Genomic DNA, 72,089 nt, shown 5'->3' on the forward strand with positions numbered 1-72,089 from the left:
GATGAAGTCAGGTTAGGGCCAGTCTATGATAGTAGGTGTCTTTGTCTGAATAACAACAGAGTGGGGAATTCTAGAAGGTGTGCTGCCAAAGGTGGGAGAAAAAAGTGTCCCAGCATAAACACCAGGTCTTTCTTCAAGTATCAGTTTTGTGATTTCCTAATAGCAGAAAGGGTTTGTATTCAGCTTGTACTATATATATATAGGATTTTTCAAATATCTGAAACAGTCAAGAGCATAACTTCTTAGTGAAATAAAAAGTTATTTGGAATCAAGCGTTTCTGCTAATGAAGAATTAAGCCCAACTATTAATATTATTTATCAGCACTGCCCCTTCTTGTGGCTGGTACTTGAATCAACCTTGTAAAATTTATATGCCTTCTGGACTTATAAGGTCATTTAATTGTATTCCAAAATACAAGTAAATTATCTTTAAGGTTCCTTCCAACCTAAGCCATTCTATGATTGTAGGATACTTCCAATGTTTGGGACACATGTAATCTATTGACAACAATCATACATAAGTATTTATACAATATTTAATATACTAATTGACCAAGTAAATGACAGGATGAGGTTGCAACAACCAAACCTAATTCTGAACTAAAGTGAGATTCACAGTTGAGGTTTTAAACAGTGAGACCTATATCAGATCAGAATAAAAGTTTGGTACTAAGACTAAGCTGATGAGAGGTTATTTGATGTTCAGAGACAACATTATTTTCAACAAGGTTTCTATGACTTCTATCACTTATTTGATGTAACTGTAGATTCAGAACATGCCAGGAGTCAGCTGTAATCAAGCCAAGTAGATAATGCAGTTAAATGCCATTACCATTAGACTCCAAACAATTGCCTTTTTAAAACTGCCATACAACTGTGTACAAGAAGCATTCTTCTTTTTATAAAGTACTTATTCCATAGACATGAAGAGAGAGATTAAAATAGCTGCTGAAGTTTTCCTGAGTCTGCAGATACAAAATTATACACCAGCAAAATCAAATGATCATCAGGATTCAGAAACAAGGATTGCCAGTGAACCAAATTTTAGTGGCAGAACCACAAGCTGATATGCTTCCTTTTCAGTTTCAAAATGAAAATGCAGTTAATCACTTTCATGGGGCATGAGAGGAGCAGGAAAACAAAATCACCTGTGCCTTCAAACACAAGCTGCTTGTGCCTGACAGAAGGAGGAGCACAGCCCTGCCTCCTGTGAAAACTCCAAGTGCAAAGGGCAGCAAGCACCACACATCCCTGTTGGTCCCTACTCCATTGCCGAAATCTCTCCGTTGGTCCTCTACAATGCCTGGTGCTCAGTCAGCCCAAAAATAACACTGGTGTTACGCTTCAAATTTGGGATTTGAAGCAATGCAAAATGAACCGGTTAGCAAAAGAGTGCTACTGATTAGCACAGACAGCAAGGGATGAAATACAGAATGCTCTGTGACAATGAAGGCTAGTATAGGAGCGGGGCATTTCATCTTGTCATATATTAGGCTAATTCCACTAGCTGCTCTTCATGCACTGCCAGTTTGCAATATGGCTGGAAGGAGGTCTTGGCACAGAAAATAGAGAAGACCTCTGGTTTCCAAAGCTGGAAAGATTATGGAATAGATCTTTCAAAACTATTGGAAAATGATGCATCATGAGGCATCATTCCTCTCTGGGACTACAGAGAAGTACTGATGGTTTGCAGAGACCACTATTAATTCCTCCAGCTCAGAAGAGTTCTCCTCATAATAAATATATCCTCCTCAGGATATACAGACACACTTCAGTGGAGACAATGCATTTCCTTTCAGCTGTCTAGCAATGAAGACATCTTGATCCCAGAGGCAATGTTAATCAGACTCAAAAAGGACCTCAGCTTACTTGTTATTATTTCAAAACTTTGCTTGAAAGAAAATAAATGAAAATATAAAGAGAAACCTGAGAATGCAAATATATCTACAAGTACATCCTTGACACCGTTGGAGGTTCAGAATGGGTTATGCTGAAACTTACTGTGACTAAGTAATGCAACAGAAACCGCACAAAAGACAGGAATTCCTACACACTGCCTTCACCATTTTTGACGGAAAACTTATGATACAACACATTAGCTGAATTTTGTATCTACTTTAGTTATTTTTAGTTCTTTCTCATCTAAGACTGAAACAACAGAGTAGAGACATTTTCAAGCCTGAAAAGCTATAAACCTGTACTTAAATGGGCAGTTTCCAATAACTGCTTTCATCAGAAGTGTGATTCATCCCTGAGAACACAAAATTAATTTCTAGCACACGTGTAACTTTCATCTACTTGTTTACAAATTGTGAAGAAAAAGTGACATGAAACACCATATATGTGGAATTTAGGAAGAAAACCACAGAACTATTCCAATCTCAAGCAGATACAGAGAAAGAAGAATCTCAAATAATATCAGATCACTCTCACCCTTGTCTTATTGCAGCAGTGAAGAAAGACAATTGCCCAAAATCTATGTCTCATTATAATGCATCAGTAAAGCAGCTAAGGTGATCATACTGTAGACTTCTGGAAAGTATTGGGAGCCTGGGTTTAGAGTTGGAAGTGAAGACAGGGTTTTCATAACGAGACACAGTAACAACTGACAATTCATCAAAACTGAAATTATTCCCAGAAGAACTTCCTGTCCTTAAAAAAATTTCTTTAAAAATTAAAAAAAAAAAGGAAAAGCCCCAGATTTTGAAATTCTAGAAATATGTCATTTCAACATTTTTAAAACAAAAACTCTTGGGTTTGTGTTTGAAAGCATCTTTTCCTGTTGAAACTTAATTTAGTTTATATTAAAAGGTTAAAAAAAGAAAAAAGGGGTCACCATTAAAATGAAATACGTTTGTTTGTTTCTTAGGCCACTCATATATCCACTGAGTCCCATGCCAGGCCTAAAATTTCAAAATCAACAAAATACTTGTAGGACAAGAAAACTGTTCTGTATACTCACAAAGCAAAGGGAATATTAGCACTTCAAGCTCTTCCCAGTTTCCTTGCAGTGCAGCTCCAAAATTACTTTTGAGAATCCCCCTGATGAATGGAAATATAGTCTAGTTCCCCAACCTTTTAAATGTTAAAGACCTTTTATAGTATCTTTTATAGTATTATGCTTTTTTTGGACAAAAACTACACAACTAGCCATTAGGGACTAAAGTTGAGGAGTTACTTCAACCAAAACACCGCCAAACTCTTCTTCTAGATTAATGAAATCAAAGCATTAAATATATACACTTATATTTTACTACAGCCAGTGCATGGAAAATAGATTAGTGACTGTTGATGCTGGAACTATTATGGCAAACTGGGTTGTGGGGGTTTTTCAAAGGATAATATATTTTAAAAACTTAAGATCAGTTAGAGGCTGAACTCGTCTTTTTTTCAGCATGCATCTTTTCCAATCATCTTCTCAGAAAAGCACAAAGCACAGTAACAAGAGAAAGTTGAACTTATTTGAATCAATTCAGGTTATAAATTTATGAAACTTAAGACCAGAAAATACAGCTTGATAAAGCAATCTGAGTGCTTCTATAGCACAAACTATCAAATTTCCTCTGGGTTCTATCATCTTGTGGTCCCATCACTGTATCTGACTGACACAGTGTGTTTGGCTAAAGCAAGCCTTGATGACAGCCCTCCACCTGAGGGACAGCTGAGATATTTATTTAGGCACAACATATGTATATAGAAGATGGCCGCTAAGGGAGTTTAGACACAGACACAAAGGTAACTAGTCACTGACGACAACCTAAAATCTTAAAAACTCCCTCTGGAATTATGCATATCCATTTTGGATACAAAATCATCAACTTTCCCTGAAATGGTTGAAAAGCTGTACCATGATGGTTTTTTTCAGTTTTTCTAGGATAACCAAGGACACCCCAATTATGCAGTCCTAGCTGTGCTGCCAAACCCACTCAGCACTGAAGAACTAGTTCTTCTCATGTCCAGCTGTTCGCTCAAGCACATCTTTACCAAACTTTCAACTGACCCACTGAATTCAGGTTTCTGCAGTGCCTGATGTCCCAAAATTCTTGAAATCTGGAGGGCGTAAAAAAAGCTGTTTTCAACCGTAGAACTTCTAGAGGAAAAAAAAAAGAAAAATCTTCTTTTAAACAGTGTGCTAGGTTATCCTACAAGGAGAAGAAAATGGAAGTTAAGATTAAAAAGTCATCTACAATAGTGAGAAATATCCTCAGATTTTCTTCATGGGATGTCTTTTATTTCACTGAGTGAGCCTAGTTTATTTATTTTATTGACTACAATAGATCAGGTCGGGCAACAGCAGCCTGCATGCTTACTTGTTTATACATCCTTTTACGAACTACAGTACATTCTACTCTTCTGGGAAGAGGAAGTGTCTCTTTAGTCCCCAAAACCAAATTTCCAATATCGTAAAATAATGCTACTAATATGAGTTGTCATGATAGAAACATGTAGAAACATTACGGTCTGTAATTTTTTTAATACTTTGGCATAATCAACCCAAAATCAGAAGATGCATTCAGATTAGTGCTCTGGTTATCACTACTTCTAAGAGTTCTTTGTAAGGTTTTTGTGAAATTATAGACTATAGCTCTTAAAGCTAGAAAGGATCACATAGGATATTTCATGTACTTCTCTGTAGCACAAGAAAATAATTTCACCCAGCTGTGTATCCATTGTGTGCTAAGGCATACCAACCCCTCTCAGTTTGCAGACTTCAAGAAATGGTAAGCTCACTGCTCCTCTTCATAATTTGTTCCAGTGGCTGATAACTTCATTGTTGTCATCTGAGGAATAACACTAATCTAGCTGGCAACCAGAAAATACTGGGAATACCACTACCTGTTTAAACACTGATACTCAAGATAGTTAACATTTTTGCCAGGTCTGTTCATTGTAAAAGCAATAAGGATTTAAGATTTTAATTTTTTTAAAGCAAATTTTTGCATTTGTTTCTCATTCATTCATGTTTCCAGAAGCTTATAAAATTTGGAGGCAAATCCATGTTCTGTTTTCCATCTCCATAGGCCACAATGCTTTCAAACAATGACTGGTACTTTCTTCTGTAGCTTTCTGTGATTTTCATGCAGCTTTTTTTCAGGATAGAATGGAAGCCGCCTTCTCACAATGAAATTATTCCCATACGGATTCATAGCTGAAAGTTCATGAGAGCTGCACATGCACAAAAAAGGAATAAGAAATATGAATACTCTTTGGAACGCCACAGTACACATTTCCAGATAAAATAATGGTCTGCATTTTTGCAGATCTTTCCATCTTCAAAGTACTGGACGTGCATTCATCATCAGATATTAAATACCCTATGTGTTATTTTACTAAGGTTCAGCTCCTGAGCATCGTGGTCAGATTCAGCTGCTGTAGTTCCAGGGGTGACAAAAACCATTGTGTGTGATGGCAGACTCTGTAGTGCACCCGACTTTGACACATACATTGCCAGCAGCATTCTTGGTAATCTCACTCCCTGGAAGAAGGGTAGGATATGGAAAGAGCATGTGGCACAAAGGCTGACTGCTACCATTTATTAAGACCAGGTGGTCTTGATGGGTGGGCTACAACCCCCTTATCTGCCCTCCCTCTGCAAATCTGAACTTACTTTGAAGCTTTACGCTTACAAGTTCTGAGTTCTTTATTAGAAGCTGAGGTTCAGCAGCACAGAGGATTAGCCTTTATTGTCTCACTCATGGCCAGGCCTGTCTGAAGGTCCTTTTCTTCTGTAAGAAGTGGTTATTGACAGCAGAATTCCTGTGGAAGATAACTCCCAGAATATATCCGTACATGGCAAGAAACCACAGTGCAGTGACTCCTGAGCCAACGTGACAGCTGAGATAGTCCTGAAGCACTTGCAGAGGAGCTGCTGAGGTCCCAAAGGAGACTCAGATATGTTTATATGGCACTGCACCCAAGTAGTAAGCCCTCACTCTAGCTCAGAGTCACCTTGATACAGCTCTACCAGCTCAATGCCCATCTCACCATAACCACAGCAACCCATGGTCAGGAACTGCCCACTGCAGGGGATTGTTACAGCAATCAGCACTTCAGAAATGAATGCACAATAAAGACATAAAGAAAGCAATAATGTACTTTAAAGTTTCATGTTTAGCATCTGTTACACTGGTGAGATGGAAGCCTAAGTTTGACTGATTTGATCAAACTAAGCAATTCAAGCATATTCTTCCTAATTTTAGTCCAAAGAAAATTTTAGCAATGCAGAAGCAGATGATAAATCAAAAGAAGAAAAATAGAACTTAAAGCTCTGTTCTGGCCTTTCATCTTTATTACCCTTCTTTATGTGCATATGGTAGGTGTTCAATTCTTTCCAAGTCCGTATGATATTCCCTTGTGCTTCAGGAGCTGTAGAGCTGTACTTGTCTATAAAAAGGCAACCTAACAGTTTCCTGTGACTGAGAGTTGAATGTGTTATTTGTTACCAGCTGGTCCATAGATAACTTGAGCCCATGTCTTGGCTTTAAGTGATCAAACTGACTTTAAACCACTCACTCACCGGGTGCATTCATGTTTAGAGAGAATTCTCTTGCAGTATTTTATTTCTGAATTATGCCATATGACTTTTTTTCCCCCTAAACCACTATTAAAACCAGAATCTGTAATATGCCAAAAGCAGACTGCATTTTTTGGAAAGCTGATACCAAACGTAACAGTAAATGAACCTTTCTGAAAGGTTAAAGTTGCTTTCATATAAAACATTTTCTACCAGGAAATGGAAGTGGAATGTTGAACTAAGCATTTAACTTGAAAGAACTGTGCACAAACTCCAATGGTTGCATTATATTTTAAAATAAAAAAAGCAAAGAGTTTTTATGAGCATACATATTTCTAGCTTCATAAAAAGGGTATTATGGTGACAAGACAAAATGAATCCCAGTATTTTGGATGCTTCTTTTAACCTTCTAAAAGCTCCCTCCCTGCTCTTTAAATATTCTAGGGTGAGCTTTCACAATATGGTAAAATTCATCTAACAGTTCCGCTCCTTTCACTTCCCTTGCATCCTTTTTTCCCTGACATGCAGGCTCATTCCTCCCCTTCCACTTTCTGATTTTCACATGGCTCCTCAATGAATGCAATTGGATTACTAAACCAACAGAAAGCTATCCATGTTTTTATTTTGCTGAATTGGTTTCCTACCAGCTGGCAAGGTGAACCAGCTCTAGGAGTTATACAGAAATTAGAACTGGTGCAGAAGAAATGGTTGAGAACAGCACCCAAAATTTTCTTGGAAGACCTCAAACACTTAAATCTCCTATTCTACATGATGTGATTGCCTCTTAAAAAGATTGCCTCCTGTTTGAGATGGTGGACCTGTTGCAGTAGATTCTACAAAAAAAATAATGGATGAAAGTAATCATACCAGAATTGCTACTTACAGAGACAACAAAGATTAATGGCAAGCATGCACCATGCATGCACCATTGCTCAGGTGCAAACATTCCTGCATGAGGGCAGTGACCTCATGCCACATCTTTATAGAAAACAAACAAAAAAATGTCTGTTTCCTGGGTACAATCTTTTGCTTTGGGAGGAAATTTTAAAATGCCAACTTTATACAATTTACTTGAACTTTGATTTTGATTCTGTGATTATTCAGGAAGGGAAGAAGCCATCCAAATGAGCTTGACACACTGAGCTGCTGCTGATTTGCCAAATTCCAGTGTCCTCAAGTGTGACACAACGTTATTATTCAGTGTCCTGTATTTAAAATCAGAAGTGATTTAATCTGGCTCTCTGCCATACCACTTGCTGACATGATGACACCATGTAAATAATGCATAGCTCTGTGACCACATCACTTTCATGCCACATGCTGGGAGAAACAGACAATGCCTGCTATTATTATTAGCCACATCTTAGATACCTTGGAAATTTGAAAAATTGACATCAAAATTACTTCAAATATTTGTAGTCTCCAGCTCCAAACTTCTTCATTACAGCTCAAAAGGAACCTGTGCATCCACTGTGATTAGAAACAGAGACTGCTGATTTATATCTTACATCCTTTCAAGGTCACACATCTAAGAACATTTATAAATAACTGAGTTTGTTAACTGACACAAGAACACTGGCAAGACTTATATCTGCTGACTGGAAAGGCCACCATTTTAGAAGAAACCTCAAAATATAACAAAAACCCAGTTCTGGACTGCAAAATTTGAAATAATTGGTATCAGACATTGCTCCCTGCTAACAGTACACAGTCTACTTCTACTCTTCAATCATTTCAAAAGGTAAACCTACCACAATGCCATCATGACATGCTCATCAAACCAAAGTGAAATTGTGGTTTTCACTGGGGAACACTGTAAAGCAAAAAAGCGTATCTAATATGCTACCTACTTCTTACATTAGAGTCTTTTATCATCTAAGTATCATGAAACCTCAGTCATATTGAAGGCAGACAGAAATATAATCTGCATTTCACAGGACATTTAACAAGATCGGAAGTTAACATCTATAACACTGGTACCCAGCTACTGCTCCATATGCTCTCCCCTTCAATCCTCTGACTACCAAACAGAGAAGGGGATGATTGTATTTTTACCTTTTTGCAGTTTACGATAATGGAAAAATTGCTCTTCTTCATTTCCCTGGGCCTATGTTGTCAGAGCAGGACTGTGATGTGCATTCTTCCTGTGAAGACACACAGGAGTAACTATGAAGTCAGGAGAGAGAACAGAATACAACAATGAAAAAGAGAAATCTTGAAGTTGGGTGGTTACAAGAAGAAGGTTAGAAGTTGGGATGGCTGTGTTATTGTAGAGAACTTACCTCAATCTTCACTCTATGGCCATTACTAGTGAAATGCTCCTATAGAGATATGCATTTGCCTACTAATTTTAGATTCCCAAAGCCTGAAATAAAAGACTATCTGGCTCAAAACCACTGAACTGTGCAACAGGATCATGATTTCTCAGGGCAAAACAGATGCCTTACCCAAATAAATTCATTTAGAAACTTCGGAGCATAGCAAACATAAAAAAGAAAGGGAGGGGTTCTTTTCTTTTTCTGCTCCTATGAGACAGTCAGAGCACAGAGTAATTTGATTTCTTTCTGTTCAAGGATGAATACATTGGACAACATTCTGTACTTGTCCACATTGTTCAAAAGGATCAGCATTTAGAGAGTCCCAAACCAAGACCAATTCTTTCTGTTTTCTCCTTAAGAAGACCAGGAATCTTGTGGTCTCTTTTCAAAGGAATGACTTTGTCCAGAATCTTGCCTCAGAGATTTATTTTCACTATGTTATTTAGAACAGAAAAGAACACTGGAATGACTTCCTAATTTCTTTAGTAAATCTGTTCTTAATCTACTTTACTCCAAGCATTTTACAGAGAGTTTCTTACATGATGTTCTACTCTGAACTTCTGTAATTACACACACAGAGGTCAAACTTTCTCTTGACCAGAAAAGACTGGCAATAATTGCAGTAAATTGAAAGGAAAAGTTTGGGGGAAAGAGTAGGATGGTTGAGAAGATAACTTTGTGCTTAATCTGTGATTTCTGTTTTAACAGCTTCTCTGGGTATGGAGCTGCCCGTCACAGAGTAGTGACAAAGCCTGTCTTGTGGAAGTTTTCTACAGTTTGTGTTTTGCCTGAGGTTTGGATTTCACAAGGCTAACTAGATTGTCCTTGTCTAGGAAACCCCGGGGGTGAAGCCAGATGGTGTCTGAGTGCAAACTGCAAAGATTGAAAGTGGGGAAAGGGTAGTGGTTGAAAACCAGGGAATAAAAACCACTGAACTAGATAAGTGGGTAAAGTACAACAAGTTAACAAGAAGTTATGAAGTGGCATGACAAGGGTAATGAAGTGCGCTTTTCATAGGCAAAAATGTAAGTATTTTGAAGGGAATGTCAAATGTATTGGGGCCTTTTTTCTAAAGTCCACTCAAAGCTTCCTTTAGCACGGTATTCTCTCTTCCTTCTCAATGAATTCTTTTGACAATTCTGTTAGCTACAGAAAATTCCCCTAAATTCTTGTTGCTAGATATATACCTCTATATGCAAGAATAAATTATTGCAAACAAGTCCAGTACTAGACAAGTAGCAAGTAAAAATAGCACAACTTGCACATTCTTACTAAGAGCTAGCTCAGCAGTCAGAAGCATTGCCTGAACAGTCAACTATAAAAGCTCTTGTTTTGTGATAACCTAATTTGACTATTTCCTCTTCCAAAATGTCCTATTTCATTGACTTAAAATGTACAGGTCAGTCCCACATTTTGTGCAGCTAAAAGTGCGTGCACACTGGAAGAGCAGATTCTAGGTTGCTGTGAGATAGTGAGAGCAGCAGTGGTTCTCTTTGGAGGAAATGGTGCACTCTTCCTGCCATCGTGTTTTCTCGATGGTGGAGGAGGAAGGAACATGGCAAATAGAGACTCTGACACATTTAAAGGCAACTTTTCTGATGGTGAATGTTTCTAGAGCTTTACTTGGCATCCGTATTTACAAACGCAAGCACATGCAGTTTCACAGGAACATTCAGAAGGGAAGAGAGAGGAGATGACCAGCACATGCCTGAGCTGCTGCCTGTGTTAGTCGAGAAGTGTGTGCTGGGTACCAGGCCAGGCTGGTAGGGCAGCAGTGAGAGCTGTGAGACACAGCTGGGGATGCCATCACAGCTGTGGCAAGAAGCTGGGTGGAAGGGCAGAAAACACACACATGTACCTGAGCCAAATCAGAGCCCAGGACAATTAATTTCCTTGCTTCTAAGTTGTGTAATTTGTAGAGAAGTTTCAAGTGACACCCAAAAATAGCATTCTTTTAATGCACATTAATGATTATTATCCTATCCATACAGCATTTTGAAAATTTTCTTTGATAAACAGTGCTAGATTTTTTTAATTTTTTACTGCCAAAATTTTAGGTCACTTGTGAAAAACATGCACATTTCCACACAGATGTAATCTCTGCTTGATTGTTTACAGTTCCAGTGTTATACCCTGACTTATCTGTTCTCTTTGGCTAATGTGGCTTGATGATTTTACTCTGTGATTTTCCCTTCTCAATTGTATACATCAGATAGCAGATATTCATACTTCCCTTTCCTAGGTCATGTGACATTTTCATAATGCAGTGATAACATGGCAGGCTTGCTTTTGATCAACTCTACAGCATATCTTAGAAATTAGCACTAATTTTTACAGTATAAATTAGGGAATGCAAGGTATTTATTGCTTGAAAATATTGAATTCTGTGTTGCATCTGTAGAAACTCAGTACTCAGTCTGAAGATTCATTTGTTATTCTATTCTAAATCTAATTCTATTTCTGAAACAGCCTCTTTAAAACTGTATCTGCTTCATCTCTGTGCCAGGCTGGTCTCTCTGATATGACTGATGCTTTGGAAGACATTGCCCTGAAAGGAGACTGTGCTTGCAGCAGAGCACTTGAAAGCCAGTGCATCGCCATCCATCTTCTCCTTTACAGCATGTTCTGGGATAAACAATGGGGAAATCAGACACTTACTGAGGCTGCATGGAAAAGTGGTGAATCAGTTTCATGGAAAACTTGGTGAGGATTCTAGTTACAATTTTGAAGGTGTTCAGTGTTCCAGATAAACATATACTTAGCTTTCTGTAAAGAGCTTAGGTGTCTTAACTCTCCTTACTTCAGCTCAAGGTGATTGCTTTCAAACTCCTCAAAATTGCAAGAAGCAACTGCTTGAATGTCAAGATATGCTTTAAAATCTGAACCCCAACTTTTGATGAGCAGTAATATCCGTTTAGTCTTGAACTCTCTCCACTGTATGAGTGTTGCCTGCCTACCCACTAAAAGTAGGTCATTACCACCCATCTGAACAGTAACTCAGAGTAATGAATGGGAAATATCCTTCTTGGCCTGTATTTGAAGTAGTGACATAGAGGCAAAAAGCTAACCATGCCTTTATAACCTTATTATCCTAACCCTCCAGTCTTACCAGCCTTCATACCTCTAATTAAGCCTGCAAAAAATAAATACCTTACTGACAGTTTTTCCTCAGGCTTGGTATGAGTAATCTGACTAAATCTGGAAAACTGCTGTGAAAAAAGACGTTGTGAAACAATTCTTCATTCTAAGAGTTTTTTATTCTAAATATATCAATTTTTAAATTTTAAAAATAAAAACATTCTAAGCTAGAGTCTGTGTGTCTGAAACTAGAGCAAAACCTACACACCTCAGAATAAAGAAAATTTTATTTGTGAAAGATCTAGCAAGACAAAGTGCTTTCCTTTTCCATTCCAACTAAATCATACATTATTTGGGGTAGAAATTTGGCAGGAAACTCTCTTGTATTATCCCTACATTGTGGCTGGACTGATTTCTTTATCCTTTTTTGATAGATGGATGTCTAGCTGAACCCTGAATATGTTTAGCAGTGCTGATTCCAAAGGTTCATTTGTCAGCTGGTTTCCTTGGCTGTGTTTATAAACTTTTCCCTGATATATAATTCTATTTTTTTTCCTCACAATGCTTCGAGCCACTTCATGCTTGCTTGCTTAACTAATGAGAATAATCAAATATCATCTCATTTTCATTGACTCTCTGTTTCAGACAATAAGAGGTCGCTTTAAACTTCCTGGAATTAATAAGATTGAATTAATCTCAACAGCATACCATGGGCCTTATTTTACAAGCCTACCATCAATTTTCTTACATAGTTCAAGATTTAGACAACTTTTTTAAAGTATCTAATACCATTTACAGTACTTCAGCATAAAACCATAAAAGACCATAAACAAGACTAAAGTTTTCCTTTCTCATTATGTATATTCCTGTGGATTATGTTGTATAAATTGTTACAGTAGCCGATTATGTGGACCTTTCATCATTCTAGAAAATGTAAGAGTGTGCAGAGCTGAAAAATATCAGTGCTGCAAAAAAGAGTGACGCTGATTGTTGAGACAACAGTTGAATAGACTGACTCTACAGAGCAAAGAAATTGCACAGTACCTCAGAATCAGTAATGTCACTGAGTTGGGAGGCTGGTGTCTTTGTAACCACTCCAAGACACTTAAGTAAAGAACAAGGAAGGAGAGATTTATTTCAAAGAGAATAAAGACAACTTGGAGAAAAGGACAGTAGGCTGTGAATTACAATTTTTGAAAAGGAAGTACTTTTAGGAGCTGATGGGGGATCTAAAACTGGCTAAAATGCTTTGGGAAGATGTTTCTGCATTGGATACCTACAGCAGACTCTTAGCCGTGCAGCACCAAGCTGCATCACTCAGTTCATGGCTGAGAACCCCAAGATAAAGGAGGCTGAACTGTGACCTGAATGCAGAAAATGGTAAAGTGAGCTAAGTCTACCTTTCCTGCAAACAATTCCTACCCATGAACAGGTTCTTCCTTGTTATGTACAGAGTTTTGTACATTCCCTCCCAAGGTACCCAGTCATGGTCCTTGGCAGAGTATAGTACATCTTTTCTGGATAAATTCTACTGGGTGCATTAGAACACAGAAATTCTCTGGAAGACCTAGCCCTGGGTTGGATTTTCACAAAATGCTAATTAAATTAAAAGTATTGAGCATCTGATAGCTTTTGCAAATTCCTCTAAACACATGTTTATCCTGTCTTTGAACAACTAACTGCAAGGGACTGGTCATTGCAGATTCATGGCTCAGAAAACAGGATGCATGAACACACAGAAAGCTGGGTCAGGATAGTATGACTCTGGGAGTCTTTTCTATTAACGGGATGAGCACTTGGGTCAGACTGTGTTTGCTCAAGCTTCCAGATACATCACATTCCAATCAAACATGCTCAGATGACTAGTGGGAGCTGTACCAGAATGTATCCCATGCAGTCATTAGTCTAATTTGCCAAGGCATTCTCACACTACTAACCTGGCATGCATCTTTCTAGTTACCATGTAATTATTTACATTTTGTCAGTAGTTACACAGTACCAAATGTGCCAAGACCATTCAAATGTTTTTGACCATTTCTCTAGTTCAGTTCCACCCAAGAAAAGTAACTCAGCCAATTCCAATTCTAAAAGAACTGCATCACCTGGCCATTCATCCCTTGTGGTGACAATTAAATAAGCTGTTTTAGAGAAGGAGTGTTATGACAACTGAATATAAAACTCACAATTGCCTCAGAGCTGACCTTCCCCAGGTAGCTTTTAGCCACTATGCCATTTCCTCTGAGCTGTGAACCCTTTAATCCCTGCACATGCATTAGGAACATTGTGTTCAAGGAACACTTAGTTCTTCTTTTCACTGTAGGACTGTCACTTTTAAGACGTGAGAAATGTGGTTGTTTTCTTAAATAAAGGAAGTGTGAGTAATTCTGTGAAGCCACAAAGACCAAACTCTGCATACATGATATGAGGTGTTGGAACACCTCATGATATGATTTGTTCCAACACCTCATATCATTTTAGGTTTGAAGTTCTGATGTCCAAAGTAACATTACTAAAATTACAGTGCTTTTATGCTATCAAGTCCATCTAGGAGAATTGTTTTCCTGACAATGAGGATAAAATTTCCCAAATCAGAATGCTGTACTTGCAAGTTTTCTTATTGTGCCTCCATCTCTCTACTTGATAATTTGCTGCTAAGCATTACCTCCATATACAAACCACCTGGCAATATTGCTCCCGTGTTGAAGAGCCACTAGCCACCAGCTGACTTTGAGAAAAGTTTGGACTTGCTGGGATACTTATTTTTGCATTTAGATTTGTCTGTCCCACTGTATTCATAACTGGAGGATGCTGTAGGATGCCACATACCTAAATATATACCTGGAACATGCAACTTCAAGCTTTGATAGAAGTAGACAAGCCTGCTCTCTGATGGAACCCTCCTCTCAGGTACAGCTGCACTGATGTACAGTCTAGAGAAAAGCCACTTTGAAGTCACTCCTGCATGAAATATTTGCATGGCCATTAGGACAACAGGAAACCTCGTGCTGCTGGGCTGCTGCCTGTTATCATTCAAGTCCTATCTGCTTCAGCCAGCTCCAGAAGATTAAAGCACAGACCGTAGTAAGCTCAATGAGAAGGTGAGCACAGTGACCTTGAGGAAGCAACTAAGGACAATCGGTATATGGCCAAACCTCTGGCCACACAAGCTACCCACCTGAGCCTTGCAAAACAACAAGGTACCCCACCACATACCTGAGAAAGCCAACAGGTGTATGGGACCCCCAGGATCAATCAGCAGGAGAAGATAATCAGCTCAACAGCAGTACACAGACCCATGTAGATGCTGAACCTATCAGGGACAATCTGGCAGTATCAGTTTCAGAAGCAGACATGGGTGCTAGTACACCCTGCTGCTCCTCACCTCCTGACCAGAACACCTTGCTGGAAGGTCTAAAGTGCTCTTAGGATGGGATGACTAACCTTCAAGTCCTACTGAATCATCTACAGCCTATAAACCATCACACCTACTTCCATATCATGTCTAAGGGCAGTGATGCTTTTGAGGCCAGAATCCCTTATTTTAAAAAGGGAATAATGTCTGAAATCATTCTTTTTTGAGGTTCAGGAACTCTGGATCTTGCCACCTTTAGACAAAACCAGTTAACTATGGTGACACTTTGGGTATGAGCAGCTTTCTTACATATGATTTGAGGATGACAGAACATATGTTCTTAGGTGGGTGAAAGGACAAAAATCAGGCCAATTAATTAATTTCCTGAATGCTTCAGAGCAGGATCTCAGGAGAATCAAGTTTTTATTTGAATGAGGTGTCAAAGAAACTAAAAGCCTTGTTAATACAGATACCTGCATGAAGTGACTAATGTAAATTAAATTTATTCTAACCCAAGTCTGGCCACTTAAGTCTGTGGTAAAACTTTCACTGACAAATATGGAAGCAGGCTGAGACCTCACAGAAGCTTCTTTTAAAGAACTTCTAAACTTTCACCTCACCTCTTTAAAGCATTTTTGCAAGCACATGGACCTCAAAGGTTTCATATAGCTGGTAAGCTAAAACATATGACGAAGAAATAACTTGTTCTAAGCCACAGAAGAAATTGTATCCAAGCTAAAAAATGGGAGTCAGTAGTGATATCCTGTTCTTCTCACTGGACTTTCAAGAGCAGAGGGCAGAGATGATGCTGTCCATGAGTTAAAGCTGTTTCCCTGCTTTATGAAGAAAAGTGGCCATGATGACATTTGTAGCTCCACAGTTTTCCTTATTACAAAATGGAAGCATCCATTCCAGTTTAGTTAGGCTGAGATTTAAGTGCTTAATGCACTTTAAGTAGAGACCATAGGAACTATAAAATCCCTACCATGTTTAATCTGGTTCTTTCAACTATAATGTTGAAATACTTACAAAAAAAATCTATAGACGTGGCAGAATCACAGAGAAAACACTTCAAGTTTCCTTACTATTTTGTTCTACAGAAATCAGAAAGATGACTTCTTCTCTTTGAAATGCTTAATAATTTCTTTGAAAATAAAACAAAGCATGTATAACTACACAAATGATTTTCAGCATGTGAACCCTGATAAATATCAGTTCTTCAGAAAAATTATGAAATTATGTATAAAATCATAATAAAAAAAAAAGAAAGAACAAAAGAAAAAAGAACTAACAAAGAAAAAAAAAAAGACAAAAAAAAGACAAAAAAGCAGAACAGCAGAAATTAGAGAGTGAAAAAATGGCATTGAGGCACATTTCAGGAAATATATTTTCTTTTTGTTTTCCAGTGTTACATTCCAAGATATTTTTAAATCACAGATATTGAAAACAGATTCCCATACAATTCTTAATAAGTTACAGTAGCCACCAGAATTAGTGGTTCCTAACATGAGGCAAAAAATAAAATACTTCTAACTCAAGCCATGTCATGCTGGTATTTTACCAGCATTCCTCATGCTATTGTTACAATTCCATTAGTTTCATGGCATTTAATTCTTTCTGAATATAAGAACAGATTATCTCCCTTTCTGATATTAACAGCAAGCAGTATATCATAATAACCATGGTACATTTCATCCCTCTGTTTCAAGATACTTTGATCCTTACCTCTGATTTTGGAGATGAAGAAATTTCAAGTCAGAATAATGAGGTGGCTTCCCTGGAATCAGCCAACAGTAAGGTCACTGTAGGGCCTAGAATGGAAAAAACAAAAGCAGACCTTCACAAACTTTATAAATCCCACCTGGTCTAACACAGAGAAGATTTATCATTCTCATCATGTTACCGTGATTGGCCCTGCAGTGATGCTGCCCAAGGCATCTGCAGGGCAGCATTATCTCCTCACCTTGGAGCTGGGATCTCAACCTGACACACACAGCGAGTGCACAGCTGTGCAATCCCCTGGGAGGTGACAACCTCGTTGCAGGTCCTGAAGAGGGGCAAGTGTCCCCCACAGAGGCCAGGGAGAAGGATGCTCCCCTGGAGAGCTGATGCTGTGGAAGGGGCACAGCAATGCACAACCAGACACGGTGGGCATGCCCAAACCAGAGCCATGGCCCACCATGTCTGACATGTGGCACATGCCAGTCCTTACCCCCAGGATGTGCGGCAGATTCAGGTGCTAGGAATCCACATGTATTGGGGCAGCATGAGGACATAAGTCTTATTAAAAAAAGGAGAAAATGTATTACTCCTCTGTGATACATTCATCATTATTTAATGAAAATTACTGTTTACACTAAACACGTTGAAATAAATCATATTAACAAAACTTACTTGATTTCATAAGCAACTTATAGCCAATATTTAATATTTTAAAACTCATTAAAGATGAGTTTTAAATTAATTAACTAGAACATTGAGACAAAAGCCTTTAAAAGAGACTTGAACTATTCTTTGAATGGCAACAGAAAGAGATTCTAAAAGAGATCTTGAAAAGCTTGCTGTATAGCTAAATCAATGTTTTTATCAGGAATCTTCCCTAGTTAAGTATTACCAAGCAAAGCAGAGTTACATATAAAAGTTCAAAACCAGAAGTCCTGTCATTAACACAGGAATATATTTCAGAAGCTGCCACAAACTCCTTATGAGGTGCTGTTTACAACACTGGATGGATTTTTCTGTTCACAGTGGCAAATCATGCACTTGCCCAAAAATTCAGTTTGGGGATGACCAAGCATGATTATAAAACTGGATGGGAAAGACGGGGATAGGAGAAAGACATGAAATCTGGAAAAGATGGCTAATAATATTTCAATATCAACAACCTATTTTTACACACACAAAAAAATTCAAGTTGGCTTTTTAGTTGAATTTCAATCTGAATTTGTTTCTTTGGCTTTTTTCAACACCACTTTTCCTTACATTCTGTGAGGTATGAGAAATGAAAAAAACAAACTACGCATGACCAACAGTAAGGAAAAGCTCATTGCAGGACACACAGGGCTGATTATCTGTCTCCCACATAAAATATAATCCAACAGTGGCTAGCAAAGGGTTGCTGACTTAGCTGATGCAAATGTTGCAGGCAAGTTAGAAATTTTGGAAATACCTTCTTACTTTGCAACAGTTATTAGTTCACTTCAGATGAAAGTTTTATTTTTCTTAAGCAGGACAGGAGTTCCTTGAGAGCACGAAATGTACCTGGAATGAAAGCTGTCAGTTTTATTTATATGAAAGATATTTTTTAATTCAAGTGTTAGCTTTAAAATTCAACATTTCATTAAGATGATCTGATATTTGCCAAAATTCACCACCAAACTCACAAATATGATAACTTGACATTTCTTTTTCATGTATTATCAAGGAAATTTATAGAAATGAAACTAAGCCTAAACTAAGGGTGCCTGTTGCTCTGCCAAAAACACTCATGTCCAAGCCCAGTGTGTTTCTTTTCTTGCAAGGGTGTCAGCAGTACATTTAGCACCAGGGTGGAAATAGGGGAGGTTGGACTAAAGACTCATATTACATATTGCAGGTCTTATATTCCCACTTTTGTGCCATTCCTGGATTTATGGTCTGGACATTTCATTGTTTCTTTTGAAGAGTTTTGACAGAAAATTGCTTGTCTACCTAAAATTCAAAACCAGCTTTAATAAGATACATGAGATGCACAGATGAAGGCTTCCCCAGAAAAATTATATTAGTTTCCCAAAAGAAAGTGGTGGGTTATTTTTGTTTGTTTGTTTTTAAGTCATGAAAAGCAGATGAAGCAGCAAATGACAGAGGAATTAATTTATTGTGAATAAACAATAAATGTGAACATCTCTGGCCTAACTGAAATACAGGGTTACTCTGTATAAGATCAGGTGAGGCCTCAGACACACACAGAGTTAAATACAGTGGTGCTGTAGGGATACTAAAAGATGAGATATTGCTGCTGACCACAGAGAGCAAATTACAATTAAGTACACATCATTCTGGGAAGTTTGCCAAGGAAAATCCAGGGAGAGGTGGCCATTACTGCTGCTTTGCTTAAGCTAGGAGAAAATGGAGATGTAGTTGCTCTAACGCTTACTAAATGAACAATTGCACTCAGAGTACAAAGCAAATCAGTGCTAATGAGACAAATCAGGAAACCAGCCCTGAGAACAAGTTCAAAGCACAAAAGTAGAAATGCTTCAGCTCTCTCTGTGTTATCAGCTTAGCACTGGGGCAACTGCATCACTGCTGGCTGTTGCTGTGGCATGGTGGTTTGGCACAAAACTAGCTTCACAGACTTAAAGACAGAAAAGCATAAACAAAAAGTACAGATGTGGCATTACAGTAGAAGAAATGAGGGAGATTGAAGAGGCAAAAACAAATTTTGAGCAGCATTTTTACTTTTGATAATAGGGGTACCAAGAAGAGCTGAAACTATGAAGATAGAGTGATACCAGCAAAACACAATCAAGAATATTCATACAGAGCTGAATTTGTTCAGCAGACAGAGGAGAAGGACACGTAACAACTCTGGCCACAGTGACCATAATATGTAAAGGATGAAAAACATCCCAACCTACCACTCCCCTTAATGAACTTGAGATTTATTCTACTAGAGGATCCAAACAGACAGAAAGAACACTGCTAATGGCAGGAAGATGTCACATCCTACATTATTACAGCATTTGTTTGTTTCCTTACAGTGAAACTGTCTGATTCAGCAAGAAACAGACTATTCTGACTTTTCAGTCACAGTATCTTTAGAAATTTTCTACAGATCTTTTCTGTATATACTTAAGATTTAGAGGAGTAACTGCTTCCTGAAGCCTGAGCAAGGTCTGCAGCATTAACACATTCCTGCCACATTCTAGTTGTGATGGCATTTGAGCAGAGTGGGACACTTCAGCACCAATCTGTCATGTACCATGGCAAGTAACTTACCTCCTCAAATGCATCCTTGACTGGTTAGTTTTGTTCTGAGTCAAATGTTAGCTCCAGTTCTCCTGTTGTTACAAGATCTCTGTTGTTAAAAGATCTCTTTTCTATAATTTCTCATTATATTTCAATGTTAGAATGTTAGAAGTCGTCATTAAACAACATAAATTAGACTATGCTCTACAAGATTCTTGAGTATCTCTTTATGTCTAGATCACATAGCCTTTACTTTTTCTTTTTCTTTTTTTTTTTTTTTTTTAAGTGTGAGAAAAATCCCTCTGGGTATAAGAAGAAAATACTGGGAGTTTCCCCTTACATGATTTCCTGAGATCCTTGGTAAGCAAAGATCATTTATATTACTGTCTCTCACTATCTCTCACCCACTCACAAGACTGGGCATCCAAGCTGTACCAAACTATGGCTACTAAAAAAAAAATTCACAGGGAACAAAAATAATACAGATGGAAAAGTCCAATTTGAAGCCTCAATTTCTACACAAGTTCTGCTTTGTCATTTTTGCCATGATAAGTTGGACTTATGGGTCTTCTCTTGACAGATTTCCCTTTCCAATGTCACCAAAACAAAGAGTCAGCACTTCACAGAAGTCTCTGGTGCAAAGAAAGCCATGGCATAGGCATGCTACAGAAGCCAAACTCATTCATTAGTCCAAGGTCTCCTTTTAACTCAAATACTGTTTCATAATGAAGAGATGTTTAGGACCCAAAATTTACTTAACAGCATAAACCAATATTTCCATGTGGTTTTTATAAACTCTCAATCCAGGATCAACATTTAAGGGCTTAATTGCACAAAAGGCAACATCACCAACCTGTAACTCTGGATGACCTGTCTTAACACTGAGTGTCAAATCACCTTCAAAAACAATACCACAGTGAAAAAATAATCACTCTGACCTCAGTGCACATTTGTGTGCATAATGTTATCACAGAGTTCAGAAATTTGAAACATAATAAATATTCTCATAAATAAAGAAGGCTTTAAAATAATTTGGAAGCACACAAGGAAGAAAGAATTTCACTGCTCTTTGGTAGCAACCTTTTCCAGGAGTCCTTTCCCAGTATGACCACGCACAAGGCTGTAAGACTGAAGCAGAAACTGATTAGGTACATGCATGTGTCCACGTTTACACACCTGCACACACATTTCTAAGCATGTGCAAAGGAAAGAATGGATGTGGGGATGATTTTAAGAAAGCTTTTCTGCAGGGCAAGCTGAAGGAAGCCAGGGACAAGTGCTCTTGGTACACTGATGTGAGATTAAGAAAAAAAGGAAATGGTCGCCTTTGATGAAGGAGTTTAGAATAGGTACAGCTGCATTGAGCAGGAACAGGAACTTTGTAATAAAAACACTCTGATGTGGCATTTAACCCAAAACACCAGTCAGTAAAAAGAAATGCATGACCACAGAGCTTAGGCTATCCTGATGCTGTTTTAATCACTTTAGAGCATCACAGTATCTGGAATTCACTGGAAGTTAAGTTTCTAGTGATCATTTAGGTTTGCTGCAACCAGTTACTGGACATTTGTGTCTTTTACATAGTTGTGTATAACATGAATTGATTACAGCATCTGTGGGCACAAAATTCTGCAGTGGTAACTGCTCAGTTAAGGAAATTTAGTGCCCAGAGCCAGGACCCATCTCTTTTTCTTATGGAGGTTGTTTACATGGATTGCTGCTGTCCTAAAGTCCCACAAACTGAAGTCCCCCTGCTTTCACTCATTTGGGCTACTTTTTCCAGTCCAGTACAGCTGTCAGTCAGGGTGGGATCTCTTTGAGAGCAACAAATGAGCCAGATGCATAGTTCAATGGCCAGACACTTCAAGTCATAACAAGCTAGCGAAGCGAGCTAATGTTGCTTGCAGAAGAATTAGCCTTTATTAGCCACTAATACCACTTTTTGCCTTGCATAGCCCTTTAAACAGCTACAGCTCCATTGACATCACATTTTGGAAAGCTGACTAGTGGCACATCTGGTTATAGAAAGCTTAGAGGGCTTCCTAGAGCAGCTACCACTTATTAGGACATGAATGAACTTAAACTATCTGATGAGGAATGAGCTGAAGTTACCACACGTAGGCATTCATATGGGGTAAATCTTGTTATTCAGACCACAAATTCTGCAAGACATTTTTGCCTGTGTCTAATTTTTGTCATATGTTTATCATGTGTATATATAAGTAGTATAGTTCAAATTCATATTAATAACTTATGAAGTAAGAAACGATGGAGCACATGTACAGAATTGCATCTATACATATATATTTATATATGCACTTATGATATTTAGTCCTGGGTTTAGAGACAGGGATGAAGTTGTCAGTACTTTTCATTTTTCTATCTTCTCTGCTTATGCAGAATTGAGGAAAGTCAATAGCCTAGCTGCACTCACAGACTCACTTCAGATATGTTCTGCATTATTCACTAGGATTTACAAAACTAAATCAGGTGTGATTACTTTCTTTTCCTATGGAAGTGTGTGGTGCTACCTTATAACTTTGTGATACTGCTGTAGATTAAAAATCACCTGCTGATCTAGAGACAAAAGATCAAATCTATTTTAATCAGCTATGGCACTCTCTACACAGCAAATCAGTAGAAGCTGCTAAGATTCCAGCCAACTAAGTACAGGCAAACTTACTTGATTTCATTTCAAAGGGTTCAAAGTCTAAGTAAGGAGAAAAATCATATTTTATTCTGCATAATGGTTAAAGAAAGACAAGGAAGTACAAGGAAGCTGTGCAGGTTGCAAAGATGAGAGGCTGAAGAGAAAAAATCTAAAAAAAAAAATAATAGTGTATTAAAGAAACCACTTGCAAGTTTTCATTAATTGTAGTCTAGCTTTGAAGAAGAGGAAGAACAGCAAGTATTGTAGGTTCTCAGTCAAGTTATTTAGGTACAGAATCCAAACCAGTTGCATTTTTTTAGCAAATATAACCATAAAGAAGACTTACAAAGGCAGCTGATGCCTAAAAGTAGTAAAGGGCCAACAAAGGAAAGACAGGGAGATAACTTTAAGAATTGCCTACCTCAAAAAAATTAGGGTGTGGGCCCCTGTATACTGGTACTGTGCCTTAGACATTGGAAGCAATGGTCTTGCTGTTTCCCAAAGCACAGCATCACCTCTCCTACAGCAGCAAGAAGTCTCCCTACAGATGGACTGCAGTTTCAGCCTCGTGCGATGTCTTATATTTTAAATTTCACTAGTCTGCTAAATAATGAGTGGGTCCTGGTGTGTTTCTCCTGGATTATAACAGCAATAATGTACAAAGCAAAACCATATTCTCTTACAGCTCCGTACCCTTCAAACCTAAACTGAGTAAAAAGAACAAATAAGGTTGAATTATTTCCTTTAATGTAACTGATATTTTCTGTGGATCAGAAGCATGGTTAGAAACATTTCTAACACCAACTTTTCATCATTTAGAAAACTGTAAGGAAGGCTCCCCCGGGCCAAACTGGAAATTCTGATGAACAGGTTTCAGTATGGAGCAGCTGACATGTGCAATCAAACCAGGATTTAGCATTCATGGGTAGGATGTACAATCACCAAAAGCATACCTGAGCAAAAAGGGGGAGCCAATGCCACCAGACTTCAGGCTGTGCCAACAGACATAGTGACATACGCCCATATGTTATTATTATATGTTATGTCCATATAACATAACATATGCCAACATAACACAGGATGAGGAGGTGTGTTTTCCCTCCTTCTGTCACACACCAGCATGGCTTTGATAAGAAAGCTGTGGGTGTATATCTTCCCATGGTTACACTAAAGAGAATTTATCTCTGCCTGATCACGTCTTACAAAGTCTACCACAATGGATTCTCACACTGGCAATTATCAATGAGTGCAGATGCAATCACCTTCTTTTTGCAAGTAGGCTGGATAAATTCCTACACAGCATTTGAATGGGTAAGCCCTTAAACATTTCTTTTGCATGGAAAAGGAAAGAATCCAGCCGAAAAAATCCCAAACATCTCATGGAAATGCAATTCCTCTCCCATCTTAGCAACACCAATTCTCCCCATCAGTGCCACGAGCAATATCTACCTTTGCATTTTTACTTCCCCTATAACTTCAGAAATATCTCATGAATACCACCCAAAGTAAAACTGAAACACATCACAAAAGCTTATCTGCCAGTTCATCTGGCAGCTCTGCTGCTCCCAGTACTGGTGCCACACAGAGAAGGCAAGAAGGTGAAGAAAAAAGGTTACGCAGGAAAAGCTTCAAGAAAACACCTAGCTTGCCAGTTCCCCTTGCAAACAAAAATAGCTATCAAAGGTGAAACCTGCTTTGTACAATACACAGAAAGAAAATAAACACTATAGAAAGGACATGTGCTGCAGAGTAGCAGGAACAGAAATTCCCATCAACACTGTGAACTGGCTAGGATCACTAGTGAAAAAGAAAAACAATCTTCTAGGAAAAGCAAAAAAAACTAACAACAGGGTTATAGCTAAAGTGAAGAGAAATAATGCTTCCTATCAGTGCAACACACTTGCAACTCAGGGGAGCAGCAGAGAAGAGAAGCCACATTTGCCCCCCATCCACAGAAAATTCTGATCCTGAGAACAAATTTGCCATGTACCACAAACATAATAAGTGTCATCTGCACCATGTGATGCTGCCAGAGATACTGACAGTCTCAGCAAGTTTCTGGATTTGATCTATCAGGAATTGAGTTGCCACAGACCCACAAGGAAAGGACAAACCTGAAAGGAGGGATTAGGATTGGCACAGGCAATTTGGGTTAAATTTGTGCAATGCTAAAAATCAGGCTGACATTTTTGTTTAGGTTCCCCCTCTCCCTGCCCTCACGAGCTCTCATTATTAAAGAGTGAAGAACAATGTCAGATCTCACACAGAGTCAGCACGGCATGACACAGGAAGTCTGCACTAAAGTGATTTTATGGATATATGATTTCAAATGAGATCAAAACATCCCCCACGACTGCAGCTCTTCTGCTACCAAGGTTTTCCCAAATTCTGGGGTTTATTGACATATACCTAAGGACTTCTTTTTTTAACTAAATAGAAAATTGAAGTGTTCTGTATCTGTCATATACAGACATAGTAGAATATGGGACATTGCTCTGGGTACCCAGACAGTCAGGAATCAGAGAAGCTCTGCAGCTGAGGCTGGAGCAACAAGAGGGATTTTGCATTCCCGTTATCTCCTATGCAGTCAGCTCTTGGCCACAGAAATCCTAAAGTTGTGCTTTAATTGGGGATTTAATCTGGAGAGATTTAATTACATGAAATCTCTGTAGAGGGGGATCTTCCCTGCCACCTCCCACAGGAAATGAGTGTTTGGAGTTATATGTCTCTGGTCATATTAGCAGTACAATTTGGCTATCAGTTGCAAGGATATTTAGGGGACTTATCAGATTGTAAAATACTGAAGTGTGATGACTATACAGCAAGTATAGTGGCCAGTCATCTGTGGCTTGCCAGACAGAAACTTTGAGTCACAAAAGCAGGGGCTGTTAGCCAGTGAGCCAGTGTGCCCATCTCCAGCCCATTAAAGGATCTGCCACAGCAGAGCTGGGCTGCAGCACTGGTGCACCTTCACTTTCAGTGAGGCGCACCAGTCAGAAGGTGGTCACCCCATTCACCGTGTATTAACTTGGTGCTTATGTGACACAGGAGCTTTCATAAATTGTTCAGAGGGATTTTGGCAATGGTTTCATGTTACAAGGCTTCTTTTTATATCCCCTGTTGCCTTTTTCAGGCCCTACCACCCATTCCTTACAACTATTAATAAAGTATCCCTTCCTCCAGCTGTCAAACCAGTCTGTTTTTAAGCTATTGTTGCACTTCTAACAATTAAGACTTCACAGCTTATGCTGCTTTTTTCCCTCTTAATGCAAAGTGCATTTTTAAAGGAGCTATATCAGCTGATGTCTTGTCCTAAAAATAGGCAATCAAAAAACTAGAACCTAATTGAATGCTTCCAGGACCTTTTTTTTATTTTTTCAGTTCAACTCAAGTATTTCTCATAAATGCAGTTACTTCAGCAACACAAATTGTACTTTTCTGTATCAGCAGGAAGGAATTTGAGGGGAAAGTTAATCCTAAGCCAAGTATCCTGACAGAACCAGTGTTCATGCTGTCCTTTTAGAAGGCATGTCCTCTTGCTACCCCTGCATTGGGTAGATTCACCCACACAATGGACAGAGAAATGGAATACATATGTTATTTATGCTTTATAATACATATCCACTGTAGCTGTTATGCCTATTCCACATGTACATTCAGCACTGATCTCACCACTGTCTTACCAGAAGACTGCATCTAAATCTTCAGTAAAACTCTAGGGCAATTAGGAGGTTGCTGCCTTGAGAAGCTGAACCTGGAACAGAGACTAGACAGAGGTAAGAGAATAAAATAGGTATCTATTAAAATGTGACACCTTGGGCAGCACAAGAGCTTGGCCAGGAGTACACCCAAGATGGACCTGAAAGGGTCACAAAATGGACCACTGGTCAAAAGGCCTCACACTTTTATAAGTTTTGGTCCATTTGCATATTGGGGTTAATTGTCCAATTACAGCTTCAGGTTATGAAGTCCCATCCTCCTTGTTTGCTCCCCTCAGGTCTTCTTTGTTTATTCTTTTGGACCTGAAGCTTCTAATGGTTGTCCTTGGTCTCAAGCTGGAAAGGGATTGTTTTGTCTAACTACCCTGTGAAGGGAGCTTACTGACACCTAATGTGAAGCTCAGAGCTACACACCTAAGCAGCAGAGAATCTGAGAAATATGAAAGTTAAAACTTAAGGCATCAAGGTTAGGGAAGAGAAATGGAGAGACAGGGTAATGTCACCGCTCAGCTTCACTTCCTTAAGCCTGGATCACAGCCAGGTACATATTCCAGTTTCCAGGACAACAGTACCCAAATCTTGTCAGCTTGATTCAGAAAACCAAAGATCAGACACCAGCACAATGAAAAATGAACAAGAATTTTGTTCACACCCATTTTTTCTTCTTTTTTCTTTCCATGTCATGTAGACAAACCACACAAAAAACTGAGTTTCCCTACTCTGAAATTTCTCTGGTTTGGACCCTTAAAAAATTGAGGTGCTCAAAATAAACAATCACTTTGAGTATCTTGGCCTATATCCCAGTAGGGAGTGAATCTAATCACGTACACAGCAACCTTCAAACTACACAAGTATGAAGCACCAGAACAATAAAACTGTAAAAGGCATAATGGAAACAAAAACCAGTATGACACAGCAACTAAAATCATGCAGCTTTCACTTATCTATTTAAATTGTAATTGGTCCTACTTGGTTTGCTAGTCCCTGCCATGAACAAAAACCCCATTAGTTTTCCCTTCCTTGAAAAGCAGCCCAAAGCACAATTTTCATACCATCAAGTTTAAACTACATGCAGTAAGAGCAAAACTCCATGTTATGTTTTACCTGTGCTGTTTCCTCTTCCTTACTGAATATCTGAAGTGAAGGCATCCCAGATTTCTCTTATTCACTGCTGACTGTTCTTTTTCGTGTTGACTCAGCCTTTCAGAAGAGTTGTTACCTCTGCAGTTCTGGTATCATTTTTATTTAATGATAACATAAAGCTGTACAAAAGGTATATACTTGATTAGTATTATTCTTTTATCTAAGAATACTCATTCACAAAACAAAAATGCATGGCCAGAAGTAACAGGAAGCATCAGTTCTTGAACAATAAAACCACTGAAAGAAAAAGTTTTACAAGCCAGCTCTGGTGCACAGACCACAATGTAAAAACTGCTAGATTAAACTATTTTCATTGTCTAGGATGGAAAAAGGATGAGACAAAGAAAGAATAAAATTAATCCTTGTACAATCTTATCATAATTAGAGCTGAAAAAAATATGGAAATGTAATCGTATAAAAAACATTTTTATTCAACATTTTTTTCCTAACTTGGGATGATTAAGTAATTATCAGCTGCTTTGTTTTGTTGGGATTTTTTAAATAATTTTTTTAAAGAATTTTTTAAAGAATAAGAAATAAAACTTCGGGTTTATTTTGGGAAGACATTCGAATTTTTAGTATTCATGAATTGAAAAATATTGTTTCAATTTGCTGGGCTCTTTCACTATTGCATTTCTCATGAGACCCACAGGAGTAACTGTCTGCATCCTTCATCCTTTTCTGTGGGACAATGGCTGCCATAATGTACCAAGCTCCTCAAAGAAAACCTCATGATTCTGAGTCTTAGTGGCAAATACCAGCTGGCAAGCAAGCTCAGACCAGCAGAAACTGGGAGCAATAGGCATGCAAAAAATAAATTCACAAAAGGGAAATACACAATTTACTCAAAACTAAATAGTCCTATAATGGAAGGCTTCATTTTCTTTTCTAAAAGAAAAATAAAAGAGCACAATTTAAAAAAGTTAAAAAAAATTAACTTATTTCCATAATGTGTTAATTTTTCAGAAGTTGTTTTAGAACATCGTCCTGCTGGCAAATTCCTGCCCTGTCTAAATCTGTCCCTTTTAATCCCTGGTATTTTATATTCCCTAAAAGATAATTCTGTTGTCAAAATTATCCTTGAATACCATGCAAAAAGCAGGTTAGGGCACAACCTAACACAGGTTAGGGTAAAGAAGCTATAGCAATATTTTCTTAAAGTCTGTTCAAGAAATTCTCTGTGTTAGGGTTAGTATATAAAGCTTAGACTTCTGAACATTTAGGTATCACAATGCCATTGTAATTCAGGGAGGGAGGCCAGTTTGCTAATTAAAATATACAGAATTGGGCAACACATTGCCTAACTTCTTTTCCTAGCTGTGCCACTGACCTACTGTAGCCTTGCTGAAGTAATTTTAACTATATTCGAAAGCTCTATTAGGATATCTATCTTTCACAAGATGCACAAGATGTAACTCAAGTCTATGCAATAACCAAAGAAATCCAGTCAGAAATTGACTAGAAAAAATGGAAATAAATACCAAAAATGCATATTTGATGCTGTTCTCTAACCCTGTGTTTGATTAAATAACATGCCCTTCTCCTTGCAGTCTATTGAGTAGTTCTTGCTTTACACTGTAGGAGTTTTATCCTATTGGAATTGGTTTCCCAAGCATGATTTATCATTATTTTATTTTTAAATCAATTTTTTTTATTAGAAAGATAAAATAATCTCATGAGAGTAACTTTCAAAGCAAGTATTCCTCCTGGGTTTTCTGAGGTATTTTCTTCATCCAGACCCGACTGCTGCAGGCTTCCACATAACACAGGACCTGAGGAGAACAAGAGAGGAAACAGTTTACACTCTCAAAATGCCACAGTAGTCTCAGACAACTTGGAGGCCTATCAAGGCTCAGGGCCACTGTATTTTATGGTCAGACAAGAATGCAGCTTGAAGCTGGGCAGGAAACAAGTGTCACGAGCCCAAACCACAGATTGCACGCCTGCCTTCACCATCCAACTCACCCAGGGTTGAAATCTGGGAGACACCAGTTGGGAGAGCTCACAACAGCACTTCCAAGGCACAAGCTGTGCTGTCCATGGGCAAAAGGAAGGCAGGATCTCTGAGTGCCAGGATACAAAAGGACCCTGTATGCATGAGAGCTCTTATCACTGGCAGGCTCTAGGACTCAAAAAGTCAGAGCAACCAAGCCCAAAATACATATATATGCAAAACAAGCTGCAAACTTTCCACCCTGATGAAAGCACAATGAGGAAAATCTTTCCGACAGACTCACAGCTGGTTTCAATCTACAGCCTAAGCATATCTAATGGGTCTCTTTTATCAGAGGAGCTCTCACAGGGCTCTGGCTGCTACTGAGGGCAGTGTGCCACTGTGCAGACCCTCAACAAAAGTCTGAGAGGACACTGTGTACTCCCTACACGAACTGAGGCATGGGGTAATAGAGACCATCTGCTCCAAATTCTGGCCCCACTTGCACCTTTATTAATCCATTCCAGCTCCCAAGATCTTACTCCAGCTAATGTAGCTGCCCATGTGAAAGTATCAGAAAAACGCAAAGCATTCCTCTCAAAAATCTTACTTTTTGTAACGGTCTCAGAAGTAAATTAAAGGATTCTACCCATATGAACACAACACATAGTCTCAAACCCTCCTAGGTGAAACTCTGGCTTCTCTAGAGACAGAAGAATTTTCTGCTAGGAGAGGCTTAAGAGAAGCTACCACATTCAGTAAAATGCAAGACTTTTACCCTCTACAAACTACTAAAAGAGAAAAAATTCAAAACATCACATCCACTTATGAAAATTTGCAAGCTAGGGACTTGATGAGAAGTTATTGTGGGCACATCATGTTGTAAGTAAAAAGTACTTCAAATATATATTGCTTTATTTTTCCCCCTGTAGTTTACAGATTTGTCCTGGGACAATGGAAGTTTATAGAGAAGGGAGAGATGTCTGTGATTAAGGCGGCTTTCAGCTCTTCTTCCTACAGATACCCTGTGGATATTGCTGTATTCTCCAGAATCCAATCTTCCACTTAAAAAACAATGAAGTTTCTAGTCCATCTGGGTTTGCGGAAGCAGAATGTAAACAGATGTACTGTTGTCTTATTTTAGAAGCTATAGCAAGCCAGACTGAAACAATAGCACTAAGAAATGTCAACTGCTCCCATTCATCTCAGTGGGGTGGGGTGTTAACTTTGAAGCCTAATTGTGACCACTTTAAAGTCAGCCTTTTAACCATTTCACTGCTATTACTACATCAGAAACTCCAAAGTAATGAACTTACCCAGCCTCTGTGTTTGTATGCATTACTCCCAGACCTTCCATTCGCTTTAAAAGAACACTGCATTACAATCGAGCTAGTTTGAATATTCCTTTACTTAAGAAGTTAGCTGAATTGTCTGCTACTGTCTTTCAAAATTAGGGTTAAAAGAAAGTCAAGGGTGAAAGGTTAGCTTCATTGTTGTTGCTCTCAATAGTGCAACACGTGGGATTTCATGCTTTTTCTTTGATCAGGGTAGCAGTTCATTTCAATAAACAGACAAACAGCTACATACAAAACTAAAAATAATGACTAAACAAATAACACTGCACCATCAATCAGGAGTAAAAGAACGAAAAAGACATCCTAATGATGTGGTAGCATATACTTGCAAGAATAAAAAAAGGGGAAAGAGGAAAAGGGTCTTCATTTTCAGAAAGTTATACTTGCCGTCACTTTAAATCCAAGGTGTATTAGCCCTGGTTTGAGTACACAGAGAAGCTGCCCTGCTAAAGTTATTTTACATCCCATTTCCAAGAAGCTGTTGCATTCTTCATCAGTGGTCACTCTGAAGCCTGCATGTGAATTTTCTTCTGGGACCACCAGTTGGAGACTAGTAGCTCTACACACACATTTTTGCAAACATCACTTCAGACACTCTGAGAACTCATGCTGAAAATTATTAGGGCAAGCTACTCTACTCTAGCTTATGTTTCTGAGCATCCAGAATTGTGCTGCCGTAAAGAGTCACAGGAGTCATGGCACTGCAGGGCATGATGGAGATAAAACTGTGGGTTTGGTGGGACTGTTTGCCCCACACCTCCTGTCTCTGCTCAACCAGCCCTCCTGCCCACCTGCACCACAGGACATCTCTGAGTGCCTGCCCACTGTGTCTGCCACAGGTCATGGGTGACACAGGACCACTGCAGAGCAATATATGCACTGAATTGGTACTTCTACATTTACAATCCTGACAACCCTTTTCACCTGTCATTTTCTTCCTAATATAACAGATATTAGGATGAGAAGTCAATACTAACATCACCACTGCACTATTCTGGTCATCATTATTACATCCATGCTAGGTACCCTAACCAGGTAATCTTGACATGTCTCAAGATGCCTCCATTGCAGCTACAGACAGTGGCTCATGGGAAGTAAAACAGGAAGGGCAGTACCTCAGCTGCATGACAGAGCAATGGGAATAGCATCACCCAACAAAAGACCTTGAACAACCAGCTTGGACAGGAGTAACCTCTCTAGGTCACGAGGCAGCAACTGGAAGAAAGTGAAGTGCATAAGCCATACTATATTTTTTGAAAAATAACTGCTTGAGCACACATTCTCACTCCTAAATAAATCTGTCTTTACTTGCGAAGGTCTTGCATTTATATGAGTGCCTACATGTGGTAAAGGAATAAGGTTCTTTTGGTAGAAGGGGGAAAATTTTCCTGCCTACACAATGCCTAGGTGTTTGTGCAAACAAAGGCCTAATTCATCCAGTGCAGGTTCTTTTGCCTGCTACAACAGACAATACCCTGACATTGTTATATAGGAAGTTATGAATGCACAATCCTTCCACGTGTAAATTCCACTGTTAGCTGGACGTTAGGGTGTTTGAAATTTGCCCTGTCTGCTAAAATCACCAGATACACACCCCTCTGTTGTCAAATATCAGTGTTTCCTAAGTCTTGATCTCTAAACTGCAACATAGGATTTGTAAAATCGTCTTGACATAAAGCTGAAAATAAACCTCTGCTTTCACTTAAAAACCTGTGTGCTTCACAGTTTTTTAAAACTGACTTCACACACAAAAGGCCTGCTATGGAAAGACAGACACCTTCATTTTCTATTAACTTCAATCAGCTGTAGTAAGGTGATCGGTTTCTGCAGAAGGTGCTGAATAAGATCATATATAAATTCACAGAATTATCTGAGTGCTGTTGAACATGTTTTCTGCAGATGCTTAGAGGTGCAGAACAAAGGCAGCTGAAAACAGACTTGGTAAGTTTACAATTTTACTTTATCACTGTATTAAATTCCCATTCAACATCCATAAGGCACCACACTCTTGTTATAGAAAAAAATAAACAGCCTCATAAAAACTAGATTTGCCAGTCTTTGCTCTGCCATGCATCCCTCTTCTTTTCAACCTCAAGCAAGTAAAACAACTCCCTGACAGCTGGATGTGTAGAAGTCTGTGCTGGCAGTGTCCTGGTCCAGAGTAAAACTGCAGGCTGGAATGCTGACGTTGGCAGGGCTGCCACTGTGTTTACTTAACACTCATTTCTCTCAGTCTGCTTCAGACCAGAAATGCAGGCAATGAAAACCTATCCAGCCTTTGAGAACCTCGGCCATAGCAGTTTAGCAGAGCAGGGTTTGTGCAGGTACATGAAAGAGGCATTCAGAAGACACTCCCATTCAAGGGAGGCAGAAAGAGAGCCCCCAGCTGTCTCTGGTTACCTTTTATTGGCATGAAAAGAAGGAGGCAGGAGGGGCAAGGTTTCAGGACAAATGAAAAACAAGCTTTCTAAGATTCACTGTTCAACCTCAGAACAAAAGCTCAGCAAATTTAAGCAACAGGATCTTAGTTCCATTTCTTTCAATTTAGTAATTTATTACAGAGAAGAGAATGAAAAACCTGCTTCAAATAGTGGATTAAACATTACCCTGAAAGAGAACTAAAGAGAAAAATATATATATATATATAGTGAATTCAGTTAATTTCTTGGGCAAAAACTATACATTATGAATTCAGGTAGTTTCCTAGAGAAATAAAAAGTAAATTGGCAAACACGTGAGAAAGTGTACCATGTTAGTAGGTATCCAAGGCTCCTTGGTGAAAAACATTTACATCATGATGAAAGCTGGACAAAACAGCTGTCACAGAAGCATTATTAAGGGTATAATCTGTAAACACTCACCACCCAAATTAAACCAAGATCTGTTGAGATGGACAAGAAATGCTTCATTTTGGAAGGCAGGCCCAATGGCCTTCTAGAGGAAGCCAGCCCAGGGCAGCATGAGGGTGTGGGGGCTCTGGCAGGAGTGTCACTCCCTGGAGCCACCAGCAGCTGGGGTGAAGGAATGCTGGCCAGCAAACACCCCCACCCCTTAGCCAACAGGGGCAGACAGCCTGCAAAGCCCTGCACTGTCCCAAATTTGCTGCAAGCCTGAAGAAAACCCAGTTTTGTGTCTTGCATGACATGGCAGACTCTTCCCCAGGCATGGTGGATGCCCAGATTAGTTCTGGGTTTGCTGTATGGAGCACCTTAGAGAGAAGATGAATGGGCCAAAGCTTCCTCACAGCAGCTTCCCCTTAGAAAACCCAGTGCCCCCAAGCACCCACGTGCAGTTTGTACCACGAGCTGTGCTGCATAAGGGCACAGTATGGGGACCCTGCATGGTATGGGACGGCTGCAGGGACCCTTCCTGCAGGCCAAAACACAGTCCTCTATAGCAAAGGTCAGCACACCTGCTCATGAGGGATGAAGAGAGAAGTCTTAGTGCTGCATCCAAGTCCTTCTCATTCCATGGTGACAGCAGAGATTTCCTCCTTCACAGGAAATGTAAGGGGTGAGGACCATGGAAGTATAGATTTAGTGACCAATACATACGTTCAACAATTAAACAGGCTGTCAGTTGCAAAAAGACAAATAATAACCATAATACCTAATATTTACACAATTCTCTATACAAACCTATTGTTTTTCTGTAGAGTGTACAAATATTACCTAACCAGTCACCTGAGGACACATGGTCAAAGCTTTGGCTTCTTGATGAACTGCAGAAGTCTTTTAAAGTGTGACCACATGCTCCAAAGTTTGTTGTGTTGAATCTAGGCAACACATGTTTAGGTACACTTGTGTAAATACCTTGAGATAACTCAGAGCCCTTTATAAATTTAGGTGGCCTTCATGACAACTAAATATAGGTGGGTCAGTGAGACCTGAAAAAATTATACATATGAGGTTAGGAGCAACTTCAATAATTTTTCAAAGACCAGTAATTTACCTCTAGGTTATAAGTTTTTGCTTAATGTTTCAATTTCATGATATGTCTCTAAGGTGTTATCTACCCAGAAAATAAACTACCTGGTTGAAGCAATGATCTGGATAGCATGCTAGCTACCACCTTGATACACAAGGAGACAGAAAAACAGGAAGGATTTATCTGGAATTAATTTGGCAGTACCGTAGAATTTTCTGCAAGGGAAAATATGCAGTTGTTTATGCAATTCCTTAATTCTTTGAAGAGGTGAAATGTATAATTTAGAAAAAGTTTTTAGACACAAGAAGAAAAATATTTTACTCATTACAGTAACTTCTTTTTTATAGATCATTCTTTTAGTCTCTTAACATATCTTGAAATAAACATGGACTGCCAAATATTTTAATCAAAGTACTTCTGGTCTGTAATCTCTTTGATACAGATCCTGTCTTAATAAATCATTTCACAGTCTTGAAGAACCATTAGAAGTAAACTACAGCATTTGCAGTTGTAGTATAAAGTTGCTTGGCATTCCCGTAGGTGATATGAGAGACTAGAAACAATGGTCAAAATTCAATATTAATACCTGAATATTGAAAAATTAGTGCATAAGGACTTGATTCCTGTCGCTTTTCAAGCCATGCTACTGGAGCTGAACTTAAAACCTGGCATTAAATGTTATGAGAGAATATAAGGTGCATTCCTAGAGAATATAAGGTGCATTCCTAGAGAAACCTGACTGAAGGCAACAGGAATCATCCCAGCAACATGAATAGGATTTGGTCAAACCCTGTGTTAAATGCACTCTGAGGAGGGAGAAAAGAAGCAACAGGATTTTAATCTCTTAGGCTCAACAGCAGGATTAATTATTTTGTCTCAGATCTTTCACACACCAAATACATTTTGGATGCTACGTTAGAGATAAATCAGTATTAGTCTTATTTTGCTAAAAAGAACATTTACTGGCAGCATCTTTTCATCTCTTCTCAGATTTCATGTTGGGGGCAAATCTTGGAGGTGGGAGAGTAAATACTCTAGCAGGCATCTGCTAAACATAATGCAGTTGTACTCTGTTATTTAAAACCGTACTCTTTCAAGTGTTTTTCATGGCATTCATTTTCTATGCAACATTCTGCTTTACTAGTGTCCCAATATGACCCTAATCAATTTTTCATCCTGGTCATCTTTGCCTACCTGACCTCTCACTTGCAGAGTCCTTTTAGCACTTCAGTGGGCAAGTTACACTTCCCTTTCTGTTTTAACTTTGTTTTATTGTATGTCAGTCTCTCGTGGAGAATGGACACTGCACCTGCACCTGAGCTCCCACCCACATAACCAACATCGGCAGAGTGTTTAGGAGATTCTTCTGGTTCACATTTCTGTTACGGTGCCAAGTTCAGTTCTGTCATGTGCTACTCAGCTCCTCCTGTTTTCTCCTTGATCGCTTGCTCTTCCCTTCTTCTCCAGAAGCACCCCACCTTCCAGAGCAAAAAAAAGGAGCTGCTCACACTGGACATGGCCAGAGCCTGCCCAGAGTATGCTCCGAGTGTGGCCCCACGCTACCACAATCTCATCAGCGCTAACTTGGAAGTCCTACCCATTTCTGGGGAAAGCCTGCTATTCACATATCACATTGGCTCAGAAGAGAAGTAGCAGTCTTTGAAGGGATTTAGCTGTGTTCAAAATGAAATATTTTTTTCCCACTTATACATATGAACAGCTGCACCCCAGTTTTAACATCCCCACTACCCAGGGCAGGAGAACAAACAGAAAGCTTTCCAGGAGCGGTCTTCAACAAAAATAACAAAAGTGACTTAAGAGGTTCAAAGCCACACAGGAAGACCCATCCTTTCCAAAAACTGGAATAATGAAAAAGAACAATCCTGGTGACAATATTATTTGCTAGTGAACAGATCCAAGCTTTGTGTGACTTACAACATGTAGTAGTAAATGCAAGAAATTGCAGGATCTCACTTGCAGGAAACACCAACCAAAAAATTTAGTACTAAATACGATTAGAAAACACTGAAGAATTTGAAAGCTTTGCTTCAGATATCACCATCATTAATTACTGATTGCACAGGAAATTCACATGACAAGCTTGTTAGGAAGGTTTTGTAACCTGTTTCCAAATGAACTGTAATAAAATGTCAAGAAAAAGTTTGAAATAATGAAATAAATCAAGTCACACTGATTTACATCAGTATTTACCCATCATGAGATGGTTGTTATTTAGATGTTTTAGAAGCTAGATGTTTAGAAATGTTTAGAAATTTTAGTAAGTATTTTACTGACTCACTTCTTCAGGGCATTTCTGTCAGAAAGAGACCTTGAAAAGGAGACAATACACATATTTTAGAGGAGCATGCAAAGGTATGCAAGAGAGGCACAGAAATAGACATTAATGAGCAAGATTAATGAAAATTTAGATATCATCTGTTGTTTATCCAAATTTGCCTTTGGTTTAGAAACTTGGCTTATGAGAACATGTGCTATCTGTCTAACCAGGCATAACCACCAAAGTCTCTCATTCTACCTTGACTCCTTCTGTTCTTTTCCTGTATTTCAATGCTAGGTTGTACATGAATAGAAAATTATTACTATGTTTTTACAATTCTTGGGAGTTCCAGAAATACGTCCCAGGTTGGGGAAATCCTTTTCTTTGGACACACTTACTCAGCATCACTACAATCCACTATAAATATACTACTTACACTTTAAGCTGTTGCCACTGCCTCACAAAGCAGACTGAAATTTTGTACACAACTTTGACTCCTATGAAGCAAACATAAGTTTCACAAAAAATTCCCTTCCTACCATTGAGAGAGAATGACCTATGAAATTCATACGGCACAAAACCAGAACAAAACACTTTGGAAGAGGAAGCTACTATTTGATGCTACAGGGGGAAGAAGGCATAACTTAACTTGTTCAAAGCACTTGGACGGAGCACCTTATTCTTATCACTTATCCCATGTAACAGAGCTCATCCAATTGATCTTTATTTGGATAAGTAACTTTGATGACCTCCTGGTCATTAAAGTGTTTTTCCCTTCTATCTGTCATTATACAGACTGAAGATTACAAAGTTTTATTAAGTCCTTGGGAAGGGGTTTTCCTAACAAGCTTAAAAAAAAAAAAAAAAAAAAAAACCAAAAAAAAAACAGAAAAAAAAAAAAAAAACCACCAAAGTATTTCATCATTCAAAGAAGGTGCAGAGAATTTTCATGAAGATTTTGTCTACTTTCCAGAGTTGTGGCTTTTTAATTTCTGCAAGGTAATACAAGCAAGATCAGTTTCTGGGAAAACAGCTGAAAATATTGTGAATAGAAACAGAGAATAATAGAATAACTGAGTTCAAAGGAACCCATCAGGATCATTGAATCGAACTCCTGGCCCTGCACAGGACACCCCAAGAATCACATCATGTACATGAGAGCATTGTCCAAATGCTTCTTGAACTCTGTCAGGCTTGGTGCTGTGACCACTTCCTGGGGAGCCTCTTCCAGTGCCCAGCCACTCTCTAGGAGAAAATTTTTTTCCTGATAGCCAACCTAAACCTCTCCTGACACAACTTTGTGCCGTTTCCTTGAGCCCTATAACTGCTCACCACAGAGAAGACATCAGTGTCTGCCCCTCCTCTTCCCCTCATGAGAAGTTGTAACTGCAATGAGGTCTCCCCTAGTCTTCTCCAGGCTGAACAGACCAAGTGACCTCAGCCACTCCTCATATGGCTTCCCCTCAAGGGCTTTCACAATTCTCTTGTCCCTCCTTTGGACACTCTCTAATAGTTTAATGTGTTTTTCAGACTGCAGTGACCAGAAGTGCCCCCAGAACTCAAGGTGAGGCTGCCCTAGTACAGAGCAGAGCAGGACAATCCCCTCCCTCGCCCAGCTCTAATGCTGTGCCTGATGCACCCCAGGACAGGGATGGCCTTCCTGGCTGCCAGGGCATTGGTGACTCAGATTCAGTACAAAACTTAAGGGAGGTAACATGGAGGAAGTCAGGAGGCTGAGCTGCACTCAGGATTGTGCATTACTTTACAGACATTGCTGTGTTACAGCTAGCAACCAAGATAGAGGTCTGTATGGTTTCTATCATATTGTTGTCCAAAACAACACCAGAAGATAAAAAGACACAGCTGTGAAGTACACTGGGATGTGGTTTCAGAAAAACAATTCCAGTTTCATATCTCAGTTGGGTCATGCTCACACAACAGGAATGAACATTTTGTAATTGCATCGACTGAACAGGACTTGTACAAACAAGACCTGATTAAGTTTTGTCTTCCAGTTTCCAATGTTCAACTGCAGCTTTTTCTAAGAATTTCCTATTCCTGGAAATTATGAATTTTTCATGAGTCCTCTGATGAACTGTGAACACATAATGGAAGATTAGGGGATTGAAATTAATTCTTGTGTCCAGTTTTGAACTTAATTAGCTTGGTTTCAAACACTGAATTGTAAATGTACTGAGAGTATGCTACTCCAAACACTAATTGTACTATTTCTAAATTGTTCTAGGACATTTCTATGTGTTCATATACCTTGTTTACAAATGTTTCCAGGGTTTTAAGCAGTTTAATTTAATAACCCCAGTAAAGCCTAAGCCTAAAGGTCACACATGTCAGTGTGATCAAAGTCTCTCTGTTCCTAAATGAATATACAATTCAGTGCAATGCAGCTAACAGAATGAAATCCCTGCTGCCAATTGATACAGGCAAATAGATCACAGCCTGGGAGAAGGTCTGTAGGCAGAAGATCCAACCATTCCTCTCAATGTCATCCCATGCTTCTGACCAGAATTTCAAAAAAAAAAAAAAATCTCAACTCCACCTTTCACCCAAAACAAGAAAAAATAGTCAAAATCACTACAGGAGGATGACATGAATGCAGTAATTCATCTATCATTAAAACACCCACAGGCTGTCTAAGCAGAATCTCACTTTTTTTTTCTTGTCCAGAGTGGCATTTTTAAAGTAAAGATTTTGGATGGATTTTCTAGAGGGAAAAACCTCCACAAACCAGAAAGCAAATGTAAAAAAAAACCCTATTTCAGCATTTAAACTAGGCCATCTTGCTGCCCATACTAACAAAATAGAATAAAATATAATATAAATGATATTTTATCTCAGGTTTTCCTAGGAACCATACACATACTTAAATTTCTGGGGGCAAGGAAGGGTGAACAACTGCTGGAAAAAATACACTGACATAAAGGTAAGAAGAGGAAAAGTGAGAACGTATCCCAAAGGCTCTTCCATTTCCTGTTGCCACTACAGGAAAGGACAAGAACTGAGAAGGTTCCTGTCTGCTGCTGGCTGGCTTTGTATATTCCCTGGTGTTTCACTGCTTCAGTCTTGGTCTCAACAAGTTTTTTCACCATGGTATCTGTATCAGTTATTAGCAGTAAGACCAGAAAGAGATAACTCAGCAGCAGAAAGGCGACTCTTCTCTCTACAGGAAAGAAGTTGTGGAATTGTGGAATAGAATCAGATTCAAAAAAAAAAAAAAAAAAAAAAAATCCTACCCTCAAGCCAGATTTTCTAAATTTAAACAATTCTGACAGCAACAGCATCATAGTTCATATAGCTGTGTTGAAAGAATGAGACTATGAAATCTGCCTGTGGCCGTATCTGAGAACTCTCCTGCAAATGGCCCATGCCATGTCTGTGTTAGCTGCCTCCTTCAGCTGCTGGAAGTGAGTGCCTGTGTGCAGCCTGCCTGTTGGAGTGGCCTCTGCAATGACCAAAATTTCCAAAATTACCAGATTTCTCAAAAGGGTTGGGGCAGATAATACCATGGCCCAAATGGGAACATTCCCAGGCACAGCCTAATTTATTGCAAGTACTTACACAACAGTAATGTCTTTTTAAACTAATATTCTATACCTTCCTTCTTCTGGAGGCAGTCACAGGTGACCAGCAATCCTGTTACTAGCAAAAGGTGCTTCCCAGGAAAACTACAGGTGTTCACTCTGTTGAGCTCAGGGATGAGTTGCAGGTTTTTGGGGGGTACCTGAGAAGCAGGTACACCTCAATAGCATCACAAAAACAGACACCTTAACATGGACTCCCTATATCACCTTACAACTTTGCTTTATGGAACTTTGAGAAACAACCCTTCAAAATTCTCAGGATTTAACACACAAGCACATGCACTGCAAACAGCCTCTCACCAGCTATGTTTGCACTGTTACTCCTTAACCTGAAACCTCAGGTTTAAATAACTGTCAGTTGATTTTATCAATGTTTGGTTTATGAGTCATTCAGCCAGCACAATGGGCCGAGGAAGAAAACAGCACTTTTACACACATGCCCTAATTTTTCTGCTGCCATGGGAAGCTGGAGAAGCAGAGAGAGGGCACAGGAAGGAATTGTAGCCTGAACAAAAATATATGTCCCAACCCAGATTCTACCTGTTAGGCACACATAAACTCATAAATCAAGTCATGAGCAGAACAGCAGGAAAACAGCTCTGGGACATTATACCAAATGTTTTGGTATAGTTTCAAGTCGCAGCAAGAAACTTTCTGCTAAATTGCTTCCTATTTAAATTTGCTCCTTTGCACAAACCACAGATTTCCATACTTTTTTTTCTTTCTTTTTTTTTCCCACCAGTGAGTCTCCAGAAATTTGAAAATAGGGGAGGAAGAGAAAAATCACTTCTCTGGATTTAGTTTTATACAAAGGTCATGTAAAGAAGGAAATGTCTGCCCTCCCACACACATGTGCTAAGGACAGTTTTGCTAAAATTAGCCTCTGGTGGGAAAAACACAGAATCAAGTTGTTCTCATGAGTCTTTCTCTTTTCAGCAGAATTCTGCACCATCTCAGAGCCCAGCAGACTCAGCCTTGCCTAGTACCTCGTCTGGCCACTGGCTCCAACAAAAGCAGCAGAGAGCGAGGCACAGTTGCCAGTCTCAGATTGCACAGATATGCCCAGACTGGAATCATCTGGGATGCATTAGACTGGGAAATCTCTCGTCTGTGCTAGCATACCTGCTTTTCATTTGAGGCAAGTGTGGTTGAAACAGGATTTATGTGTTAGACTGCACTGATAAAATTGTGTCTGAACCTGGGTTGGTCACTCTTATCTCAACATTAAAATTAAATATTCCTATGAAAACTAGCCTTGACTTTTGTGGCACAAAGTAAATAAAAAACTATTTGTTTTGTTTGAAGTGGTGAATTGCAGATATCAGAATAAAACATAAGGATGGGAGTGGAAAATTTTGCATTATGGCACTAGGTGATTCATTATGTTTTATCTGTTCTACAAAATAATTTTTCTATTCTCTGTAAATTGTTATAGCTTCTAAACCTGATCACAATTTCAACAGTAATAGACCAAAACCAGTATGCAAATACTAATTTCCTATCTTGTGTTCAGGTCTTGCTAGCAATTGTTCAAGTACAAGTTAGATTATATTAGATTTATGACTGTTTACCTTATCTGCATCCTTTATTCAGAGGTGTGGGCCCTTACCTACACCTTTGTGATGCCTGTTTAATGTTCAGGGCTTTAACCTCTTTCTTGTATTCTCCAGCACTTCCTTGCTTCAGCCAAATCAAAACCATAGGCAGCACTTCAATACTCAATTTTTTCCCAAACAAAAAACAGCCCCAAAAAGTTCCCTGGCCTTCCTGTGTGGTCAGCTGGAGCAGGCAGACCCTTCCCAGAGGCACTTATTTTCACCATCACCGCCCCCACCTCTCCACAGTAACACACATGGGATGAATTGCTCTCTAGACATGCCTATTTAGCCTCATTGACAATAGACAGGGGTTAGGTGAGTAAATGCATTTCTCAAAAAAGACAAGATGAATCTGTTACTGGAAACTAAGCCTCAGGGAAAAGGAAAAAAAAAAAAAAAAAAAGAAAAAAAGAAAGAAGAAATTACCGTAAATAAGAACATGGGTGTCTTTTCCTTTAAAAGCCCTACTCTGTGGATCCCATGGGATCATACACCCACTGGGCATTCTGCAACTGCCCTGGCTTCCAGTAGTTCTGGTGCAGGTCTTGGCATTGATTTTTGACTTTTTGGAGCCCTCTTTGTGTTAGGTAACACGGCTCGCTCGCTCTCCTCAAAATGCACAGGAGAGTAGAGCAGGAAAGTGAAAGCATTAGCAACATTCCATCATGCAGGGAAAGAGTTAAAGGTACAAGGAGCAGGAAAGCTGTCTTTCTTTAGGAGCTCCTACCGTTTCAGTCACTTATTAAAAAAGGATTTATATTTCTGAAGTAAGGATCTGTACTTCCTCCCTCTGCTGAAGCCTTGTGTTTCTCTGCCAGACTGTGATGAAAAGGGCCCTCCCTTGCCCATCGCCAGCCAACGCTGACGTCATCCTGTTATTCTTTTTCACCTTGCACACATGTTGAGGCTTCTCTGTGGAAGTCTTGCTGAGACACACATCTCTTTGTCTCTTGTTCCTCTCTGCTTGGAAGGCTTTTTTTTTTTTTTTTAATCCCAGATTTATTTTGCACATAGCTCAAGCAGGAATGTTTCTGGGATTTCTGAGAAGGAGGATCCATACATGTGAATAATGCTGTTCACTAATGGCATCCGACCATCCATTAAAGCCACAAGTCATTTCTTTGAAGACGGTGTTGTACAGAGCTCTAACTAAGAGGTCTTGCTCATCTCTTGTTTGAAGACTCAGACATTGTACCTAACTACAACTGATCCAAGCAGGAAGGTCAGGAGGATGTGCCCCTTTTGCACCACAGCAGGGTTTGGTAGGTGGCTGTGGAACTGGTCACAGCATGATTTAGCTGCAAGAGACCCCTCTCCTTTCTGCATTTCTAGAGAAATGCTGCAAAGGCTCAGTGTCTCACAGCACTTCTCCCTACTGGAACGGAGAGATGCAGAAGCCATCCTTGAGGCTGCATTTAAAGACATGGCTAGAGATTGTCTCAATTTTTTTTTCCTGCTGGTGCGCATTCTTGGCCGATCTGTGCATGTCAAGCATATATGGCTGCAAAGGAACTCCTGCAGCCACTCCCCTTTGCCTGACCAGGTCACTTCCATGCATCCAACTCTGTTCTCCCAGTAAAGAGAGAATCTTTCACAAATGGGCATCACCATCATTTGCCAGAGGAGGTTGAGCTTACAGGCAGCCAGAACACTACACAGCAAAGACACAATGAGCACTGCAGACCACTCCCAAGATCATTTCAGATATGACGCAGGTATAGCCACAGGCTTTCCTTGTGGGAAGGAGAGAAAATTGGATAGCTGTATGTTATGTACCTCTGAGGTTTTTAGAATGAAGAGAATAAAGCGAAACAAGATTAAGAGGTGCATTAGGCTGTCTCTGACAGCTCTTTTCTATTAATTGAGAAGAGTCTCCCACTGAGCTCCTGAGAGATTCTGAGCCCCAGAGGACTCCATGAAGAAGCTAAAATTTGTAGACACAAATGGCACTGTTTTTCTGTGCAAGGCTGAGCTATCAGGGAAGGTATCAGTGCAGCCTGTTGCTACTGATACTGTAAGCAGAAGACAGAAACAGTGGATCTTTTGTTTATCAGCCCTCTACAGTGTACAGCCCCTTTGTGAATATTAAGCCACCTTTCTGCAACTCTCATATGGTGCAATGCAACATTTTCAAGTCAGCCCAGCTAAACTGAACCTGCAATCAATTGATATCAGTGGGGTAAAATAGTCCTGATAAGAAAAATGTCTGTGCAAGGAAATTCTGAGATGCACGGTGCAATAATAAGTTAAACCATGGAGGACATGCTCTTTCTAATAAATGCAAGTTACTTTTGGCTGGGCTTCACATCTCAGATTTACTGCTCATACTATGGGAATCATTGTATTGCCTTATCACGGGCTCATATGAAGCTGTGCTTACTCATGCTTGCAAAGCATTTAAAGATTAGAGAGAGCAGCATCTGTAAAACCATAAAGAATGCTTTGTTATCATTACTATTTCACCAGAGCAATAGGGAAATTTGCTTTAAAAATGCTTCAGTTCGTTAGTTCATAACTATCTTTTAGCTGCTAAAAGCAAAAACCAGCAAGCTGCAAGGTAGCAGGTTCAGACTTCATTTGTCTCAATATAGGCCTATTTGTTTGCCTCTACTACAGGTGGTGATTATTTTTTACACTTTTCTTATTAAAAAGGTAAGAAGTAGATGCAGAGGTGAAGGTAAGAAGTAGATGTAAAGTAAAAGCAAATGAATCTGGGACTCATCCTGAAACATCTGTATCCTAAAATGTCACCCTCTAGCCCACATCCCAAGTTGATATCCTTCTCCCTGCATAAGCTTCTGGGGTCTCATTAATGCACCAGGCAAGTCTACACAGCAAAGGGCTGTTAGAGATCCTGAGCAGCTTTGAGGAAACTGGCTTTTCTACACGGTGCGTTGCAATGCCACGCACGGATGCTAGCTTAGATCCCAGAGGCAATGTAGCTGTGTCTGTATAGCAAAGCACCCACGCTAATTAGCCCTGCCCCTGAGGATGCTGCAGGAACAGAGCTAATTAGGTATGCTGAGAGGCACCTCTGTTAATTAGCCCAGGGAGAACAGAACAACACTAACAGAGCTTCCGATCATGGCATTGGCTCAGGGATCTCTATAGTGTATTTGGCTGTGTAGCATAGCTGAGCCCACAGCTCTCTTGAGCACCATCTGAAGAATCTAAATACCTTCTTTCAATCCAGTCTCACCATCTGACCCTGCTTTTGCAAGTATTCATAGCTGTTTTTCTCTTGATGGTAGGAAAATTAAGTAAATAGATTCAAAAGAATGAAGTTAAAAAAGCCAGTAAAAACCACACTACAATAATCTAGTGTTATTAAATTCAGCTACAGGCAGTGACATGCCTATAGGGAAGCACTGGATATTCCTAACCCATCTTGATAAAAGGCATTCTTTGGCTAGTGGTGCATGTTTTGCAAGCAGTGTATCTCTAAAGGTACTGTTAACTCAAGCCAACTCAGTTACAAACACAGACTATGATACATTGAGTTGTAGCCATGCAAGATTTTCCATTACTAGTTCAGGACTGAATGAAATCATTGAGGCACAGGTACACACCTAGGAAAGACGAGCAGTTTTGTCCCCTTTCCTTCTCCCCTGGCTGCACCATGCATCAGGACAGGGCTGTTCTGTCTGGTTCTCTGCCTGCAGCAGAGCCTGGCTTACCAAGGATCACTGTCCGTACCGTGCGCAGCACACACAAGGCTGCGCCAAGCACCGCACGCAGCTATGCCTCCAACTCCCAGGGTTGCTATACAACAGCACTGGGGTAAACAATGCCCTGTCTCCACTACAGCCAGCACAGACAGGAGGATGGTGATGTGACTATTGTTAAAGGAACACTTCCAAATGCCTTTCCAACCACCATATCATAGGTACACATAGAAACGCTGAGTTTATGCCTTTCAGAAAGAAAACGTGCGTGCTTTATGCCATTCCAGGAGGGGAGTTTATGGTTCTTATTCTTGAAAAATGGAGCACAGTGATTTCCAATTACCTTCCAGGCATGTTATAAAGGCACCCATTTCTTTCCCATATGTTTCAGAAGAATGTTTTTGCACATGGGTAACTTCTGAATAGGACAAAAGCCTTTAAGTCCCAGTTTGAGTTCTTGATCAAAATGCAAAAATGCATGGTGAAATTTTAAATCAGCTTCAAAACCTTATAACATGAAGCTGCTGGAACCATTGAGAAAGTCAAAATTTTTAAGTGGATATTAGGAAAACGTAAATACCAGAGAAGGCAGAGGTTTCTTCTGGAATTAATGTGGTTGCAGTAGAGAGAATACTTAGGTTTCTTCTAAAGATTGCTACATTTTAGGTACATAAAAGCAAAAAAACCATGGCTCTTATCTTTCAGTTTCCCAATAATTTGCTATTATGATATGAAGGTGGGGGAGGTGTATGTAATATTTCTGAAAATCAGAGTTCAGTATTTAATCTTTACTTCTTATCCTTTAGAAAAAAAAATCTTAAAAGTATGGTTTACGTAGCTTTATGATAATTGTCAAAATATTATAGTGTTCTACAGCATTTACTAATGCAAACTAAATCTCACGCAACCTTGACTTTATAACAGGGGTTCTGGATGTATACCAGACACACAAAATGGTCATTAACTTGATATGATATGAGAAAGGTGTTGAAGTGAATAACTTATATATTAGTAATAGTGGTTCTCTCCATGAACAATTTATCTTGCTTTTGAATGGCAAAAAAGATACTTTAACTTGCCTTGTCTCTGGGCAACTTTAGAGTGACCTAGAGTTTCAGTTTCAGAGTTCAAAACTGGCCCCTCCTTTTATACTTGGCTGGTGCTTAGACCAAAGCTGTAATGCATCACAGTGTCTCACAGAGACCTAAAAAAATAGAAGAGACTGAAATCCTAGGCAGGAGCATCCCGTAACTCTATAAAAGTCAATGCTGTGTCCCAAAATAATGAAAATACCTCGACTTTGTTTCCATCTGTATAAATAACTCAGATTTTCATCTTTACTGCCAGAACTTGGCTAATACCCTTCACTTTGTTCAGTTTTACATCCACCAACAACCATTTTCTCCACTTCTATCTATTCAAAACAAAACCTGAATCACAAAGGTTATCAATTCCCAAAACCTCTTGTGCACAGAGAGACTCACAAGGTCTCTGTCAATGAACAACAGCTAATCATTCATTCTCATTATACTGGCACATAAATCATCTGAGTGACCAGGGGAACCAGAAGCCTGCTACCCTCATAACATTCCTTGCATGCCTGCTGAAGGCGTTGTGTCTATACATTGCCCACGATTCCCAGAAATACAGAGTTAAGAATAATTCAAGATACGTAAGGACTAGGAAGGAAGGATAACCTGCACATAAACATTGTCAAGAATGCCTCAAAACTAATTGCTTGAGGTGGTTATGAAAATAAAGAAAAAAGCCTGTTATGCTTATCAGTCTTATTTCTCAGAGACTGACTGGCCTTAGCATAGTTTTACACATCATCAAAAAAAAAAAAGAAAAAGAAATTAGGTTAATACTAGAGCTTATCATTTTATTCAGTTTGAGAACCCTTAAAGACCTGCTAATGGAGGTGCTACATGGACAAGATTTTCACGTTTTTTGAGGTACCCTGCACTGACCTCTTCCAATCATCCACAGAAACTAGAGGTCCAGCCAACAACAAGCTTACATTCACAGAGATACAAAGTCATCTGTGAGACACGAAGGTCAATCAAGTAGCCAGAAGTGTGTCCAGGGTGTAAACATGGCATTTCGCAAAAACAGCATGGTCCAGATCTGCCTGACGTGTCCATACAGGCATGGCCAATGCCTTTTGTGCAAAAGGCCTAAGTGCCATTTCATGTGAAAAAGCATAAACATCTATCTGCCCTCCGAACTCCAAGAATTATAAATAGTTTGAGTGACAAATGCTTCTGTCACAGTGTTCGGGATACCTTCAAAAGATATTCCCAGCACTGTATATGACTAACCAAAGCCTGGCAGAGTTCACCCTTATAAATATATCCTGAATAAGCCTGTTGATTTGAACAAGAATTTGTGTGTCTGTGTCTAAAGGAAGAAGAGAAGAAGCAGGAAGGTTGGTCATGTCAGTCACTTGTGTAAATTTTTCGAGCTGACTGGTAGAGTTTATTATCTATGCTTTGACAGTAATAAGAGCATTGAATTCCTAAATGTTGTGTATTACGTTGCACAACAGGTTTTATCACAGAAAAACCAAGTAGTCTTGATGAATGAAGTTTCACATAGGTTACTGTTGAAAAAAAAATTAGACATTATTTGCATAGATTGCATTAAGTTGATTGTTTCCCACCCCTCCCAAGTACCTCAGTAGCTTGGAAATAAATTATAGTCAGAGGATTATTAAAATAAAATTTTTAAAAGTCCTGAAGTAAATTTCAAACCACAAGACAAAGCAAACAGTACCATAGTCTATTTTCAGATCTCCTCAAAGTTATTCATATTCTAGCTGTCAAACAATCATATGACTCCCAGACATTTTTTTTCCCTGAAATCCTGCTATGGAGTCTTCCACAGACACATTAAATTATTTCCTCTTCAATATGTCAAGAAAGAAGAAAGAAGCAACCATCCTTAAGTCACATGTGTTTCTCTTTTAGAAAAAGGGTCTCCACCGTTCAACAAGGCAAATAGTTCCCTGTAAATGAAGTCATGCTGAGATTTTTAAAGCACCTAGGATTAGGAAAGCAGTATTGGTAGCAATGTCATTGTCACACAAGCTAGAAATACTCCTTCTCACCCTGTTTTTTAATTCCAGCCTTCCTGGGACAGTGTTTCAACCTGTACAAACCAGATTCTTTGCTAAATTTACGACTGTGTTGAGAAACACGTCACTACAGAGGAGCACAAGGAAAGCTGTGTGAAATACTAAGGGTTTAAATGCCCTTTCAAAAATATTTGTTGTCATTTTGACCCAAGTGCAAGAAAAAGGGAGACGAAACATTTGCAATAGCAGCTTGCCTCAGTTGGTAGAACCTGAATATGGGATTTTGCCTGGTTTATTTTAAGTCTGAGCAGCTAGCAGCTGGAGTATGTCCCACATGCTAACACTTGGAATTCCCCAGGGAGAAGGTTTGTTTCAAATGTACACGCCAGCCTTCCAAAGCTGGTTGTCTTTGTGCTTTATTAAGTTTACGTACTCCATCCTTGCCTCAAGTCTCGATGGTAATGCACCTATTCTGAGCAAGTGAACATTCTTGCCAGCTTCATATGGACTGGTTTTGATTTAAATGCAATCTACAAACGATATCTACTTGCACACGCATACACACCCCAGGCAGATACTGAACAGACGCAGCCTTGCAGACTTACACAGCAGCTGTGACAACAACTGATGTCACCTCCTTTGCAGAAATTTCCACAAGCATCTTCCAAAGGCCAAGTTAAATGAGATAGAGCTTATCAGTTTCTTTAAAGTGCTCTGGATGAGACCAGTCCATGTGACCCCCTTCCTGGCCGCGGGGGTGTGGTATGTCACAGTTCCCCTATCAGCTGGCACATGGCGGTAGGAGATATGAGACAGCAGAAAAGTAGTAGTAACAACATCACCCAGCCTGCCGAAGACAGAGCGAATACGCTGAGTAACTTCAGTGCGTGCTCACTTACTTTCTGCAAACAGGTGGAGGGTGTTCAGCCCTGACTTCTGCTTGCACATCCCCCTCGGCACAGATGGGTGGTAATGTTGCCAGCTATGCTTTGGAAAGGCTATGGTTCGTTAGCGTTGTATTAACACCTCTAGCAGTGAGTTGCAATATTCTTTTTTTTTTTCCACAAACTTTCCCCTTCTTTTGGATATTCTGTGAACAAAAAAGAAATTACTAGCAAGGAGATTTTCCAAAAGCAATTGCTTAAGATAAATTCCCTGCCTTAGTTTTTATATAAAATAAAAAGATTAGAGAATTTCAGAAGATACCCTCCTCAACTTTACTGCTAAAACTACTGAATGTTTCAGGTTTCCTTCACTGCCTTTAATTATTATTAAATGATCAGTTGTAAAGAGTTCATTTTTAAAGCTTCTCACAATTATTATATTTATTCAAAATACCAACTAGCCAATAATATATTAACAGAAACAAATATGTAATATTTGCAAAACATCTCAATACCTCATGCTTGGTAGGACAAAAGGACTCCTTACTTGAAGTAATTTAAAAACATGCGATAGTATGGAATATTGAATTCAGCAGCTTGCAATTTTCACCCCAGGGCTCACCCAGTTTCTCTGCATGGGCCTGTTAGCACAGAGGACAGCCTTAAGCACTTACCCCAAGCTAGTTATCATATTTTGGTTAACAAATGTTGGTAATGCAATTTTTTCTTTGTGAATGTGCCCCTTCAGTGTCTGAATTCAAATTCTTGCACCAGCATAGTTACAGTCACCCTAGATCACTTGGGCATATCCCTTGTAAATCGGAAAAGCTATTGGTGCAAGACCAGCAGTTCAGAGCAAGACCAGCAGCACAACGTATAAATTCTGGGTCTAGCACAGCAGTGAAATATAGGAATACAGTATACATAAGTACTCAAGAATTTGTGGCAACAGCACCAACAGAAGCTGAAATTCAGTCTTATGCTCCATTCCTGAGCTACTTCTCCTAGCTCTGCTACTGAGTGTGGAATGACAAAAGATTGGGAATTTTAAATCAGATGTTTTTGTGGTTCTGCCAGATTGTTCCAATCTTACTGCAATCTCACATCTGTCAAGAATCTTCCTGACTTGTCTAGCCAGCTCACATTGGATTAAAAAAGCTACCTTGCCTTCACCCATTTCCTCTTTCAAAGTTAAGTGTCTGCAGATAGGAAAATAAGCTTTCTAGGGCACAGACAGCCTCTTCTATTTCAACTGTGGTGTACCTAGCTCAAAATTGTGGCTGGAACCTGGATGTTAATGTCACCTTAAATAATAATATTTTTTCAGGTGCTGGCCAGAGTTTTAAGAGATAGTTCCAGCAATGAGCATATCGGAGCAACAAAGACACAGCTGCTCAAAACAGCAGCGTGCAGTGGTTATATATGCAGTGAAAAAAGACCTCCTTCAAGGAAGCTATTGAAGACAGCTGCAGATCAGTCCTCCTCAGGGTTCATTAGCTTTTTTCATCTTCTGTAAACCAGCCCTGGGAATGACTTTAGAAGATGATTAAACCAAAAATTTGTGTGTCATTACACCCTCTTCAACTCCAGCTGCAACATTTTATCCGTGAAAGCTCCAGGATGCAAGATCCAGGATAGAAGCCTTCCTGTCTCTCTACTTCCTTGGCAAGCTGGTTACAATCTCTGCTTCCACCACCACCCATGTCTGAACTGTGATTGGTTAAGGACCCTTAATCCTTGCTGGAATTGTATAAACAGAAACATGGATTGCCAGCCACCTAAAATCTCTGGTGAGCCCTGGACTGTGACAGACAAAAGGCCTTTCAGTATTCTCCCCAGCAAGTCTTTCACAAAGGTAGAGTGAATTTTGTGCCCAAGTTCACTTCCTCTTTATGCTGTAGGGATGCTCTAAATGGTTCTGTTATGTGTAGGACAGATACATATTTATATGTAATCCTGACCATGCAGAGGGTGAGATGCCAGCTATGAATCAACAGAATTTACAAAGTTTTGCCAAAGGCACTCATAACTGTGAGTTGCACACATGGTTGCTTTAAGTGCTAAAAAAGGCTCTCCTCTCTTCACACCTGAAATATGGGTCCATAGCCCTTACACCTACAGCATTCACAAGCCAGTGCATGGTAGCCCAGGCACAGTGATTTTAAAGTTGTAATGCAAACACATGACCATAGATTCCACTCATAAAGGGCTATCTGTATTGCAATGTTTGAGACTTACAAGTGCAAACATAGCAGAGGCACTAAGGGCTTATGTGAAAAAATAATTATTCCATGTAGAAAGGAAGTTGGCTTGCTTTGAGCAGAGGTGTTAATAGACTAACCTTTTTCCCCAACACCAGCCTGCTTACCTGAAAATATGAAAACATCTACTGATGCAGCACTGTATTTATTTGAGGTGGGAATCATATCCCACTCATGTTAAATGTCTTGCTGCGTTTCACACTAAGATAGTCATTAATGGGAATACCAGTTATAAGAGTCATTTAATGAAAAATAAGCCCTGGACAACTGTGTTGCAATTTTAGTAATTTGGGGGCAGAGGCATGCAGATCATAGCACACAAATACAGCTAAATTTAAAAGAGTATCTTCAGAATAGACACCTTCCCCCCTTCCACCAGGTTCAGGATAGTTAATAAGAGCTGGATCTTGAATGACAGTACCAAAACAGGGACTTGGCAAAGAGAGGACTTGCTTCAGCTGAGAGATATGCCAGAGTACAGATAAAACCATCAGCAACTGGAACAGTGGAAAGGGTGGAAATACTACAAAGATCTATGGTAAAAAGCTATTTAGGTCCCTCTCAAAGGCAGCATCACTTTGTTACCTAAAAAAGATTCCTTCTTCTCCCCATCTCCAATATTTCAATTGCAGTCAATGGTAACTCCCAAGCAGTGGCAAAAGCAACAATACTTGCACAGACATGGCATTAGTAAATTAAACAGAGGTCCACTGGTTGCTCTAGCTGTGCCTGAGTAATGTTTCCCTAGTCACTCTTCTCCTTCCATTAGCAGAAATTAGTCTCCTCTGCCAGCATAAGCATGCACACAAGTAGGCTCGTAAACCTATCAAAAGGAGTCAGGGCTGAAAACTGGGAAGACAAAACTTACAGGAGTGTTTAAACTAAGCCAGACCCTACTGAGAGAACCAAGCATTATGCAGCTATACCTATGGGCTGGGTGGGATCTCAGGAACACTGAGGGTGTAGAACAATCTCCTCACCTGCTTTCCTTCCAGCTGGAACTGAAATAGGACAAGCTAGAAATCACTTCACTGACAGCAACACAAACGTGTCTAGGAGAGACAAGTGCTGTCAATGCAAAGTAGGCAACAGTGATGACCAAGGACTCTTGTACTCTCAGTATATCTCTTCTACCTGAGGGGAATGCAGGACTAGAATGGATGGGCAAGACCTAAAACTCTGCATCTCTTTCCTTCCAGTTTAAATATGTAGATGCTTCTTCTTCATTCTGAAGTTCTTTTGGATATGCTTTGAGTAGGGATAGGAAAGGATTGGCTTTGTTGTCTCAGATTGGATACGCCCTTCCTTACTTTCTTTTTTTTTTTTTTTCCAGCCTAAAGGGGTTTAGACAAGGGGTAGTTTCTAAGGTTGTTGAAAAGACATAAAGCTGCTAGGAGACTCAATGGAAGATGTGGCTTGCCAGATGCTAATCTGTGTGGCATGGGCTCCCCTGGACATCCACACCTCAGGAAGCCCTCCCATAAATCTTTCTCTCAGGACTCCATTATCCCTAGTGTTAGCATCTCTGCAATAAAATTAAGATCTGATAGAAGATCCAAATTAGAAAAGGGGGAAAATGGAGCTTACAGCATCTACCCCTGTCTACACAACTCTTACCTCTGCTTCTATTAATTGATCCATCTGCTTCCCAGACCTGGAACTGTCTGTACTCAAGGGAGGACCTTGCTTTTGCTCTAGTAGTGGAAATGGGCGTGCCTATTTGGGGGTGTTTGTGTTCTTAGGCGGAGGTTTATGTCCTCTAAAATAAGCAAGTTGCAAGGCTTCTTTATGGAGATGCACAATTTCTCACCAAGAGCCTGAGGCAGAGTATGCCAGGCCTTTTCATAAGATGTTGGAGTGCTAACACATGGTATGCATGGGCACCTTTTATATATATCACAAACACCTACTTGCCTGGAAGAAAATCAACAACTCCCTACACCAAAGCTTGCATTTGTTTGCTCTTATTAGAAGTGGAATGGTGCCTGAGGGAGGGCCATAGGCATTCCATTACTTAGGATCAGTGCCTGAGCAAAATGGAAAGGCTGCTAAAAATAAGCAACATTTGCTCATTGGTATAAATAACAAAAGCGAGAGAGAAAGAAAAACAGAAAGACAACAAGATGAAAATGAAAACTGGCCCCAGACCAGGCCTCGCAGAATGACCAGTCACCTCCTCATTGCCAATTCTCTCACCATCTCCACTATGGGCAAGATACTTTCCACTGCCAAGTGCCCTCAGCTTCTTTCCTGAGAGGACCATTACTTGCAGATTCACAATGGGCCTGAGCATAGAAGATATTCCCACAGCACCTCACAAAATACCACTGTGATCCCTGCAGTAGCTTGTGAGTATTTGTTCTATCTCTATTTTGTTTACTAAGGATATTATGGAGGGGGCTGAGAAAGGGAAAAAGCTGCACCTCCATAAGGCTATCATCATTAAAAACTTTATCCTCTCCTTATTAAAACAGAAATAACTTTTGGATTCCCATTTTTCCAACAGACTTCCGGGGCAAATAAGTCCCAGAGCACCCTTGGCTGCCTATTTTCAAGTACCAAGGTTGAGAAAGGTAAGCCTATCTATACTTGGAGGAAAATAAGAAGACCAAGCTAATTAAAAATTCACCTTTGCCCTGTATTCCTAAAAGCACTGCACACCCCCATGACACCAGATATTTCAGGGTGAGCTGTCTTTTTAGAGGAGAGTTTAAAGCAGAGTTTGCTTCTGGTTACTTTTCCTTTTAGTGTCTCTTTAATAAAAAGGAATAACAATTGGAAACAGCTCCCAAAGTAGCATACTCAATCTTTCTTCTGCTTCTATTTAATGAATTCTATTGTAATAAAGTGCACACACACACAAACCTATTAGCCCTACAATTAAACAAATAATGGCATTAACAACTCCCACCCACTGCCTTAAGCAGGTTTAGCTGGGAGAGCAGAAGCAGCTGTCTCTGTCCTGTGTCTCTGCCAGAGGTCACCATCCTGCAGAAGGATCAGCTGATCCTCCTGGATAAACTCCTGAGCAAGTGTAGTGTACAGGCTGCAGCATGATCATAAACCACCTCCAATTTCAGTTTACTCTGGCAGTAACCTCCTACAAAAATAAGGGAGGAAACCCAAGGCTGGTAGCTGTTTCATTTCTTAGTATCAGATAAATCCACCTCTGATTACATTTCAAAGCCCCAAAAAACGGAACAGTCGAGAGGTTTATAATAATGCTCTAGGTTGCCATGAATTAACATGAATTCTTTTACTGAAAAAGTCACTAACATAACCATTGAACTACACTGCTAATATAAGAGCTAATAGAGGTCCTCTAAAGTTTATCCAGGCAGGTGTAGACTTATTTTCAAAGCTAACTAGCTCTATTAAATTAATCTATTTTCAAACCTAGAACTAGGACAAGTTTGGGTATCTCCATACGGCCCCCAAGAGTGTTGTTATATCCAAGCTATCATTGCTACCACACGAAATCTCGAACAGTAAAGAGACAAGAGAAGGACAAGGTTCCGACTCAAGTGAGAGGTATTTTTTTCACGTCAGACCAACAGATGATTGACTCAGAAGCTATCAATGTCTTTTTGGCATCCAAAGTGGAGACACACATACTTACAGTGGACTTGCTTACTGGTAATTATAGAGAAAACAGCAGGTGGTTACAGTTAAGTTTCTGGTGCAGATTTCACACTGTCAGATTCACACGAACTAGAGAAAGATGTCAGTTTTGAGCAATGGTGTGAATGAGGAGAGCGCTAAACAGTAGACATACCTTGAAAGCAGGAAAATAATACATAAGGAATACCATGGTCTCCATAGTGCAGGGAGTGTGCACAACAGAAGATTTAAAAATGAAGGCAAGATTTATTATGCTTTGTCTAGAGCATTAGGTAAGGCATTTGAGGCTGGGAGGTGTGGGAAGACTGGAGCAATGAAGATCTTTCAAAAGAAGAATGATTTGTGATATCTGGAAGGGGTTTGTTTTACAACGCTCGAACCACATTTACATAGCTGTAATACCACAAAGTCCTGGGGTAGGTGCATCACACTGAGAAGGGAAGATCTTCTCTTGTGGCTTTCATCACACTTGTCCCAGCCTCCCACATATGGTTTGCACTGACACAGCTCCAGGTAGCCCCGAGACATCAAACCTGACACAACCGTCCTGTGCACCCTTCTAAACACCACAGGCAAGCCCTGCTCCTCTCAGTCACATTTGTAATTCTGGGCACTTCCCTGCAGCTAAGGGAAACTTGGAGCCCGTATATCTGTACAGAGACAAGCAGGATCTGGTGTCTATCATGTAAATCCTGCCTAAAGTCATCCTCTAAGCCTTCCATGATGCATTTTCAAGACTATCTTATTTAAATGAGCACTGAGAGCACGAGAGAAGAGGAGAGGGAGTAGAACAAGGCTGGCATACTGGCAAGGGCAGGCATGGAGCCAGCCAGCTCCCTCAGGGCAGGGGAGGCAGCCCTCACAGCACTCACAGTGCACTGGAAGCCACTCTGCCAGCTATTTGTGTCACAGGCCACTCCTGAAGCCACCCTCCCAGCTATTCTTGTCACAGGCCACTCCACAGAGCCCCTGCCAGCCTCTGGAGGAGGGCACAGGCACATGATAAGGATAAGCAGGAGCTGAAACAAGATGGCACCAAATTAATTTCCCACTGCATGACCTATGCAGTAGGTTTGCTGGCATCTCAATAAGCACAAAGAGAAACCTACTGGAGTAAGCAGAGCCCTGCGTCAGCAAAACACCATCTCTCACATGAAACACTCAGGCTGGCAGAGCTGTGAAGGTGAGGATTACTCACTGTTTCCAACACCGTACCACATGTTTAAGAGATAATTATGAAGGGACAGGGGGAGTATTCATCTCATTTTCCTTTCTTCTTTCTTTAAAATAATATAGAGTGTACCATTTCTGCCCTCAAAAAATCAATTCAGAGAGAGGGAGTCCACTAGTTTATTACAAGGCAACAATTCTACTATGGAACGCTCTGTGAATGACATCATCACAAGCATCAAGAAAGTAAAAACTGAACAAGAAAAGTATTTCTCTTCAGCTAGCCTAAAGCAAATAGTTCAATCAAGGAAATAAAAATAAATCTTGACCATTTCTTTCAATTAAGAATTAAGGAAAATACATCTGAAAACCAAGGTCACCAAATCTGACCTTTTTATTGTCCAGCCAAGGAAATTTCCTCCACTTACACAGTTTTTATTTGCTGCAAGTTTTTATTAAATATTTCAGCAAACAAAAGGAAATAGCAAAACCAGAAGGGAGGCAGGACAATATTTTTCAGGGACAGTGGAAATTAATTCAGAAAAGTGGGTCAAAGGAAACGCTGAAAGCTACAAATCCATCCTACACTTTAACTAAAGTCAGAAAGTACAGAAAGTACTAGTCTACACACAGTTATTACAGCACTTAGTAGATAGCTCAAATTTGCCCTGGAAATTAATAGAGAGAAAGTAGAACAGTCACCCAGTATGGGCAAATAGGCCAGCATTTGGGACTCAGGAAAAGGCTATGCTAATAATATAGTGGCAAACACATGTATTTGCCACAGATCATACAAGTCCCTTTCCACCCATTTTGAGTAGAAACCTGTTTTCTGTTTATCCACTGAAGGTGCATGTTAAAGAATGGTACCTGACCGGGAGCATAAGGCAGGAGGGGGCTGGAGGTCAGGAGAAGCTCCAGTGACCAGCCATCAGCTTTTAGGTAAGGTTAATGGTGGCTCTAGTTGCATTACAAGGAAGAAAAGCTGTTGGAAGAAGCTCTCCCTCACAGCAGGATTAAGAGAGATTGTAAACAACAGGGAATTGTGCATTTGCATAGTCTTTAGAGAGAAAAAAAGCAGCTAAACCAGGAGAAAAGAGGAGTAACAGTGTGGTACCCGAAGGAAGCAGGGGAAGAGGGCCAAGGGTGCAGAGCAGCCATTGCCTAGTCCAGGGAAGTGCCTCTGGGAGAGGCTCTCGGTGGCTACTAGCATTGCCTCCTAGAGTCAGGGTGGCTGCTGTGAGACAGGCTCTCCGGGGAGCCCTGGGAGCAGCAGGAAGAGCACTGCAGAGGTGGGGAGCCTTGCCACAAGCTGCTTGGTCCAGCTCCGTGATGCTCCACAGCCACGTCTTGCACCAGCTTTCCCCCTCACTGCAAATTTCATCGAGAAAGTGTTTACAGCAAATAAAACCTTTGAAGGGAAACCACAAATATTGAGGAGGGTTGTTAGCAGCCATCAGACCTGTGTCCTAGTTTATAACTACAAATGCAAAGTAAAGAGAGAGGTGATCTGGCAATGGTGTGAAGAGGCTGTCCCTCTGAAACTCCAAATTTTCTTTCAGCCCATGCTATGCTTCCTATTTTACTTTCAAACATCTGACAGAGAAATCTGTGATGTAAGCTAGTAACTACACAAAATTAGCTCTAGCCAACTGTGAATTCATATGATCTATTTGCTCTCCTTTGCTGAAACATAAAATTTGGTACGAGTCAGCATATTTCACCACATTTAAGATCATAATAACATGAGCAAAGGCAGGAAGAAAAGATCACAAATGCAACAGATGAAGAAAAATCCAGCCTAGGGATTTTGGCAGCAGAGAAATTCAGTATACCTGAACTACAGTACTACTTTACTGCCATTTCCATTTTCTAGTTCTAGTCTAAAGAATTAGACTAGAATTTTTTTTTAATTTCCAATTAAAAAAAAATTTCTTATGAATGATTAAAACAAAAGAAAAAGAAAAAACACCAGCCACACATGAAACTAACCATTCTCCACAATGATTTGTGGAACAAGACCTTTTCTGCAAGCTTTAAGTACCTCTGTATGATTAATAGAAAAATAAACACCACTTGCCAAATAAATCTGCACTAATCTAATCTAACAGCATCTAACCACTCAACACTTTTCCCTATTGTTATACCCCTATGGAATGACTTTGCTAGCCCTCCCCTAAACCCATTGCTTCCTGTACCTCCTGCATCTCAAAGGCATGCAAATGAATCCTTAAGAGTTTTTCCCCTTCTTTGACACATACAACTTACTCTTTTTTTAACAGCCTAGAAACAAACAGATTGTATTTATTTACATTGTGATAGTCTCCAAAGACACCAGCACAACGGTGAGAGCAAAGGACCCATCATTAAAGCAAGACCAGAGTTCAAGCAGCAGCAATTGATGCTTGGAGCTCAACACTGAGACAATTTCAGATGTGAGTACACCCAAAACAGAGAATTGGTCACTGGACTGCAGCAGCACTGCAAGTTATAGTTTTGTTTAACTTATAGTTAGTTTTAAACCACAAGTTTAGTTTCCTCTACTAAATTTTTTGGTGTTTCAAGTATAGGAATGTATTTCCTCCTAAGTTGGAAAGTTCTACCCTTTATGTTGTCATAAAACTTGGTTTCCAACACTTTTGTCAATGTATATGAGATATTGTGATAGCCAGGAGGAACACTTATTTCTAGTCAGTTAGATCTACATGGGCAGGTCAAGAGTTATTAGAACAAAACCAAAAAAAGCCAAGCTGCCAAATAGAAGTACAATTTCTTGGCTTAGATAAGATTAAAAAAATTTAAAAAGTAAAGGGCAACATTTTCAAACATAAAAGTAAACAATAGGCTTCTAAGTCTGTAGTGGGATACTCTAATTTAAACCCCAACCCTCTTTAGGAATCCATTTCAGTTTAATAAGTTTAAGTCACAGACAATATACCCATGAAGCAGTCTGCAAACTTAACAGCAGAGCACAGCACGCAGTTCCAAGAGGACTGAACAACACAGTTCAGTCCTACAGGGACCACAGGGTTGTCACTGTTGGCCCAAACATCCTTGTGTCCCCCTGCAATGCAATTACTCTGAGCAAGCTCAGGAAAGGGTTCATTATTTGCCACTCTTGACAACGCTGTCTCTGTCAAAACTTACTGCAATGATCAGGCTACACCCCTCACCTTGATGCACAAAGCACATCCCTACTCTGAATAACCACGGAGTCACTTCTTCGTGGCTGTGTGATAAAGTTTCTGAAAACTTCAGGACAGAATAGAAAAAAAACAGCAAGGCTGGCTGTGGCATCAACAAACCGCCCCTCCTCATCTCCACATCATCACACTTGCCTCTAAAGGTGACGGTTAAAACAGCAAGAGCTGTCAAGGGTTAGTTTTTCCATGGGGTTTACCTAGTGGGAATCTTTAAGAAAATAAATCCAGGCTTCAGGTGAGAATGCCAAACAGTGTCAGTGATGTTAGGCAGGGGTCACTGAGGTGCTCTTTTCACACTTAAAAGAATTTAAGCTTGCATTTGTACTGAAGGAAGAAGGCAGGAAACCTTACAGCTGAAAAAAAGTTTAATTCTGAATTTTGAGGGCAGGAGATGTCTACGAGGTGAATAAAAAAGACCTCTCCCCTTCTGTAATCAATCAAAATAGATATTTCAGGAAGCGTGGGCACTCCCAGATGTTCTTCTGAGCCACCTGCAAATTTCCAAACATATTTAGGCTGAGCTTTAATCAGATGGTCAGCAGAGACAATCATCCCTCTCTTGCAAACAATTCACTGTGTGACCTTAAATAAATCACTTGCACATGGCCAGCACTGGAGAAGAAGAAAGTTTTCTGCTCCTTTTTTTTTTTTCATGTGTAGAGGTATTGGCGGGGGGCAGGGAACGGAGTTCATACTGCATTATTTACATAAAATCTTCACTTTTTTAATTTTGGGAAGAGATTTTTAAATGTACCACAAAAGTACCACTACAATTAAGTAAGGGAGAGAGGTACAACTGAAAATAGTTGTACTGGTGACATTCCAAAATAACAAAAATATATGAGAAAATACTTGAAGAAAAGCTTTCATTAGAGAAAATTAGGGATTGTCATAACTCAGAAAGAATAGAAACAGTCATCCACGAGCTTGACAGAACATGTAATGTTCCTCTCCCTTGCCTTTGAAGGTCACCTTTATTCTTGATGAGATTCTCTCTCTGCAGAAGGCGTGAGCAAACAAAAACACTTCACGTGCGTCCGCTGAGCTTTTGTACCAAACTAAGTTTCCCATGAAGTTCCCTTGTTTCTCTTCCCACTTATCAGCTATTGATAACTCTCTCATGTCCAGAAACCAATTAATTTATATCAACAGGATGGGGATGTCTATCACCTGACCTAACTAGCCAAAGGTGAGTCTGCCTGTAGGTTTGCTTTTAGGTACTGCAGCTTCAACTAAGAGTGGATCAAAACAATCCAAAACAGACCAGCCTGGGTGAAGTGCAAGGGACACCTGGATCACAAAATGAAATTGGATTTTTTGGGGCCTCTTTCCCTGTACCCCCAGCCTGTGTGCCTCAGGCGCTGTACCCAGGCCCTACAGACAAGCATGAACTGCAGTACAAAGCACAGTTGGCAGCTAATTTGGCTTTAGCCATTTCACACTTGCAAGCCAGGGATTCAAAGCCAAATACCAGGGCCCCCTCCTACTTTCCAACACAGAAACAATTTAAAACAGATCTAACACCTATGTAGTACTGATTTGGTTATCTTCAAAATCCCCATTGTTCTGTTTAAAGAGCATATCCTCCTAGAATAGCCTCCTTTTGATAAACAACTCCTTCTGCATGTCAGCCAAACAACAGTTTTGCTCTTTATCACAAGTGGACCAGCAGCAGAAACAGTGTGTGGCGAAGTGGGGGAGGAGGGAGTCTTAGCTGAAAATAGAGTTCATTGTCAGCTGGACTTTAGACTCAGGTTTTTAAATAGGTTTTGGAATGTGGATATGAAGCAGTTAAAAGAACCCTACCTCCAGCCCTTAAAGGAAAAAAAAACCTTTATTCACACACTTAAAAAGCATAGTAGAACCTTAGGTAACAGGGTCATTTGTGTGTTGTATGCAAAACCTTCTTGTATAAGAAAGTAAAAATATTCAGGAAAAAAAAATATTAGTTCCTCAGGAATCAAACAAACAACAAAAAAAAAATCTTAAATAGAAATATGCAACACCAAATAACCAATTTTAAAAGAAAGTTTTAAAAGACAAATTATGAAATTTAAATACTTTTTTAGACCCATAATAACAGATACATCATTTTAAATGGTTGCATGGGCCAGAGATTTCTGTGCCTTGTATGCAGTTAGTGGAAAACAAAAAAGTTGCCACAAATTATTTGTATTTTCTTACATTTCAGATATGCACATGGAGGAATGTGACAGTTTCTGAAGTGTTTATTTTATGAAAAATATTGACTCTTTTCAGTAATATATTATTGCATTTTTCTATAATGACACTATGTAGTTAGATTGTATATTTTGCTTCAAATATCCCCTCAGCATGGGTGAAAATAGTTTTACTTCTTCAATTCCTTGGATTACGTGACACATGTATGCGATATGCACAACCTAAAATCTGCCACACAAACAAAGAAATCTAATTTTGTGTGCTCCATGAAGAGCAAGCTATCCTAAGAAAGCTGATCATATAAAAGATGATATGACTGACTTCAGTAATCATCAACACACGTGGGAAATGGAAAAATTGGAAAAGATCTATACCTAAACATAAAAGGTAATGATCAGAGTAAAACACAGCCTGAAGCCATGCAGCTCCTGCAAAGTCCACATGCTTTAATAGCACCTACATAAAATGATCTTGTAATTAAGAGGCAGAATTCCTACCAAAGTCTTATGTTAAAAAGCACTCTCAGGTCCACAAGCTGCCAGAGAAACCCCATCACTTTGCTCCCAGAAATTTGCTGAAAAGCTCTAAGTGGCCTAAACAACACAAACTTCAACGTCTTGGGCAGCGCTATCTCCTGCGGGGGCCGCGGGGTGACCCCGCTGGCACAAACAGGCAAGGATAAGGGTAAGGATAAGGATAAGAGCTTGGAAAACATCGGCCCTGGCTCCTGGGCTTCCCACAGATAGAGCATCTGGGCAGCGTTAACTGTGGCACCCTGTAAACAGCGGCTGGGCCGCGATAGAGCCCGGCAGGGCCGCAGGGCCGCCGCGGGACGCGGCTGCCCTCAGCTCGGCGGCAATGGAGCCGCCAGCCAAACGCCGTGCTTGTGGAAACGAGCTTTGGAAGGAGTTAAAGAAGTGTTTACAGCACAGTTTGCAATCGATAAGGAGACAAGATAGCCTTCAAAAGTCAGGGAATTCTGTCTGAGCATAAGCTTTTTTTCCTCCTGTTCGACCAAGGTCCACAGATACCTCAAACTTCAGCCAGAAATTGATGCTGACTTTTTGCATGTTTCCAGCATCTAGCAAGACCGGCTAGCAAAGTCTTGGTCCGCTAACATCATATGGCAAAGCTCACTACTGGCCAAAGAGGTGACAGAAGTTCTCAAAAAATCTTATATATAGGCAATAAACTTCCCAGATCCTGCCATTACCATTTAAATTGGCCAACCAGCCTTTATGCACAGCACCTATATGCAAATCATCAAATCAGATGGGAAAAACTTGGAATATGATCGTTGTGCAATTGACAGGAAGGAATTTATGTAGATTTTCTTTCTATTAACAAGATCTTCTGCGTCTTGGTGGTAAAACATTCCATCAATTGTGTTTTCTAGAGAAACAGAACTTAATTCCATTCATTCAAGGCTCCTGTACTCAGAAATGAATGGCAGCAAGAATTTACAATTGTTAAACTGATCTCCCTCCCATTTGTGACCATCTAACTTCCTTGTAACAACTACAGTAATTGCTGCTACAAAGGAACGCCTGTTTAAAATGCATTTTGGCCAACCTTTGCTACAGCTGGGAAGGTTGAATGGTGGAGGATGACCTTTTCCTTTGACCAGTCTCCAGAAGTTCTGCCTGGACTGCTGACAAGCGCTCGGCCATAATATGAAAGTCTGCTCTGTGCATCTCAGTGAAAATTTCCTAAGTTATAAAACTCATCGAGGGAAAATAAGTAACTCTTACAACAATGCTTCATGCTTGTAAAAACCTAGAAATCTTCTATTATTATAAGGACAGTCGGCATCTTATGTTTATCATACATTCAACAGCAAGAAAAGAGATACAAACTATCTACTCTCACAGACTTTTTGTTAAGTTTGGGGGATGGGATGGGGATTTTTTTACTTGGTATTTGGTTGCTGCTTTGTTATTTTGGGTTTGTTTTTTTTTTTTTTTTAACTGAAATAATATATGTTGAAACAAAGCATGTGGTCAATTTCTATGTAAAGAAAGATAAATACTTTCCATCTTTTAAAGTCAGCTCCAACTGAAAGAAACTTAGAGTCAAAAAAAAAGACAAAAGCAATAGATTTCTTTTTAAGGAAAAGTAATGAACTTACCTAGTCAAGGAAAGATTTAAATTTAAGGACTTTGAGCAACATTGCTGGGGAAAAAAAACATACTGTGCACTGATGCCATTGTTCTGCAGATAGAAAAACATACATAGAGCAATTATATGCAGATATGTCATTGAGGAAAACTGTGATATGACATTAAACAGAGAGATGAAAATTAGCAGCAAACTAAAGGTAGAACATAAGAGTCCATTTTTACACCTAGGGCTCTGTCAACATGCTCTAAATATTCAGAATATAAGCTCAGGATCCTCAAGAGTACTGTGAAGAGAACCTAGATTCATTTCAATGACACAGAACAACTCCTTTAACAAAACAAAATTACATGAGAACTGTAGAGGTCCATCAGGTAGCACAGGGAGTTACAGCAAAAAGAGTTCCCTGTTCTCAATGCTCCTTGGTACAGCTTCTACAAAATAAACATTTTTCTCCCATTTCCCTTGCTTTTCCTTTTAACAGATTTACAAATGCTTATGAAAAGAAAACATGAGATTGCATCTGGTTTGTCTGTGGCGCCATTTGTTGCTATATGGAGACTACTTGGAAAAGGTGATGAGTGGTGAGTTGGTGAAAGATATTACTAGAGAAACAATAGACAAATTGCTCTCAATGTTGTGCTTAACCCTTTAGTGTTCACTTATTGTTTTTTCCCTCCTCTCTGGGAGGCCTAAGCAGAGGATAATGATTACATCACCCTGCACAAGCTGCTTTCCCCTCCAAAACATTAGCAAATGTCTCCTTTTTACTTCCATGGGCACAGCGTATGTAAAATTATTCTTGGGAGCAGGGGGAAGCAACTCAGTGAAATCCTATTTTTTTTCCTTATTTGCTCCTTTAGCAGAACGAACATCCTTTAATAAAAAGGATGCTTTGCATGTTCAGCACAAGTCAAACACCACCAAATTTATTTTTTCCTGAAAGTGTAGGTAGAGAATGAAGATATTTAAAGGAAAAACTCTGCCCTTGATGCCCACTGAGCAGCAAGCTGAAGCATGCAAACAACTAAGTACCCACTGTAAAGATAAAACTTTATTGAATGCAAAGAGCACCCCTTCAAGAGCCTTTAATAAAGGGGGAAAAAAAAGGCCACATAAAAATGATTTCCAGTTTCCCAATGAACACATCAATTTACTTAATTAAATATTGCTTTCAAAGTTGCAGTCACAATAGCCCTTGTCCCCTGCCAGTTGCAGTAAGAAAGATACATTGAACAAGGGTGTCAGCTGAATACTAGCATTGATGTTAATGCCAGCTGTCCAAAGCCTTGCCAAGCTGCTGACGTTTAGAGTAAGGACTCCCTCATTTTCAGCTCTTTTTAAAGCTTTGTCAAAGTACTGAAATTCTAGAAGCCAAATTCTGTGCATTTTGCAGAGACATATCTTTTCAAACAGGAGAAGATTCATCCAACAGCCTCAGGTTTTTAAACAGAATTAATTTGAAAGTTATTTTCACTTTCGTTGCTGACTACCATATCTTGATTCCACATTTTATTGCATTTAAGCTCACTTTGTGAACTTATATTTTGATTCAGATTAACAACAAAAAAACAAAGAAAGTCTTTTCTCACCAAAAACACCACTCATCTTCTGAAATTAATTTCCAGCATTCAAATCACTATAGCTTTACATCTACATTGTTTTTTTTGTTTCCCATTTCAGCACAGGATGTGGAAACTCAGATGCATTCCATTAAGTATTTCTGTAGTTTTGCCTGCACCCTCAATTAACTGCAGTTTACTAATTTTTAGCAGAAGAAATAATTGTTGTAGCCGTTTTCTCCAAAACCAAGACAGTTTTGAGAAATATTGTCATTCTGCAACTCCTTGGGCATCAGGATTGAAAGATAAGACCACACAAAGAGCAGTGAGAACAGTGAAGACAAACCTTTTTTTTTTTTTTTCTTTCCTGCTCCACTTTCTCCTTTTTCACTTTCAGTGACAGAGGCATAAAAAGCAGCAACAGGATTTGACCAGTGATACTGGGAGCACTGCAGAATATGCACGTCTGTGGAACCTATTCAGTTACATTACAGTTAAGTTCAGACTTAGTATCACCTTCCACTCCTCCAAAACAGAAATTACATTGATGGCAATTCTCATAAGTGGGTGCCTTAGCCCAGGCTCTTGGTGAGGTCAGTCTTGGTCGTTGCAGACTTTTAAGGTGAGATGCATAAATAATCGGTCACGGACACTGCCTAATCACTCTTCGTTGTCCGCTTCATTCCAGAGGCAACTGCATTTAATTCTGGCATACTGAAGACATGCAGCTAAGCCTCACATCTGAGACTTTAGTGAATGGAATTTTGGTGTTTCCCCCTGGACATTCTCAAAATCTGCTCCTGCACTGTCATTCTGTCCAAAGCCACATAAACAGAGAGTGTACGCAAAGTAGAAAGCTTGGTCCTTCTGAAGTTGTATTCAAGGCTCTTCCTCTCCCTCTTTTTATTTTTTAAGAAATCTTTAGTTATTCATACTTTACAATCCAATACCAGACAAGTGACCTTATTATTTGCTTGGGCATGAGCAATATTATTTTATATTGTGAGATCTAATCCATATTTGGAAATTTATATTTTAGGACACATCACCTGTAACTTTTTAAAGAAAATAGGAGTAGTGACCTCCTAAAAATCATGACGTGCCAAGACTGTTTTATAGTCGATTATATTTTAGTTTAACACAAACATTTACTATGTCCAGGAATAACCCAACATTAATAAAAGGAAGATTAAAAAAGCTCCAAATCTAGTCCCGAATTCCTATGACACAAACACATTTAAACGCATTTTAAAAAATGTTTCCATTCATTTGAAGTAGAAGCTTATCCTCATAGTCTTATTCTCTGCCTTGGAGTTAGTTTTTTAAGCAAAGTTAGGGGCTTCAATTCCAAATGTTTAACCTAAATGTCAGGATTGGAGCAAATGTGACTGTGGTACATTGGCATAGAAGGGGAGAGGAAAAAAATAATCTGTCACTCTTCAGACAAACTGTCTTCACAAGGAGCAGAGAGTGCTGAACACCTTGCAAGCCAGCATGAGTTCTGCATTTTAATTAAATTACTAAAGTCATTTTACTCAGAACACAAAAAACAATAACTGAATGTCTTCATGATTCCCTAGTGCATAACTTGCACATTGCATGTTCCTTCCATTGCTTTGTCCAGGCCTCCAAAGCCTCAGAGAGACTGTTGCACCATTTCTTGAGGCATTTGTCCCAATATTTCAATGGCAAACCAAATAAGAGGCAAAGAATAAAAGGGACTATAACAGCAGAGGGTGATTCTCTCTGTTGTGTAACATCACAGCTTGAAATTACAATGAAATCAGTCATACAGAAAAAAAGCAAACTTATAAATCACATTGCATGTAAAAATGCTTCATATTTTTAAAGTACTCCTCATATGCCAGTGAACTCATGAGCCAGTTTCAAGTGACTCCCACGATGAAATTGTGCCCACAGAACCAAAGCAGCTGGATGAACAAACGTGGGAATGAAGGACCAAGTGTTAAGTCTTTGAACTTACAGATGTGAGCTTGGTGCCATCAGCAGTCTGAGCATCATCTGGTAGGTATATTGGGGTCTCTTTACTGCTGTGCTTTTGCCACTTTCTTGGAGTGATGACTAACATCTGACTGATATATTATTTTACAATGAGAAACAGAAATCATTCTCATCCTTATTGCCCCGCTGACATACCCACAGATCAAATCGTGTTTTTTGCACCCAGAGTTCCATCTATTATTTTCTGCCAGCAACTAAGAGACCATTTCTATGCTTCTCTTTTACAAGCAGAAGTCATTCAATAAGTCATAAAATCTGCTCTTTTTTTCCTCCCTGATATCTACATACAGCTCAACAGACCCTCACATCTGGCACTGCACCATTTGAATCCTAGAAAACTGCTCCTTACTGCACACTGAAACTGAGAAAGACTAACAGTGCTTGTTCAGTTTAGTGCCATTGGTACTACAGCTTACTTAGAGAGTACTCATGTGCCCCAAGCACTGTTCATGAGCAATCCAACTGCTCTGTGCAACCTGCTGGAAGGCAGCAGCTAACTGCACAGTTGTGCAGAAGGAATGCAATGACTCAGGACAAAAGCGCAGCTCTCCTAGAAAATGCTGTGTGCTCTTGAATGTTTACGCAGAGCAGGCAAACCTTTCCTACTTGGCTGTTTCCAGGGACACATCAGATGGCCTCATGCCAGGGCAGAAGCCAGAATTTTGTTTCTCTTCTTCCAAAGGGTAAAAGGCCTGAATCAGCCACAGGTACAGGTCCTGAAATCCCAAGGACCCTGTAGTTTTTCAAGCCTAAAACAGAGCCGCTTTCAAAGAGCATTGGTGTCTTCACACACACTTTAAAACAACAAGGAAAAACCCCCAGCTCTTTAAATATAAGCTGCTCTTGCAACTCTACATTGTGCTACAGCTTTTCATTCATCTTTCTTGTTTTTATCAAGTGAGGATGACTAATGTGCTATTGTGATGCACTTTCCTCAGAAATGTGGCCAACTGAGGCTGCTTCCACACCAGTTCCATGGATGTTTAACATTAAAAAGGAGTGCTCAGGCAGACAATGGGGAAGTCATTACACCCCTCTTTAAAACAACAGCCCTTATGCATAAGCCATGCTCTCATGCAAATTTCTCATGCACAGAATGGTGAACTCTTCTTTTCCAGTGTCAGGAAGATTTCACTAGTCATCCCATGTCTCCCATAGCTGTAAAAGTGGCAGTACTTGAGCCCCAAAGGAAGCACAGGGTTTGCCTACAGCAGTTTATGGCATTCCTCAACCCTCTCTCTGCCCTACCAGGTTCTTACAGTTTGGCCAGGAAGTCCACATGGGACAAACATCTTCAAAATCATTCACCCTATGCCAAGAAATGCTCTTCCAGCTCAGCACAACTTAACCAAACCTGGGAAGGAATGTAACACCTTGTGACACAAAACCAGTATGCAGGACCTCAACATGAAACCACTGACTTCAGCTGGGTCAGGGTTTTATGCCTCACCCCTAGAGAACTGCTGAATATTCATTTTAGTCCCTAAAATACAAAGACCAATGATGTCCCAGAGCATAAGTGACAAGGAAGACAGCATTGTTTTGCTATGAGACTATTTCAAATAATTCCTTGAAAAGCAGACCCTCAAGCACAATTATAGTAAATTATACTGTGTTTCTGGCTATTATGTATGAGCCCATGTATGAGGCTTTACATAGACGCTGCTTCAACAAATTTTACTAAATTTAAATGTTTCAGCTTGAAGAAGGCCTTGATTTCCCTAGACTGAATCCTGCCAAGATTTACTTTTGACAGAAAATTGTAACAGGTTTCAACTTTTTAAGCCATGTTCAGCCCAGAATAATGACTTTTCTGCAACTTAAAATATGCAAACATATTTTTATGATGTTTATCCCGAAAATCCAGCCAGCTTTTTCAACTGATGGTGTAGGTCGGTAAAATTCATTGCAGCACAAACTATTAGGTCTCATTTCACGGCCCAGAATTTTCACTTTTTCTGGCAAAAGAATCCTTGTCTTTCCATTTCTATTGGAGAAGATCTGCAGTTTCAAATTCAGCTCTGGGCGAGTCAATGCAGAAAAATACTCCTTACTTTTGACTGTGACATTCACATGGGCCTACAGCTATCTGCACAAAAAGGTTATTAAAAGAGCATTTTCGAATAGCAGTACTAGATATTCTTAAACACATTGCTCAGCCACAGTAAATACAATCACTTTATTCATCTCTTTGTGGAAAGACAACACTTGTTCATGCCTTATTAGCCTAAAAATCCTTTGAGCATGCGTATCATAATCCACTGTGTTTGTGATTTCAAAAAATAAAATTTTCTTATCCTAACCAAAGGGATGAAATTATTCTCTGAATCATGTTATTAAATGATATATGCCTCCATCTTATAAGGATGCCTTATAAATCTACTTATTTATAAAAAACAGGAACAAAAGAAATAAAAATGTTAAATTAGATCAAGTTGACTTATTTCTCAGGCCCAAATCAGCCATATTCAAGACTTGAAAATATACTATTGTGTCACAGATGTTTTGAAAATAATGGCATCTAGATATGTTGCTCAGAAAATTGCAGTATCTTTTAAACAAAAAACAAAAAGAAACAAAAGCTAGAACCCAATTCCAAACACAGAGCTAAATTTGTTCCTCCATACTAGAAATTTCCATATGATATTTTACACTTGCTGTAAACCAACATTCTTTTCTCACCTCAGTGAAAATCCCTTGAAAGGAGACTGTGAATAATAATATCACCAGGACATATAGATAGAAAACATTTTAGCAGCAGAAAGAGTTTCATTCCAACTCTCTATGCTTTAGAAGTACAAATTTATAGCAAGATCCTCCTTAGGAGTGTGAAGTTGTGTCATGCTCACAGCTCATTTTATACTACTTTTTTGCTGCAAATGAATAAATCCAGAAATGCAAACTTTGATTTTTAATTTTTTTCACCTAACAATCTCAATCTGAAGTAGGAATGTGCTAAGGTATATAGAAGTTGCTATTCTAGTTGCTTATCTGGTTCTATGTTTGACAGAATTTGACTGATTTCTCTTATGGCTACACAGAGGAAAAGGACAAATTATTTAATAATGACCTTAGCGAAAGAGACTATATAAATTTGAAAAAGCTCTCACCATGCTTGCTGAACAAACATACATCTGCTCCATTCATGGGCTAACACTTGTCTGAAAGAGAATGGCATTGCTGAGAAAAAAAAAAAAAAAAAAAAAAGGGAATCTGTTTGCTTTATTTCCCCATATAATTTCATTAAAGGGAATGAAATCATCCCTCCCATCAAGACTATTTGACATTTCCCACTCTAAACAATCCTATGTAGGGCAGGTGAAAAGGTGGGCATAGCATTAACCTGTGAAAAAAAAACCTAATTATCCTTTTTCTTCTCCATGACTGACTTGGTACACAGCAATTTTCTAATGCTCTGGCTAACAACAGCAGACAGGAAGAGTGCAGTTCAGCCTAGTTTATGTTTAGGAAGAGTTACTCTAATTACAATTACTCCTTGTAATACAGCATCAAGCCAAAGGAGCAACAGGGGAAACAGTGATGGCTTCCATGTGTTTAAGAATATTGTTTCTCTCCTTTGAAAATCTTGTCATTAGACAATCACATAACATACAGGAGACTTTAAGAGAAAAGAAAAACATTGATCTGTTTCTAGTGAATAAAAGCAAAATCACAGAACAGTTGTGCCACAATTATCACCATGGAATAATTTCTCTCAAAGAGGTCCTTATTGTTTGCAGATAGAAATTTAGGTAGCACATAGGAAAACTGGAAAGGTTAACAGAAACAAAATTCTGAAGGTATTTCTTGAACTGGTCTTGGCACTTGTAGACCTCTTACTTAACACTGGTTCAGCAACCCACCAAAAATACCCAGGATCCATCTTGTGCCATACCGGGGGACAGAGTGTGT

General features: G+C 39.5%; 2 long non-coding RNA genes across 2 annotated transcripts; both read right to left on the reverse strand.

The window, feature by feature from the left end:
- Positions 1-3,264: 3,264 nt before the first annotated feature.
- Positions 3,265-27,837, reverse strand: LOC121340705. Its single transcript, XR_005953346.1, has 6 exons — positions 27,686-27,837; positions 18,432-18,523; positions 16,988-17,073; positions 8,570-8,658; positions 7,886-7,984; positions 3,265-4,090 (listed from the first exon to the last, which is right to left on the reverse strand). It is a non-coding gene; the product is annotated as an uncharacterized LOC121340705 (long non-coding RNA).
- A 1,515-nt stretch (positions 27,838-29,352) lies between these two features.
- On the reverse strand, positions 29,353-50,207 carry LOC121340702. Its single transcript, XR_005953344.1, has 3 exons — positions 49,761-50,207; positions 29,690-29,812; positions 29,353-29,496 (listed from the first exon to the last, which is right to left on the reverse strand). It is a non-coding gene; the product is annotated as an uncharacterized LOC121340702 (long non-coding RNA).
- Positions 50,208-72,089: the final 21,882 nt, after the last annotated feature.

The sequence above is a fragment of the Onychostruthus taczanowskii genome, unplaced genomic scaffold, assembly GCF_017590055.1.
Source record: "Onychostruthus taczanowskii isolate IOZ18803 unplaced genomic scaffold, ASM1759005v1 scaffold42, whole genome shotgun sequence".
In the NCBI taxonomy this organism is placed as follows: domain Eukaryota; kingdom Metazoa; phylum Chordata; class Aves; order Passeriformes; family Passeridae; genus Onychostruthus; species Onychostruthus taczanowskii.